At 40.1% G+C, this 72,089-nt stretch overlaps 2 protein-coding genes across 4 annotated transcripts in view; one reads left to right on the forward strand and one right to left on the reverse strand.

The window, feature by feature from the left end:
* Positions 1–8,204: 8,204 nt before the first annotated feature.
* Positions 8,205–39,257, forward strand: RGS20 (regulator of G protein signaling 20). The gene is made up of 5 exons (XM_042462966.1): positions 8,205–8,383; positions 27,653–27,801; positions 34,870–34,953; positions 36,168–36,402; positions 37,974–39,257. Exons 1-5 carry the CDS (start codon positions 8,252–8,254, stop codon positions 38,160–38,162), a joined length of 789 nt encoding a protein of 262 aa, XP_042318900.1. The 5' UTR covers positions 8,205–8,251; the 3' UTR covers positions 38,163–39,257.
* A 12,697-nt stretch (positions 39,258–51,954) lies between these two features.
* Positions 51,955–72,089, reverse strand: part of TCEA1 (transcription elongation factor A1) — a 34,000-nt gene continuing 13,865 nt past the window's right edge. For all 3 annotated transcript variants that reach the window (XM_042464998.1, XM_042464996.1, XM_042464997.1), the window contains 6 exons: positions 68,017–68,165; positions 63,871–63,927; positions 62,660–62,814; positions 57,908–58,054; positions 53,123–53,194; positions 51,955–52,273 (listed from right to left, as the gene is read on the reverse strand). In XM_042464998.1, coding sequence (XP_042320932.1) covers positions 52,265–52,273; positions 53,123–53,194; positions 57,908–58,054; positions 62,660–62,814; positions 63,871–63,927; positions 68,017–68,165 — 589 coding nt within the window. In that variant the 3' untranslated portion in view covers positions 51,955–52,264. The remainder of the gene's footprint in view (positions 52,274–53,122; positions 53,195–57,907; positions 58,055–62,659; positions 62,815–63,870; positions 63,928–68,016; positions 68,166–72,089) is intronic.

Raw genomic sequence — 72,089 nt, forward strand, 5'->3', positions numbered from 1 at the left:
GGCCAGGGAGTCCCAGGACCTCTTCACAATGGTCTGGAGCGAGGGAAGGAGAGGCAGGCAAGGCGGAGTAGGCACTCGTCCGTGCACCCGATGCTCAACCGGGTCCTCGGCGTCATCCTCCGCGGAAGCGAGCTCGATGTCGAGGGCCCTCGCCATTTTGACGACATGCTCGGTAAAGGACCGGACGTCGTCCGATGGGGAAGACGGCTCTGGGTTGTGCATCCTCTGGGGGGAGGCCGGGTCTGAGAGGACATCCTCGTCCGAGGGTGCCTCAGAAGGAAGCAGCGGCTCGTCTTCGGAGTCCAGGTCTGAGGAGAGAGGGTCCGTCACTCTGACCTGGGATCTCGGTCGGGTTGGAGCGAGGTCGGCTGAAGACCGGGAGCGCCTGCGGGGTGAAGACGGCGACCTCTCGTAGACCGACACGGTCGGGACCGATCTGGACGGGGTGGCCCGGTCTACGGGATGGGGGTTCAGCCTGGTGAACTCCCTCAAAGCTCTGTCCTCCGACACAGACACGTAGTACCGGCGCGACTGCGTGTCGAAGAAGAGGTCGGGAATGTCATGCCCACGGGGTTGATCTTCCTCGTCGTCAGTTGCCGGGTGGGAGGGCGACCGGTGCTCTGGGGAGCGAGGGAGAGCGGTGTCATCCGTCCCGTGGACAAAGTCCATGGTGGGCAGAGGCAGTGGAGTGTCCGGTACCGGGGTCCCCCGGTGTACCGGCATCGGCTCCGGGTCACGGGGAGCTGCCGAAGCGGAAGCGCGGGCCTGTTTGGACGGAGAGCGCTTCTTGTCCTTTGCCTTCGGTGGAGGGTTTGGACTTCTTCGGGGCAGGGTCACGACTGGGTTTGTCGTGGTGCCTCTTCTTCCCAGGCCTGGGAAGCTCCTCCACTGGGAAGAATGGATTGTCCGGGAGGTCGAGGAGGACAGCGGCCGCTGCCGACGACGAAGGCCTTGGGGACTTTTCCCCTTCCACAGGCTCAGCCAGCTCCTTAGGCTTTGGGGCATGGCGCGATGCCTTGGATGCCTTGGAGGATGAAGGCGAAGCTAGGTGGACCTCCGGCTCAGTGGCCTTCTTCGGACGTGAGCCCTCCGATTTCCCCACCAGTTTGGAGGTCGGCTCGGCACCCTCAGTCCCCGACGACTTGTGGGGGCGCTTGGAGGGTTTGTCGGTGGCACTGGGCGGTTTGGAGCCACGGGCCACATCGGAGGTGGTGGAAGGGGTCCCGGCTGGGACACACACCACGCTGGGGACGGTGGCTCTCCCAGATCCGACGCTGGACACACTGGCCCGAGAAGATGAGGCGGGGGGCGCCGAAGGCGGGACAGAAGATGACCGCGAGCCTCCCTCTTGCACCTTCCCCAGGGCAATCGCCGAAGTGAGCCGGGACTCACGGTTTTTCCGGGCCTGGGACGAGAGGGATCTGCAGTGCAGGCAGGCCTTGGTGTCATGGTTCTTGCCCAGGCACAGCAAGCAGGAGGAGTGCGGGTCCTGAACGGGCACCTTGCCCCCGCAAATGTCGCACTTCTTGAAAGGTGCAGGCATTTTTGAGGTCGTCAAAGCCAGAGGAGAATCCGAAAACGAGGTCAACAGTCCCAAATGTCCGAAGTTACTAGGGGCGGGAGACAAAGAATGGTCAAGAGTACAGTCCGAGGTCAAAAAACGAAAGTGATTCCAAGCAAGCGAAGCAAGCGAAAGTTCCCTGAAGCAGCTAGCGCAGCGGAAAAAAGGAACTGGGGAAAGAGCGGGAAGGCAGGGGCCTTATAACGGGTGGGCGGAGTTACCGCCAAAAAGTTTCAATATGTTGCAGAGTTAACTCTGCCCAGTGATTCCAGTAGGTTCCGAGCAGCACTGCGCAGGCGCAGTGAAACCCATTTGTATGATTCGCAGAGACCACGAAGAAGAAAGGCAGCATACTAATGAAATGAAATGAAATCAACAAGAAGTTTTGAGGATGTCAACTATTTTTAAAATTGCTTTGTCCCAGCTATCTGAAATATGGGGAATCCAATGCTTTTTGTGGTGAAAAACAAGCTGTGAAAATGTTCTAACACGTGGGTGAAAAAGTGTCAGTTGCCAAGGACAACAGAGGAAAAATTTCCATTGATAGCAAATGGAAGTTTTGAGAATGCCACACCTTTTTATTTACTTATAAAATGGAAATCTATTTTCCACTTAGGCTGAACCTGGATGATCTGATGACTCAAAGGAAATACTATAGTGCCTGCAGTCTTAATGTAAATGCCAAAGTACATTTGAATGAAAATGTCAAAGGACTAAAGTCCCTGGTGGAGATGGGGACAGCCCAGAAGGCTGGGCTTCCAATTTGTTCAATACTGGAATAAGATTAAGGGGAAATGAGAAACAAATGAAACAGTAATTAAATCCAATTGAAATGAATGAGAATGAGGATAGCATATGAAGAATGGGCATCCAAAAGCAAAATAAAACAGAAATACCAGTACATGATCCTAATGGCCACAGAAATTTTAGGTTCCCAAACTGAGTTAGCATACTCAGATCTTTTCATCTGTTGGTGGTGGTGCTGCTGCTGCTCTGGTAAGGCATTGAAGCTCTCTGGCTGAGAGTTCTGAATGCCCCTCCCTAAACTGCAGATCACAGGATTCCTTAGGACAGAACCATGGTAGTTAAAGTGGAATAATAGTGCTATAATTCTGTAGTGTGAATGGGCTTCCAGTCCCAGGATTCCATATGTAACCAAGGCAGTTAAGTTAGAATCGTAGTGCTACAACTGCATAGTGTGAAAGGGTCTCTGATGTCTGTACTACACAAATTATCCCCCAGTTTGAACCTTTTCCTGTTTTATGTGTGTTATTGATTTGCCTTTCTTGGAAGGATTTAAAAACAACAACTATGATACTTTAGAAGGAAATTGCATGATCTGTTGATGTTTGATGGCATCTAAAACATTTATAGTATATTATTATTTTATTTAAGATTTTTTTTTTGTCACTTTGCTTCCTTCTTCCTAATTATTTTGTCTGCAAAAGAAAAACTGGAAGTGGGGAGAGAAAAATGTGTTACTTATGGACCAAAGGCCAAACATAGCTGGAATCTAATTGGCAATATAGAACATCCAATTAATTTCTTAGCAGATGAAATTTCACTTGCTGAAGTGTCTTTTAGACTGAGAGAGATCCTATTGTTCATCAAAGGTTCTTCTAGAGTTATATCATCAGCTGTCATCCATGTCTCTTCTCAAGTCATTCCCTGGGAGCAATTCATTTCGCATTAAAAAGCAGCAGTCTGGAGAGAGAGGCAGGTGATGGGCTTTAGCTTCTAAAGAAAAAGGGCATTAAATGCAAATCCCATTGTTAAATGTCTCAGAAACAAATTTACAGTTATGCAACAGGATGTGCTGCTGTTTCCTTCTTCTTATATGTATCCAGCATATGTTTGAACTGCCTTTAGTCCAGACATTCCACTAAGGCAAATGTGGTTTTCAGTGAAATACAATCCCATGGATATTCTTATATATTCACCTTTGTACTATGGCACACTGAGGCATTAGACAGCAATGATGGTAAAAGACCAACAACACAAAAAGTGACATTGAAATAATCTTAGATACAAAAATTCCCATGAATTGTCTATGTTTTTCCCCCTTCATTATCTCTCTCTCTCTCTCTCTTTTTTTTAGTTACTTTTTTCTGAACTTTTGATTAGGATGCTAAAGCAGGAAGGCATATTGTGCCAATGTCAATATTGCATGATCATGTGCCACATCCACAGGATGCCTATTTAAACAAGTAATTTGTCTGACTGCTTGTTGTTACTGTGTGCCTTCAAGTCATTTCCGACTTATGGAAAACCTATCATGGGGTTTTCTTGGCAAGATTTGCTCAGAGGAGGTTTGCCATTTCATTCCCCTGAGGCTGAGAGCATGAGACTTGCCCAGAGTCATCCAATGGGATTCATGGCCAAGCTGGGAATCAAACCCTGGTCTCCAGAGTCATTGTCTCAAAGCATTATGCCACACTACCCTAGCCTTTTCATTTGACAGAGCTACAGGTCAACCATAGCATTTTATACTAATCCAGACTTAAAGCATAGCTGCTTTGATCAGACATGCTGGATTTGGCCTTGGTAATATTTGTTTTTGTGTTCTCTCTCTCTCTCTCTCTCTTTCTCTCTCCCTTCCTCCTACATCTGTCCTTCTCTGCTGCCATGCCACTCTCCAGACTCTCCAGTCACTCTATGACTATCTTCCCACTTTCCCACTCCTCTCTAGGCCATTCTTCCAATCCACACCCTACCAGCCGCTTCTCCAAACCCTGCCAGCTGTCCCTTTCTCTAACATCTCACCGTTCCAAACAGGGAGTGTACTCTGGAGGGAAGCAGCAGCTTTAGCTCCACTCGACACCTTGCTAGGAGGCCTCTTGGAAGAGCTGGCCTTACGCAGTTACCTCTCCTCAGAGTCCCAGAGATGCTCCAAATGTAAAGAAGCAACATTCAGGAAACATGGGCTTTGCCCCAAACACCCTAGTGATGTGAGTACTGCTTCTGTAGACAGGCATCTGATTTTTCTCTTAGCAGGGTGGTTGTGTGTACCAGCTCAGGTCTAAAAAGTAAATTAGTCACCAGACTAAAAGGCTACTTTATTTATTTATTTATTTATTTATTTATTTATTTATTTATTATAGCATAGTGAATGCCAGCAATGTCTGGAAGACTAACAGTAACAATAAAGCCCCATTATAAACAACAAAATATAAAACATAGGGTAAAATCAATATTGACAACAACAAAACCTCTCAGTCGCACTAAGAAATAAAGATTGGATTTAAAATATATAAAAAGCCTGGGAACAATAAAAGCATTCATTTGAGCCTTAAAATATCACAGAGTAGAAGTCAAGCACTTTCTCTGGGGAAAGGGTTCCGTTGCTGGGGTGCCAGGACCAAAGGGTTCCCAGGAGCCAATTGTCATGCCTCAGTCCCTCTAGAACATATGAAAAGACTATCTGTTCTATGGCTAGAGGTCATGAAAGCAACAGCCTTCAGCATTTTGAATTCATAAATGTGCTGCCTCTGGAGCAGCTTTTCCCCTAAAGGAGAGGGGATGATGTTCAATCCTGCTTGTAAACTGTGTCTTCTGCCTTAGCCAGATCCCAGATGAATAGGCCTGGCTTCACTGAATGAAGATCAGTTTCATGCAGCAAATCCTGACATGCAGTGTGTGTGCCCAGTGAGAAACAGAACCAATCCTCAACTTTTGTGTTTTCACTTGCTATTACTTATGTGCCATGCACCTGTGTCTGTGCTTTGGGACTCTGACATGGGAATTTGTTTGTGAGTAGGCTTATGTAGAGTTTGTGAGTAAAGCCAGCATGCCATAGTAGTTTGTGTTGGACTACAACTCTGGAGACCAAGGTTCAAATTCCACTGAGCCATGAAACCCATTAGGTGACACCTTGGGCAAGTCACACTCTCTCAGTCTTAGAGAACAGCAATGGTAAATTCCCTCTGAAGAAATTTGCCAGGAAAACCTCATGATAGGGTCAACTTAGGGTTGCCATATGTCAGAAATGACTTGAAGGCACACAATAACCACCTGTTCACACAATCCATTCACTGCAGTCATTACAAAAATTGGTTGAATTACAAATGGGTGGACTTACATTCAATAGCTCATAGTTCCCATTTGAGGTTGTAACTGTGGTAAGGGGGAGTCCTGAGTTCAAGGCTTGTTGTTGCATTTCATTGCTTTCATTCTATGTACATACTTGAGCTATGTATGGCCAGTCTTACTAAGATGAGAGAGAGGCACTCCATACTTCCTCAGAGGCACTCAGATATATTACAAATAAAATGATGGACCTCTAACTCTGAAGCCATATTCTAGGATTGAGTTCTAGCGAGTGCAGGCTCAGATTCATGGCTTTTCTTTACTGCAGTCAATTTCTCACATATTCTAGAGGTTTGTCATGAGCTGTGAAGCAGTTATGTACACTCAAAAGAGCTGTTTTCTCTGTTTTTGCTTTTGTTGTTTTGGGAACAAACTCCAAGGACTGCCAAAGCTAGGGAAACTTTAACCCGCCAACTCCCATCAGCCAAACCTAGCACAGCTAGGATTATGGTAGTTGTAGTCCAAAAAATGTGAGTATGGGATCTAAACTTCAAAAAGTTACTTTTCAGGCCAGATTCCCCTCTTCAGTATGGACAGTGGCCATCTTGGCTGAAGGCTTCTGTTTACTGAAGTCCAAAAACCAGGCCCAGGATGAATTTGGAAGAAGTAAGCTAGCATGCTATGGAAGGGTATTGGATCAAGCAGAAAAACTAGAGGTTAAGTTAACAGCAGTGTCTTAGGAGACCTGGATATATAGGTTACGTCTCCCTTATTTGGGATCCTGAAATCCAAAATATTCGAAAATTCTAAATTGTCCACATGGGTGGCTGAGATAATGACACCTCTGCTTTCTGATGGTCATGTATACAAACTTTGTTTCATGCACAAACTTATTTTAATATATATTATGTGTAAACTTGCCTTCAGGCTAAGTGTATAAGCTGTATAGGAAAACATAAGTGGGTTTCGTGTTTAGACTTGGGTCCCATTTCTAAGGAGAATTGGACTACAACTCTGCAGACCAGGGTTTGATTGCCCACTCAAATCTGATTTTAACTGTTTTATAATGTTGTTTCTCCTTTCAAAAATTATGTGGACTAGTTTAGTGATGAGGGATAAGGGGATTTAGGTATTGATTTATGTATAAATTTATGTATTTTATCTATTTATCTTATGTTGTAACCCGCCTTGATCATTTGGAGAGGCAGAATATAAATGAAACTTATTATTATTATTATTAGTAGTAGTAGTAGTAGTATTAGTATTAAATGGTTAAAAATTGTAGCTCATGTTGAGCGGAGGGAGGCGTATGGGTAATGATGCCAAAGGTTTGGGTTTTTTTTTCAGACTGCAGAAATAATCCAATTTGATGGAATCTGGTGCCACAACATATGACCATTCCCAGAATTCCATAGCACGGAGCCATGGCAGTTAAAGCGGGGCCAAAACGGGTTATTTCTGCAGTCTGAACGCAGCTAAGCTTCTCTCTGGTGGTTTATCCCTCCCCTTCGGCGCCAGAGGCTGAAGCAGCAGCAGCAGCTGTTGACTGTTGACTATTTTAATTACTTAATGATATTTTATTATATATAGTTGGGGAGAAGGGAGGGGGAATAATAGAATAAGTAAAAATAAAAACGTCATTATGTTTTATATTATTAGCAACATCCCTGCCTTGGGGCTCTTCTGCTTCCTCCCCCTTGGCTTTGCCTGGTGCTGTCCAGGGTGCTGAAGCTCAGCAAAGAGCAGGAAGCAGGGAAGGAGGAAGGCTGGGCTGGGCTTCGAGGCAGAGCACGAAGGGGATTCCCTCCAGGCTGCTGGGAAGAAAGAGACCTCTCTCTATCTATCTCTCTCTCTCTCTGTGGGGTGTGTGTATGTGTGTTGTGTGTCTTTGGGGGTCACTGAGAGGGAACTAGGGGCAAAGGGAGCCCGGCTGAGGAAGCCACAAGAAGCCCAGCTCCCTCAAGCGGACTCCACAAGGAAAGTGTGTATGTGTGTCTCTCTCTCCCTCTCTTTCCTTGTGGAGGGAGAGAGAGAGACACACACACACACACAGAGGAAGAAAGGCAAACAGAGGGAGTCAGGAACAGAGATAGTGACACGGATACACACACACACAGAGAGAGAGAGAGAGAGAGAAATACACAAACACAGAGATAGGCAAACAGAGAGAGGGAGAGACAGAGAGAGAGATAAAAACACACAGAGAGACAAATACACACACACACACAAACACTCACAGAGAGATACAGAGACAGGGACACACATACAGAGAAAGAGGCAAACACACACACACACACACAGAGCCAAATACACAAACACAGAGAAACACACAGAGAGAAAGACAAACAGAGATAACAGAGAGAGAGAGAGAGAGAGAGAGAGAGAGAGAGATACACACGGAAACACAAACACACACAGAGAAAGAGAGAAACACAAACACACACACAGAAATAGAGACAGCAGAGACAGAGAGAAACACAAATACACAGAGAGACACAGACACACAAAGAGAAATACACACAAAGAGCGGGAGAAACACACACACAGATAGACAGACATACAGAGAATCACAGACACACACAGAGAGACAGACAAACACACACACAGAGAGAGAGAGAGAGCTCCAGCGACCCCAGCCCCTAGACCCAGAGCGAAGTGGGGCGCATGCGCATGGCGGGCGAGCTGCCTTCCCCGGCCGAAGCCCCATCCGCCTCGGCTGCCGCCAGCAAGGGATGCGCGTCCTCTTGCAGAGCCTCCCCACAGGCTCCCGAGGAGCTGCTCCGGCCAGAGGAAACGGTAAGGAAGACACCCCTTGGCCGCCTTTCCAGATCTAGCGGGGAGCCCTCGGGGAAGGGAACCTCGGCCTTGCATGCTCCTGGGGGGGGGGGGGGTGGAGAGCAATCCTTCCTGGATTGCTGCTGTTGCTATCCACACTGGAGAGATAACCCGGTTTGGCAGCGCTTTAAATCTTTGTCTGGCTCTCTGCTATGGAATTCTGGGAGTTAGAGTCCACCCTCTGCATCAATTCTGCAACCTCTGGACAGTCCTGCCCTGTCCCTCTTGAGAAGAAATCCCATCCTCTGAGTAAGAGGAGCCTGGAGTGAGGAAAATCTTTCTCCTGGGCACCTGGGCTGTCATTACTGAGTGGGTTTGCCATTGCCCTCCTTCGGAGCACATGGTCTTCCCTGGTATTCTGCCCTTCTGAGTACTAACTGAGCTGACCCTGATTTGCTTCCAGCATCAGACAGGATCTGGGGCCTTCAGGTTATTAAGTCCTAATTGTACTGTACACAGTTGTATATTACCTTTCAGGCATAAAGGTGGGTTATCAGGGTGTGTGTGTGTGTGTGAGAGAGAGAGAGAGAGAGAGAGAGCGCAATTATAAAGGACAGAAAGGAGTCAGTAAAAGCAGATTACCCCCAAATTATCCTGTAAACTCAGGTAGAAGAGGCAAAAGAAAATAAATAGGTATTTTATTTCCTTCATACAGAAGGGAGAAAGTTGGTGGCCAGCATAAGGAATTCCAAAGACTAAGAGCCATGATCGAAAGGACCCTCCTTTTCAATGACAGTCTGATGGATTACCTGAATAACTATTTTTTATGTACAAAAAAATGGATTCATACATAGATAGATTAGTATGTAAAGAGATTTTGTAGGACCTTTAAGCCTAACTGAAAGAGAGAAGTTGGCAGCATGCGCTTTTGTAGACATAAGTCTACACCCTCGGATGCATTTCGTACACTTGTCTATGAAAGCTCATGCTGCCAACTTCTTTCTTTCATTCACCATCCAACAAGATATCTTTGCATACTGGTTTCACAGACTAACCATGGCTATGTCTTTGAATTCTACCGCATAGGTAGATTGAATGTGTGTGTAGCACACATATACAGTGAAACAAGTTGTTTCCTATAATACCACCACACTTTCAGATCAAGAAATTGAATTCAGAATAGTGTTATGCAGCTAGATTCTCACAAGTAGGCTAACAGAAGAAATATGCAGCCTCCCTCCCAAAACTTCCCTGAGGCCAGACCTGCACTTTCTCCAAAAATAAATGAATAGCTGCCATTCCCTTCCTTAGGGAAGAGCACAGTGACAGTGGCCTAGTCAGGGGGGAATGTGGGTCAGCCTTCAGCCAAGATTGGGTGACCTTGTTCTCAAAGCCTGCAAGGAACTATTGAAGAAGCAAACTCCCTCATTCCTGCAATATGTAAGTTCCCATTCCATTTACACTCCGCCTGATACAGTAACAGTTTCAAAACTAACAAAAACCTCTTGTACCCCACACGCTGCCAAACTGATTACAAAATAAGCTTTCGCAATACACCAAATGCACTAATCTTTAAGGTGCGGATCAGTACAGATGTTGCTACATAGTTTCAGTTAAGATAGGTATAACCCAAGTGTTGTACAGTTGTTGTGAAGTTGCAAAGTTATTGCTATAAAGTTTCAGTTAGTGAGATGTCTGATCAATTATTATAAAATTCCAGTTAAATATAGTGATCTGTTTATTTTATTTGTGTCTCCCCTTCCTCCCAGTATGGGAGACAAGGCAGCTTAGTGAATTTTCACTTAGTTATAATGCACATCCAATTAGTTAAAATGTTCCCCAAATTATTCTAATTTTTTGTTTATTATTTTTATACAGTTTCAATAAGTAAGATGTTAAGCCCCTTTTTATAACGTTTCTGTTACTGTTGTCAATTTTAAGTTAAACTTAATAGTGTGCGTTGTGTTGTGTGCCTTCAAACTAAAAATAATAACTTACATTTGAGTTAAGTTTTCATGGCAACTTTGGCACAGATATTCCAATGACTAATTAGCAGCTAGACTTCTGAAAACTATCTACCATTTCTTGTTCAGTCTGCAGCTTTGGCTGCCACCCTGCATATCAGAGGGCATTTATTCTGTTTTGGTTTGGCATCATTTTCCTTTTATGTTCTACATAGGTTACACTGTAACAAAATAAGAAATGTCATTTCAGAAAGCCCTATTCAGCTCTTCTCTTTCTGTTTCTGTCCTCTACATTCTGAAGAAAATAAACTCCTCTGTTGAAAAGACTCTTCACATACATTCATGATTTTGTGGGGTTTCAAACTACACTTGTCCCTCTACATTTTCTGGGGTTAGAGGCACAGGACCCCAATGAATGTAGAAAAACTGCAAATAACAAAAATACTATGGTTTTACCAGAGAGAACACCTCTCTAGGAATGTCTAGGTCCTCCAGTGCAACTCTGTGGTCAACATCTGCTAGACATTGACCATAGAATTGCATGGAGGAGCTACAAATGCCTAGTGGGGTGTTCTCTATAGGGATCTCTAGGTTCTTTAGTGCAACTTTTGATTAAAGTTGACCATGGAGTTGCACTGGAGGAGGTAGATAATCCTAGAGAGAATGTATTAATAAAATCCATGAATAATCAAATCTGCAAAAATCAAAGCTGTAAATGTGGAGGGACAAGTGTACATAGAGTTGCCCTTTCCAAAAGCCATCCTCCATATATAGCGTGCCCACATCATATGCAGGCGTGCTATACGTGGGTTTGAGCATACGCAAGGGGCACAAGGGGTAGCACATCTCATTCAAATGAATGGGGTGCGCACCTGTGGCACGCGTGTCACCGCATGCACAAGCCCCATTCAAGTGAATGGGGCTTGAGCATACGTGTTTTTTGGCTTATGCGGGGCGGGGGTCCGGAACAGATCCCCCGCATAATCCAAAGATGCACTGTATAAAGAGAGGTTGAAGTGGAGTGGAGGGTCATGCAGCTAACATAGTTCCCCTCTTCCTATACAGTGGTACCTCGGGATACGAAATACCCAGGTTACGAAATTTCCGGGATACGAAAAAATCCCATTGGAAATAATTGTTCCGGGTTACGAATGTTTTTTCGGGTTACGAAGAAAATTTTTGGTGCTTTTCGGCGCTTTTTCGCACGAAACGCGGCTTTTCCCCATTAGCGCCTATGGCAATTCGGCTTACGAAGGCTTTTCGGGTTACGAAAGCGGCCGCGGAATGAATTAATTTCGTAACCCGAGGGAGCAGTGTATATTTATTATGTGCAGAAGTGGAAAGCTAAGTTGTTAGGGCTAATGCCAAGTGATTAGGGCTTTAAAATCTTGAAGCACTCTTCATATCATTAGGGATATGCACTGGATTTGGATGAAGTCTGAGTTTCAGTTCAGATGCTTCCCAAGGTGAAAGGGGCTTTCCTCCAAAGCAAATTATCATCTGTTCTTCTGAAACATTCCAGCTTTCTAACCTGTTGAAACCTTTGTGGTGTTTACATATAAACACTAAAAAACCTGCAAGGACAGCAGTAGGCAGAAAGCATTCTTCCCTTCAAAAATGAACATTAGTGCTCTCTCCACATAAATCTATCCTTTTGAAACTTTATGCTTGTTACCTAGGGCCACCTCTATGGCTTCCATCATTTTCAGAATAATGCTCCAGAGGTGCTCTAGTGACATAATCTTTTTTGCTGTTGTTTTATTTCATTTTAATTTGGTAAAAGACTGTTATGGCTCAAAGATCCCTTCACTGTTTCACTGGAAACTTGATAGATTTTATTTCTTTAGAAAGATCAACTACCTCTGTAAATTTCATCCAGCTGTTTGAATAATAACAAAATAGCTGGTGGCTCCTCATTATTGCAATCTAAATTTAAAGGCATGTGGCACAACCACTCTGAAACTTTTTGTCTCCAATTTGGCAGAATTAATCACCTCCTAAAAAGCTACTGTGCCTGCAAATTTCCACTATTTGGACAAGAGAAAAATGTTGCATCTGAAATCCACTTTATCTAAAGTCAATTCACCAACTTCTATCTTATTGTTTTTCCAATAACAGTCAATAGGAGGCACAAATACTTGCATTTACAAATCTTGGTTTGGTTCCCTCTATCCCATCATCTAAATCATTGATAAAAATATCTTGAAGAGTGTCAGCCCCAGGACAGACCCAGCAGCACTCCACTTGAAATCTCCTTCCAATCTGAAGGATATCTATTGATGAAAACTCTACAAGCACAGTTTTCCAACCAATTATGGGTTCATCTGATGGTGTTTCCCCTCTATTACACATTTATTCATTTGTTACTCAATATATTAAGGGGAATCTGAGCAAATTGTTGTTGTTGTTGTCGTCGTATGCCTTCAAATTATTTTGGACTTATGGCAACTATGAGGCAAATCTATCATGGAGTTTTCTTGGCAAGATTGTTCAGAGGAGCTTTGCCATTGCCTTCCTCTGAGGTTGAGAGCATGTGACTTGCCCAAGGCCATCCAGCTGGTTTCATGGCTGAGAGGAGAATTGAACCCTGCTTTCCAGTCATAGTCCAACACTCAAACCACTATGCCATGCTGGCTTTTCTTAACAAATGCTATGTTGAAATCAAGATAAATGATATCTACAGCATTCCTACCATCTACTAAAGTAGTGACCCAGTTTTTAAAAAAAGATTTAAGGTTAGTTTGGCAGGATTTGTTGTTGACAAAGCTACTAATCTTTGCATTGTCATGGAGATACCTGACAACATATTCCTGTATAATATGTTCTAATGTTTTTCTGATATTGAAGTCATAATGATATTCTTCTTTGTCTTTTTTGGAAGGGAGGGACAACATTTGCTTGTATCCTGTCCTTTGGCATCTCACCCATTCTCCAAGATATTAGCTTTCCTGAAATCCAAGGGTTGTGTTTGACTAGACTGTTCTTTGGCCTGTCTCACAATCATGAATTCTAGTACTACACGGTCACTCTACTCCTAAAGTACCAGCTGTTTGATTCCAGTGATCAACTCCTTCATATTGGTTAGGCTCATTTCTGGGATTTATGGTCTCTTTGTTCCTTCCTCCAGCTGTTGAAAAAGAAAATTATCTGCAAGGCTCATCAGGAATTTGTTGGAGAGCCTATGCTTACATTTGTTGGATGAGCCCTTCCATTACATTTGTTAAGATGCATAATTACTTTTTCTCTAATTAAAGAAAAAAGAGTAGAACTTACAATGAAATACAGTTGCAAAAAGTGAAATGTTATTAACTTGAAGCAGTAAATTAGAAAACCATTGTAAATTAACACAGGTGCAATTTCTTCTATATTATTTCTCCATTCAACAGGGGAGAGTTGAAACAAATATATAAATTATTAATACACAAAACCAAGCAAATTGTTAGTTCAGACATTAACAGCACCACAAGCTAGCTAAGAAGAGCCTTGCTTGTAGACAGGTTTATTTTTATTAATAGCTACCTTGATTCAGAATGGGAGCCCTCAACTTCTCATATAACTTGTGACACACTGATATTTTGTTTTCATATGACTAGACTTCAGTCAGGGTCTTCATTTGTAAATGTAGGCCTAATATTTTAAAACTTATCCCCAAAATGTAATGGTTGTGTTTACAAACAGATATATCATGCATATATATTTGGTAGAAAGCCAAGATTAACTGCAGGGTTTTTTCAAGTCCACTCACTAAACCACAAACATATATTCATTGGAATGACACCCATTTGGGTGAAAGGTGGCGGTTGGATTTACATGTATTGATCTTTTTTCTGGATTGTGTGCACTGTGCTTAAGTCCCATTCACAAGCTTCAATAGTAAGCATGCTCAAATGTAATGAACAGGCAATATCATTAATATACAACAAGCCATCATAAACTCACCTAAAGTCTTCCTCTTCTGGTAGGCATCCAGGACTTGCTGTTTGTTTCTGTTTTTATTTGACTGTTCGGGTTTTATTGCAAGCTTGTAACGTTCTGATATTTTAACATTTTTGGCTGGTTTAATTGTTTTTAATGTAAAATTGTGTGTGGGGGGGCATATTTATTGTATGTACAGTTGTATACACTGTATACAGTTGTATAAATAGCTGGCCCAAGGTATTGCCACTTGGTTGATATATAAACTATTAAAATATTTTTTAAAAATGAAGAACAAATAAGCAAGCCAGGGTGTAATCTGATGGAAAGCTGATGGCAGCTAGTTTAGAACTTAAAAAGAGTGAGATGAATGTATCAGGTCTGAAGGGAGAAGCAGAATCTTTTTTTCCTCAGCACTATATCCCAATGTATACATCACTGAGGTGTGAGGGAAGGCTCTCAGCAATTTCAACAACTGAAAAATTACTGATGATGTAACCCAAGATGCTACAGTGACACTCCATTCCTCTATTACTTGCCTGTTACTTTGAAGATAATGTTGTACAGCATGAGGTGTGAGATGTCCTATTGCTGCTAGCTGCTCGTTGTTCCACATTGTTCCAGTGTTTTAACAAAGAAAAAATCAGTGCTGTGGCTAGTTTGTTGAAATCCCAAAACCAGAACAATGTTATCTCACTAGAATGCAATTAAAGATGTAGGGAAATTATGTTTATTGAATTATGGAAATTAAAGCAAACTAATGTGAAGTTGAAGGCTTTCATGGCCAGCATCCATAGTTTTTTGTGGGTTTTTCAGGCTGTGTGGCTATATTATAGAAGAGTTTATTCCTGACGTTTTGCCAACATCTGTGGCTGTCATCGTCAGGAATAAACTCTTCTAGAACATGGCCACAAAAAACTAAAGCAAACTAATTTTCATTCTTTTATTCAGAGGGAGAGAGAGCACATGCTCACATGTTGTTCTGTGCCTCCAAGTTAAACACATACATGAAAAGCAGCAATGGGGAGAAGAACATAAAGCAAATCCACACTGAAGTTATGGCACTGGGTGATGGAGACTTATTCTTTCCTGGTATGCTCTTTTTTTAAGTGCCATCAAATAAAGTGAATAGCAGGTCCAGGAGAAGCCAATCATACTGGAGAACTGCTACAAAATAGGAAGATTAAAGCCCTTCTTGAGGCTGATCCAAAACAGAACTTTCTGGCTGCTGATAGTATTAAAATAACAGGAGACCCTGATCACAGATTTCCTGAGTCATGTCTGATTTGCAGTGTATCCACATGGCAGAATTTAAGCAGTATGACACCACTTCTACTGTCATTACTCTTATCCTACAGAATCCTGGGATTTGTAGTTTGGTGAGGCACCAGAGTTCTCTGACAAAGAAGGCTGAATATCCCCCCAAACTACAAATCCCAGGAGTCTGTAGGACAGAGTCATAGCAGTGAAACTTGTGCCAAACTGCTTTAATTCTGCAATGTGGATACAGCCTTGGTCTTTAAAATCACTATGATTTGGCTGATTTTTCCTCCTGGTTCTAGTCTGCAGTAATTTCGAACTGTGACTTTGAAACAGTTACATATAGATAATAATATACCATTTTGGCATGCTGTAACATGCTGTTGAAATAGAAAGAGATAGAGGTACGCTTGTTTCAGCAGACTATCTCCACCACACACACACACACAGTTCTTTCTTTCTTGTACTAATGTGATGTTTTAATGTGCTCTTGTTTTGGCTGCATGGACCTTGCAAACCTTCTCCTGAAGTTCCAGTAGACCAGCTTAAGGGCTTCTGAAAATATGATTTCCTAAATAAGTATCCAAAACATTAAGGATAGTAAATAAATACAAGTTACTTCAATGAATTGTCAGTAACTCTGCGTCTTTGCACCAGTGGTTCCATTGGGTTTAACTGTGCCTTGGCTAAGTTGGATACCCATTCCCCATACAGCCATGGGGAACAATGGGTGCAAGCTACAGGAAAAGAGATTCCACCTCAACATTAGGAGGAACTTCCAGAGCTGTTCAGCAGTGGGACAAACTCCCTCAAAGTGTAGTGGAATCTCCCTCCTGGAGGTCTTTAAGCAGAGGTTGGAGGGCCATCTGTCGGGGATGCTTTGATTTGGATTTCCTGCATGGCAGGGGATTGAACTGGATGGCCCTTGTGGTCTCTATGATGCTATGGATTTGCCAGTGAAATTCTTGTACAGTAGTATCCTAGTATAGTAGTTGGGAGATCATAACAATTGCACTCAAAAGGGAGGGAATGAATTAATGATTACTGCACTCCATGATGAGTCAAGATGCAAACCATCAGGCAGACCAATACAATGTCAGCTTATGTTTGATCTTAGGTTGGATTGCAGCACTTAATACAATACAATGTGAGTCACTGCTTCATACACTTTCATATAACTCCAGCACCTGCTACAAGCTGTCAGAATCTCTCCTCTTGTGAATCATCTCATACTACAGTAAAGCTGACCTTGCTGAAACAATTCACAATAAATTTATATCTTGCTGACCAAATCACGGTAATCTCAATTAGTGTTCAAGTATCTTTGCTATTCCATTCTGGTTGTACTTCAGGTTCGTCTGAATCCTAAAATGAGTTGGGCTAATTTAGAAAGGCTTGGGAGGCATCTTAATCAAAGTGAGGCTTTTCTGAAATTCAGAGCCCTTCCAAAGCTTTATTATTGATTCACTTTCAAAGGTAGACAGAGTACCAAGTCGTGTGCCACTATGCATTTCTTTGCAAGTGTTCTGTATTAGGAAAAGGCTACATGAAATGTCAGGGATGATGGGAGTTGTGGCTCTTCACCTGGCCTGGAACTCACCACCTGGTTGTGCACCACGCTGACCAGTTTTGGCCAGTTGTTGTATCTTTTGCAAGAGTTGCAGAGGACAGGCTGAAGACCCCGACAAACTCTCCAAGCCTTCTCACTCTTGCTTCCACAGAAGTCTTCACCCTTCTTCACCAGGGTCCTGCTGGTTCTTGTAGCTTCACCCAAGACACCAGACAACTCAGTAGTCTTATATAAAAGATCTACTTTATTCTACTATATACACAGCTCCAAACAATACTCAACTCCACTCTACAATCCACTACTACAACCCACAAAATGCACTGGGATCCATAGTCATTATTATAACCAAAGCATGGCACCACCTAACTGTGGTCTGTTTCCACCAGTAGGCGTGTACATTATTCCCATTTGTTCTCCTTGTTCATCCCACAATTAATGATTCATCATCTCAGCCTTGACACACTTAACAATTGTCAGGTGTGTCCAATTATCCACTATGCATTTCTTGTCCTTGGCATTCGGACCTGTTAATTGTCTTTACCTTCACACCTGTGTGGTTCTCTATTGGGCTTCTGCTGAGTCATTCTGACTCTCACATACAAGTTTTATTTCTCTTACTGTATGTCCCATGTTGCTTTTTCTTAACAATCCCCTCCGAAAAATAAAATATTGTATGTGACTTACATTGTCATTCCAACCATTTGTGTCAACCTTTCATGTTTCTCTACTGTTTAGCGCTTTTGTAAAAAAATCTGCAATGTTATATGTGTGTCTCTATGTAACCTCAACTCTATTTCCCTTTTTGAACCATGTCTCTCACCTTTTGGTATCTTACACCCCACATATTTGGGTTCTGTTCTTCAAACTTTCTGTTTCAGCCATTGCTATACACGATTGTGAATCTTCTTGAATTTCAATGGAACTCTAAATTTTTCATTCAGGTCAATTAGCAATTGTTCAATCCATTGGAACCTCGTTACATATTTCGTTCAGTGCTGCAAATTCTGATTTCAGAAGTACTAAGCGCTACGTTTGTTTGTTGTCTGCTTCTCCAAACTATGGAGACTCTCACTGTACTTGATTAACATTCCTGTTGATTGACTTTTTGTCTCCTGATTCTGAAGCGGATGAAACTATCTACAAAAAAAATCTAGATCAGCTTTGCTGCTTCTTATGATCAATCTTTTGTTAAAGTCCCTTTCACGTATCTCACACAAGTGCTTCAACACTGTCCAATCCTCAACCTTAGTTGTTAACTCTTCTAGACAATGTTTTACAGCAAACGAAAATGTCAGGTCTTAGTGTGGCATGAAATAAATGAAGTGATCCTATGATGCTCCTGAAAAATGTCTTGTCCTCAAAATCTCTGGTTGTTGGTTCTGAAATGAAACAGTGTTCATTGGAGCTTTTACTATCTTAGCACTCTGTAGTCCACACTTTTCTATCAAGTTCTCAATATTGTTTGTACCATCTGATCAACAAAACAATGTCCTTCTTCTGTCCACTCAACATTGATTCCTAAATATGACTTACAAACAAACCTAAAGTCCTTTAAAACAAACTTTTCTGATAGTTCTCTCTTTACTGACTCAATTTCCTGTTCTGACTTTGCTGCCACGCACAAGTCATCACATAAAAATCACAAGCACTATGTCTCCTTTTGTATATACACATGCATCTGCCACGCTTCTCTTATATCCTAGCTTCTCTAGCTCATCATTAATACACAAATTCCAAGCTCTAGCACTTTGCTTCAAAACCATACAATGCCTTCTTCAACCTATAGACTTTCTGACTTCCATTTCTCTTCAAACCCTTGTGGTTGTTCATGAAAAATCTCTTCTTCTAAGTTTGCATTTAAGTAAGCCGTTTCAAAATCAAAAAATGCTTGTACTATCAAATTCCTTCTTGCTGCTACAGCTAACACCATTCTCAAACTTTCTGGCTTTGCTGTTGGAGAATATGTCTTGTCATAATTCTCATTGCTGTTGTTGTGCAAAACCCTTAGCTACTAATCTGCTTTATTACTTTATGCTTCCATCAGGCATTTCCTTTATCTTATATACCCATTTGGCAAACCTATTACTGGTTTTTTTTTGGGCCTTTCCACAATCTCGAAAAAAAATTTTTTGTTCACCAAACAACTAATTCACTTTCCATTGGCATCACACCATTTTTCTTGTTCTTCCTGGAAAAAGGTTTCCAAACTGTTTCAAAAACTTTCAGGCTCTTCTATAAACTGTACAAGCTCTTGCCTGCGTCACAACAAAACCTATCTGGTGACTTCCTAATTCTGTGACTACGTCTGGGCATGATGAATTCTGTCGTTCTGCCTTCTCCTCATCTCACTGTCTGCACTAGAAGATGCTGTGTCTTCCTACTAAACCTCTTGTCCTCTGTCATCCTTGTGGTTACAGGTCTTGTTTTGTGTCTCCCATCTGAGGCACTACCACTACTGCTAGTTGAGGCTTCTGGCTTGACTGAAAACCCCTCTTTCCTGAAGTTGGTTCAGTCTGTCCTTGCTGCTCACTTGAGCTACCTATTTAAAAACACTTCTTTGTTTGCATGCAGCTTGTCCCAGCCAGCATGTCTCTCAAAATTTGCAGACCTGGAGTACTGTATCTCTTTTCCCCTCATTAGGAATTTGTAACTGTTCCCATTTGATTTACTGTGGTGAGGCTCATTCCCGTCTGCTAAGACCACTGCATTTACGTTAGATTGCTTCTTATCATTAATTAAGTTAAATCATTACACATGGATGGACGAAGCACCAGAATCTACAAGCCATTTAGAGTTTGCTTTCTGCCTTTCCTTAATCATTGTTGCAAACCCTTATTATTACTCTTATTGTCCTTCAAAAAATGGCGTCTTGAACTGCTTCTCACTGTGGCCGTGCCATCTGCTATCTTGCTTGCTTCTATCAGCAAGCCAATGTTTTTACAGTTTCTTTGCAGATGTCCAATCCTTTTGCAGTAGTAGATAGAACATCTCCGTTGTTCCCTCGGAAGAAGCTGCCTGGTCCAGGCCCACGCCACATTCAGGCTTGGCTTGCTCACTCGGCACACTCTTGGAGTTGGGTGTCTTCCCTCTCAGACAGTCTCCTCTGGTTCTCTTCCAGAAATCCTGGCCACTACCAGATCTTTCGTCAGCTCTCAGGCTGTGGTAAGTTCTGCAAGCGTCAGTGAGTGTGTATGTTTTCAAGTAGATCTAAAGATTCTAACAAAAATGTAGCACTGTTGCTCTCTGCTTATTTCCACTCCTCTTAAACTCAGCTTGCACAAAACAAAGTTTTGATTGTCTTTAAATGTTCAATCACACACTGCCTTTTGCCATTCTTCTGTCTGTAAAAATCTCTTAGACCATAGGATTTTAGCAAAGGCAGTTGAAGGAGTGTGTAGCCTTTGAAGTGTTTCCAAACATCTCTCGCCGTCTCCTTATCTCTCACGTCATTAATCAAGTCTTTCTTTATCATTAAAGTAAATAACAGGCTTTGGCTTTGCTATCTCTCTCTCTCGCGGCTGCATTTGCATGGCTGGCAAACCGGCTTCAACTGTTGCCCACAAGCTTCTTTCACAAGAACGACTGGGCATATAAATCTTCCAGGTGGGGTAATTGGAACTGTTTAACTTGCTAAACTTTAAGATTTCCATCTTAACTTGTGCAGTGACTCAATTAACAAGTCCTTTGAGTATGGCACAGCTGATTCCCTTCAGGCTTAATCAAAAACACTGGAGGAGTTACTCACGGAGCTTAATCAGTGCAGCGCAAAACCAGCTTGCTCTGATCTGTTCTTCCACTCTCTGGAAACTTTCAGCTTCTGTGGATTGGTGGGTGCTGCACTATCTGGGGCCCCATAACAACCTTGTCAGGGATGATGGGAGTTGTGGCTCTTCACCTGGCTGGAACTCACACCTGGTTGTGCACCACGCTGACCAGTTTTGGCCAGTTGTTGTTTCTTTGCAAGAGTTGCAGAGAACAGGCTGAAGACCCCGACAAACTCTCCAAGCCTTCTCACTCTTGCTTCCACAGGAAGTCTTCACCTTCTTCACCAGGGTCCTGGCTGGTTCTTGTGCTTCACCCAAGACACCAAGAACAACTCAGTAGTCTTATATAAAAAGATCTACTTTATTTACTATAATACACAGCTCCAAACAATACTCAATCCTCACTCTCCAATCCAACTACTCACAACTACAAACCCACAAAATGCACTGGGATCCATAGTTTATTATAAACCAAAGCATGGCACCACCTACTGTGGTTGTTTCCACCCAGTAGGCATGTACATTATTCCATTGGTTCTCCTTGTTCATCCCACAATTAATGATTTCATCATCTCAGCCTTGACCACTTAACAATTGTCAGGTTGCGTCAATTATCCACTATGCATTTCTTGTCCTTGGCACTCAGGACCTGTTAATTGCTTTACCATTCACAACTGTGTGGTTCTCTATTGCTTCTGCTGAGTCATTCTGACTCTCACATACACGTTTTATTTCTCTACTGTATGTCCCATGTTGGTTTTTCCTTAACATGAAAGAGAAGGTGATGTGTGTAGTTTTATGATTGACAGCTCTAGCATCCAAACTAGATGGCTTTATTAGGGGTCTCCAACGCTTGTACTTTGGGACAGGGAAGTTAAAGTAATGAATTGCAAGGGTATGCCTTTGTTCAATGCTTCTTGATAATTCCCCCTCCCCCCCGGCATCTGTAGGGACATTAGAAGGGTGTTTGTGGAGCCTATGGGACCCAGGTGGATTTAGATGCCTACTTGGAAAACGGTGCATATTTAAAACCTTCTGCTTCTATCACTCTATGTTCCACTGGATACTGTATACTCCTTGGTCACTATATACTTCCTGTGACTTAGGTGCTAACTAAGCAGAAAAGAAATAGTTTTAACTCTTTTACATTCATCTGGACCTCGATACTTATCTAGAAATTTTGGAGGTGTCTTGCTAAGGGACATCTCCATGACACATACCCTTATCAAGATGATGTATGGAAACAAATTACCCACTTCACTTCTACCAAAAATACTGCAACTATACCTCTGCATTTTTGAGATTTCTTAACTAAGGCCACCAGTATACCATGTGCCATCTAAATAACTACTGGCCATTGTAAAATTAGGGAAATGAGCACACAGTCCCCCTTTTAATCCTCCCCATTCACACACACTAGCTGAGATCCTACACTGCGTAGATAGAGCATAACTTTATGCTTATAGAGTTATATGGCAGCTGTGTAATACCACTTTGTAGGTGAATTGCAAAATGAACAACTTAAAGTGCAGCCAAATATATATATGCACATCTGCAAATAATATTGTGAATAACATTCATGCACATCTATGCATAATGGTGTCACATGTACAGCTCTACTCCTGCAATCTTGAATTGAATTATGCTGTTCCTCATTGGTCGAAATGTCCAACTAGCTATGTAGGAGAACCTGTACATGGATAACAAACAAACAGGATTTTGGCTATGGTAAAAATGTTTTTGTGGAGAACATTCTATTCATCTGAAACTTGCTGTCTTGATCTGTTCAAAATAGGCATCTTATTCCAACTATCCAATTCCAAATAAATAAACACATAAATAAAAGGTGTTATCAGCAATTCCAATTTTTGAAATGTAATTTTTAAATAGCATGTTGCACAAAAGCACCACACATATATGTCTAACATTTAGAAGTGTTTATGCCCCTCTAATTTAATAGAATTTTAACAAAGGGGGAAATGGAGTGACTTGTAGACTGCAGACATTATAAATTGGAGGCGCTCAGATCTGGATTTCTCACCTGAGATTCAGATTCAAACCTAGATGAAATCACAGAATCTGTTTGAGGTAAATGGAGCAAACCCTGAATCAGGATCTGAACAAAATATTGTATCTGCCCATAACAAAACCTATTGAATATCTTTTCTACAAAAAACAAAACAAAACCCCCAACCAACACCATCTGAAAACAAAACAAAATTGACTAGAACATTTCATTCAAGTGTTAATTGTTTACATTTAGCAAGCTAACAATTTTCTGAATTTAGGGTTCCATGACTGTTGAACATTAAAACATGTATAGTTCCAATAAACTTCAGAATTTGAAAGATCGAGTTAGCATCTACATTCACAAGACTTGGCAAAGCAGCCTAAGTCTTAGCGCATAATTGTGTCCCCATTTAAACCATCTTCATGCTGTCAGATTGCTGTCAGACTGTGTATAAATCAAATGCAGGCATCAGACTATTAGAGAATAAGGCAGTGTAGAGCTTGTGGTTACTGTGTGGGTGTGTTATAATTCCAACTAGTGTTTGCCTTTGAAATGTAAAGCAATGCTTTAATGTTTACAGAAGAATTAAGCTTTTCAGAGCTGTTGGTCTTCTAAAGGGGGAGGGAGACATCATATATGGGGGTAGGCAACCCAGTTTCTGTTCTTTTATAACTTTTTCATATGATGCTTCTGTGTTCGTATTGAATCTGAAGACATGATCACATGATAGCCATTCTCACTGAAATCCTGTTTGTTAAAGAAAATGGAAACGTAACAGTTTATGAGCAGCACACATTTTGTCAATCATGTGACCGAGGCTACTTCTACCAACACAGTCTATTTTGGACTTCCCTTTAATACTACTTCTCTACCCTATGCCCTACCCACCACATTTTTCAGATTTAAAAAAAAAATATTTTGACTTTTTAATGCAATTCCAGAGTACTGCTATATCTCTGTATAATAAATATGCAAAACTTGAAACTCTTAGATGCCAGGACAGAATTATTGTTCTTGTCTAAGTGAAGATTAGACCTCCTAATGTTGCCATGTCCTCCTGAAATTACCCTGGACATACCAGAATAACTGGTAGATCTTGTGGCATTTCTTTTCCATAAACATCTTTACAAAATATCTGATTTGTTGCTCAGGAAAGATTTAGTGGTTGGGAAATGATGCAAATTTTGGAATCCATCTGATTCAGTAGGCTAGGAAGGTCTAAATATCTTAATGATTTAAAATGGAACCATGCTTATGAAGATATTGACAAGATTACCTATCTGAACCATACACCGAAACCAAAACTCTTTCACTCTGCCTTTCTTAAACTTCCTTTGGGTTCTCCTAATTACTACTTGTTTATCTGTCCTCTTTCATAAGGCTCTTTCTATACAGTATTTAAATTTCCTCTGGTGTTTACTATATGCATATGACAGAAGTTAAATCATGGTGCAATATGAGATTAGAAAGTCAAGGAAGAAAGAATGTGTACAGATATGAAAAGGCTGAGCTTGGAGAAAATACTTCTTTGGACAATAGTTCCCAACATCCCCCAGTCAACATGGCCACTAAAGAAAGTAGCTTAAAAAGTAACATTTCCAAGATGTGTTCTAAGGATACTATTGTTGGTAGTATGCATAGAGTATTAATAGATAACACTGGTGGTATGACCAGTAATGGCAGCAAAAAGATTGGCTCAGGAATAATTGTTCCAGCTTTTATGAACATGCAGGCTGACACATTCATTTGAAATTAGATTTACCACAAATGTTACATCTCCAGTGAGTAAAACTTTGCTTGGGTGTATATGCTTTAGTTTGCCATTTTGCTGCTGCTGAATTTCTTCTCTCCACTATTCTGTTAAAGGCACTAAGAGTTTTGACACAAATGAGAAGAACAAAAAAAAAGTTAACAATATCAATAGATGCAAGCTAAAGGTATGCTGATTGTATTTACAGTATCTAGCACAGAAAGAGCTACATAACACAGCCAACACATACAGAAATAGGGCCTTCCTGGCACTTTCCTCCTGAAACCTGTGTTCTCTGAATCTGCATGCAGGACCAGTTTCTGCTTAATTTAGGAACAAAAGTAAGCAGAAATAAAGCAGCCTCCAACAATATGCCATCTGCTTTATTACAGCTCTCATTTGCTGGGAGAGTCAAAGTACCCTTGAAAATAAAGACTGGGCCAATCATCTTGTCAGTCTTGCACATACACAGAGGGCTTTTCAGTCTCAGCAAGCAATATATGCACCATTCACAGATTTCTCTCTAAACAAAGAGGGTGTCAGGAAAAGGGAAGGGAGCCAATAGAGGAATTCAGGGCTTCATTTGACAGTCCATGGATATTCTTTCCTCTTTAATCCCACCAGCCCATTTTAGATTATTCTCAAAACTAGCATTCACTTAGTTGTTTATAAAAAATGTTTTTATGAAAGGGTCTGGGGACCGCCTATCAAATTTACAGCACTTTGTACAATTCATGGGATTGTTTTCTGAAATCTTTTTATTACAACAACCTTGTGAAGGTTACTGATAGGCAGTTTCAAGATAATTCAGGAGTAGGATTTCTGACTGGTAATTTCAACCCAGGGGCCCTTTGATAGCAATAGTGCTATGATTCCCTTTAACTGTTACAGTTCTTATGGAATCCTAGAAGTGCAGTTCAAAGAATGGTACAGTATTTAGAATGTTCAGCTAGAGAGATCTAGTGCCTCCCCACACTACAAACTCTAGGATTCATTTTCTGTTGGGCAGTATTGATATAAAGGTGCCGAAAAGATAAGAACAAACCACATAGAGTTGGAATTGGCAGATAGGCATCCAGTACATGTGACCTCAACCTTTCACATTCCAATGACATCAGCTATTTCCACCACTTTCAGCACATACTGTTTGGGGTCTGTCTCCCTAACCCAGGATTTCCCAACCTTTTTGACACACGGAGCCCTTATTTCTATGGTGGATTCCCTAAAAGGCCTACCCCATGTCTTGCAAGTTAATTGTGTTTAGGAGTATACTGTATATAAGAATATATTCTTATTCCTTAATTTTATTCAATTTTTATTATTTTCATTTTCCTGGAGCAGCTGTGGAGCACCAGGGAAGTGAACACGGAAACCTAAGGGCTCTTCGGAGCACATGTTGTCTACTTCCTTCCTTCTGTCTTTTGCATATAACTACCTCAGCCCCTACTTCCATAATGTTTGATGCAGCATGAAATTGCACAGCTGTGAACAAAGTAAACTTTGCACCAGTACATACTAAAAAATATATATTTATTTCAATTGCAACCAGATACCTTGCAGAGAATGATTGCAGACTGCAAAGAATAAAACATCAGTTCTCATGTTGCTTCAGGTAGCAGCAGCCGTCACTTCATAAAGTTTTAATTTAACGTTTGCATGGGAAGGAGGTAGAATCTAGAGCAGAACATTTACTTTCCATGCAGAATGTACCAGTTGTTGTCTTCTTCTTCTTCTTCTTCTTCCGCTTCTGGTTCTAGTTCTTTCTCCTCCTCTTCTTCTGTAATCTTTTGTTAAAACAGAATTTCATGTAAATAGTTCACCATTGGCTTTGTGGTCACTCTTGGTGGGGCCATGACATGACATTATATCATTTCTGTACTGATAATCAGCCTAAATACACACATACACACGTTTGGCAGGGTTTGGGAGGGCAGTGATGGCAAGAAGTGCATGTGGAGCCTTAAAGGATTGGGAACCATCACATTTTTCTGGCTGTTTGGGTGTTTTGTGTATGTTTTTGGCAATTTCTTTGAAGGCTATGAACAGATCCTCAAGAGTCCCATGTGGCCCATAGGCTGCACTTTCCTCACCACTGTTTTAAAAGATCCATTAGTCTGTGATGAAAGGAAATCTCTGCCCAAGACCCTGGGGCAGGGCTTGGGTAAATTTCATATAGTTGTGGACAGGGGAGACCACAGGCAGTCAAGGAGTGTGATGGACTTGGGTTGTGCAATGAAATGAAACAAAAAAAGATGAGGTAATTTAAGCAAGTGGGGGAAGATATTTTCAACTTCATACCCCTGGCAAAAAATCATCAATCCTGGCTGGTAACAAAAGAAAGAGATGGGAGAGAAGGGAAGAAAGATAGAAAAGTGCACTTGTCCACTTTTTTTTTCTGGCCCTAAGCACCTCCTGGTAGATGTATTTCTTATGTTCAGTTTCTGTTACAGAATGTAATCCTTGACATGAAAAAAAAAGGTTATCCTTGCCCTGGAAAGCCATCACTAGTCAACTCTGACAATATTGGGTCAAACTGAGAAATAGTCTAATCTAGTACAACTTGACAGTTTCTTATGGAAAGGGGAAAACATATGGTTACGGTACTTCTCTTTCTGAAGTTCTTCAAAGTGTCTTCTGACCCACAGGACAAGGTTTCACTCCAACCTTTATTTCCTCATTCAGCTGTTTGCATAGTGAAGGGAAGTAGAAACATGTCAGGCTTTCTTAAGTGGGTATCTTTTCCTATCTCCCCATGCCTCTCAAACGCTCTGGTGCGGAACATTTTTGAAGCAGTGAAACACATTGCATGTTTAATAGAACCAGTGCTGAATAGTCATAGTTGGTGCACAAAGGCATGAATGCATAGGATTCCTTATCCAATTAAGAATATGAATTGCTTGTAACCAGATTGTGATTGCTCAGCAGGCCAAGCCCCCAATTAACAATAATTAGAGAAGCTATTGGGTGCTAATGCTGTGAATGAAGCATGGCACCATACAGGAACCTGATGACTTTCCCACAACATTTAACCTCCTTCCTAATTTTTCCTCTTGCAGCCCATGGGATCAGAGCAGATGGAGATGCGCAAAAGGCAGACATCTGTGTCCCAGGAAACACCAAGCTCCGTACAAGCACAGCCTGGGGTAGGGAATCGAGGTTCCAACGCCTGCTGCTTCTGTTGGTGCTGTTGTTGCAGCTGCTCCTGGTATGCCTTTCAACCACATTCAAACCTCCCAGGGGTGAGAGAGGGAAGGATGACAACTAGTCACCATGGGAACATAAATATACACCCCTTGGGTAATCAGATGAATGTTACAAAGGAGAGGGAGGGAGAGATATGATTGTTGCCTAGCTTAGGTGAAAACACAAAATATAATAATTTAGATCCTGTGGAACTGAATGAAGATGCAAAACAGTAGTGAAACCATTCCTATGTATTTCATATTTCTCAGCTACTCCAACAGGCTAATTGCTTATAGAAATACATTCTATTCTCATCAGGCTGGGCAGGAAGCACTACTCAGTGGTAGAGCAGATGCTATGCAAGTATCAAGTCCAAGCTCAATCCCTAGCCTTTTCCATAGATCTCAGATAGAAGGACCAGATGGACTATTAGCTTTTGTGCAGTAGATGGAGGTCTTTGTAATGTGAATGATAACCCTAATGGGAAGAAGAACACGTGGCCTTCAGATTGTGTAGGCTGTCTAGAGAGCCAAAGGTTCACACACACACTTTAAGCAGAGAAGCATTTTATAATGGCATAGGTAGTGTTTTGTTTATGTTGGACTAATACATCAAGGAAGGAGAACAAGAGTGGCATAGTTGTTTGGATGCTGGACCATGAGTCCAGAGACCAGGGTTCAAATCCTCACTTGGCCACGGAAGTCACACTCTCAGCCTCAGAACAAGGCAAACCTCTGAAGAGATCTTGCCAATAACACCCCATGATAGATTCGTCTTAGAGTGGTCTTAAGTCAGAAACAACTTGAAGGCTCACCACCACCATAACATCAATCAAGACATGAAAGAAGGAAGGAAGGAAGGAAAGAAAGACAGACAGACAGATCAAGGAAGCAAGCATGCTGGATATGTCAAATCACTGCCTCCACCTACACATGGCAGAGAAGCGGCATAAGCTGACAACAGTGTTTATGCATGTACAATCCAATTACTGCTATGACATCATCTTCAAAAGAGAAGCTTCTGAGCAGCATCTGTTTAAGAAGGGAAACTTAAGATGCAGATGCTGACATATTTGGGACTTACTAAGACAGGATTTATAATGGAACATAATGCGCTTCCTGAGCATGGTTGAGCTGTATAATCCACTGAACACTGTGTCTGCCCAAGAGCTACTGCAATCAATCAGAGCAACACAATATCTGCAATCTGAGGTATTATGCTCCCAGCCACAGTAAGGAGACTTTAGTATAGTCACTCCATTTAAAACCTAAAGGCAGATTTTGAAAGAATGTAAGTGGCTTGGTGATTGCAATAATGCCTCTATGAAGGAATTCCTAAAAGACAGCTGTGCATCAAAGGATGAGGGGGTAGAGATGGATGTTGCCCTGAGCCAATTTCTGCAGCATCAGGTGTGTTTCAGCTCCAAGGAATACTTCATTTGCCCAATGGTCTGGAAAATTCCTGCTGTGCCTTAGACAATAATATTTTTTAAGCATGTAGAAAAAAGCACCGAGGCGAGGCGAGGTGAGGCAGGAGTGGGGGACTTTCTCTCAAGCATTGAAATCAGATTTCAGTGTAGAAATGCCAGACCCAGATTGGATGGATACTATTAGAGTCTGTATCATCCATAATCTGTTGTGGACTTCAAGAACTTACTGAGAAAATAGATTTTACTCTTACTGTCAAGCTGACAATCATCTTTCAGATTCTAACAGTCTTCCAGTATTGTTACTGCTTATATTTGCTAATAATGTATTTATAGACTCATAGAGTTGGAAGAGACCAAGGGCCATCCAATCAAAGTACCCCTGACAGATGGCCATCCAGCCTCTGTTTAAAAAACTCCAAAGAAAGAGACTCCACCACATTCTGAGGCAACATGTTCCCCTATTGAACAGCTCTGGTTGTCCTAATGTTTAGGTAGAATCTCTTTTCCTGGAGTTTGAATCCATTAATTTGTGTCCTAGTCTCTGGAGCAGCAGAAAATGAGTTTGCTTCACTGTCAGTATGGCATCCTTTCAAATATTTCATGTTTACTCCTCATCTTATAATGGAGAGAAATGTTGTTGTTGTTGTGTGCCTTCAAGTTGTTTCTGTCTTATGGTGATACTAAGATGAACCTATCATTAGGTTCTCTTGGCAAGTTTTGTTCATAGCAGGTTGGCCATTGCTTTCCCTTGAGGCTGAGAGCATGTGACTTGCCCTAAGGCCACCCAGTGGGTTTCATGGCCAAGCTAGGTATCAAACCCTGCTCTCCAGAGCTGTAGTCCAGCACTCAAACCACTATGCCATGCTGCCTCCTTAGGGGAAGGGAACCATCCAGTCTTTATATATTGGATGATCTCGTCTAAATACAGCAAAAAAGAGGTCCCTATTATGCAAAATTCCATTAGGGAAAGAAAAATATCATGGATTTTTGCATAATAGGGACCTCTTTGCTGTATTTAGACTGGATGTAAAGATCACAGCAATTTTATCACATTTTCTCTTTAACAGATACTGTCTTTTTAAAAAGATGTGTAAGGTACTACATGTTAAGATAAATAGTTCAGTCAGAAAGATTAGATTCTCTAGTGCTTTAAAATACATTCAAAAGCAGCCTGGGACTACAATCAAACTAGAATAACATCATTTTACATTTAAAATAATTAATTTCTTCAAAATAACTTTGTTCTAGAGAAGGGAAATGTGAAACAAACTGCAATTTAATGCTCTATTTATAATCCTAGTTTACCAAAATAAAAAATAAAAAAAAACATTTCCAGAAATAACCCAAATGAATTAGGGGAGTGGGAGGAGATGTTGAAGAGGAACAGAAATAGCACTCCAAGTTATGGAATTTCTAAAATCTAAAGCTCTTTGGGGAAAAAAGCAAAGGGGAATGAACAGCCACCAGATGGGCTTTTGTTGGCTGAAGCCATAACTTATGCTCCATTCTTTCATCACTCGTTTAGGATCAATTAGACTTTTAGCTGTGCAATTATGATGAATGGCCTCTCTTAAGTGGTTTTGACATTAAAAAGAGCACAGCTGTCATCCTGTGAAGCATGACAAATACAAAATTTGAAAGCAGAGAAGGAATAAGCTCTTCTAGTAATATTCTTCATGGAATTTCTCACAGTTCAACATAATTCACTGCCACTGGTAGTACTGATAGTCTCACAGGAGACAGAAGTTATTACTTCATTGGAATCCCAATCTTCAGCATTTTCATTTACAGGATTGCTAACACACACACACACACACACACACACACACAGAAAGAGAGTTAAAACACACCTTTTCAGTGGTTGGATCACATGTTTCTTACATAGGCCTAGGTTCATCATTGCATTAGCAATTGTCTACCTGTATGATCACAGGTTTTTCAGTAGAGATAAAAGCCAACGGAGGATAGAGAGTGTTGTTTCTGTTTTATATCTTAAGTAAATGAATTTGCCTTTTGGGGCCAGGTAAAGTCCTAAGGAGAGACAGTATGGTGCATTGGTTTGAAAGTTGGACTGAGGCTCTTAAAAACATTAATTTAGTCCCCATTTGGTTAAATCTTGCCAAGAAAACCCTGTGGTAGATTTGGTTTAAGCTTACTTATAAGTTGGTAATAACTTGAAGGCACTTAACAACAATGCCTAGTATTCCTTTCACACTCTCAGTATTCACCAGGCTGTACCTTGCTTAACTTCCAAGATCAGGTGGGAGCTGGTGCCTTCAGGATATTTAGACTTCTAAAATATTTGGGATTGTTTTTATTCTTGACTTGCAGTAACATGCAGAAGTAATTTAAACAGGGTTGGGAATCATGCGGTTCATCAGTTAAATTGTATGTGTCCATTTGTCTTCACTGGGTGTCCAAAAGCCAGGACCGTATGTCCATTGTGACACAAAAATATTACATTAAAATTCCATGATCAGAGATTTGAAATGTTCTTTCTTTTGCTGAGACCTCAGACTGGTAGTTTAGTGGCAACTAAACAGGATTATCTGTATTTTCAACTAAAAGGCAGCTAGCAAAGTAACAGTTATGAAACCTTAGTGTAAGCACCACTGGGTTTAGTGGCATGCACAAGGTTGCATCCATGCCCCATAAACTTAATTGTGACATTTTATTATTTATTTATTTTGGATGCCCATTTGATTATTTATCAAGTTCTCTCCCTTGAATATAGACATTAGAAAACCTTTTGCACTATGAAACCTAATAATACACCACTGAATAAATAGGATACCTTAGACAGCTTGACCTTTATTCTGTTGTCACCATCCATCTAATTACAAAAATTCATGAAACTAGGAGAGGAGAGCCAGTCACCCAAAGGATGCTAACAATTGAATGTGAAAGTAGATGCTCCTTCTTGAATATGCCATCCCATTAAGACTATGGAAGAAAAGGAATGTCATTCTAAAATAAATAAAAATAAAAGTTTTATTTATATACCGCGCCTTCCTTGGATCAGGGCGGTTTACATACATTATACATTATACATACAATAGGTTAAAAACAAGTCAGAGCATTGTACAATAAAAATAAATTCTATGCATTAGTCTTGACAAAAGTAAAAATTTTACAGCCCTCAAGACTTCTTGTGAGAAGATACACTCATTTAATCTTAAGCACATCTTGAGCATCTGTGTTGCTTAAAGGAGAAATAGTGTGTGCCCAAATAATGCACCATTTTAAAATAAAATGCAAATAGCTAAAATGTTCATAATTGGGGGAAATGCACAGAAACATATTTTGCATATTGAGGAGATTAAAGTGATGCAGAGAAAAGTAAAATCTGTGTGACAGGATGGCTGGTATATCAATCGATGTGGGAGGGAGCAGATCTACTCTTGGTTTTGTGGCAGCTGATCTGATGAAGGTAGCTCACACAGAGTTGTTGTTGTATATCAACCTATGGTGACCCTAAGGCAAACCTATCATGGGGGCTTCTTGGCAAGATTTGGTCAAAGGAGGTTTACCATTGTCTTCCCATGAAGCTGAGAGCATGTGACTTGCCCAAAGTCACTCAGTGGGTTTCATGTCTCAGCCGGGCATCGAACCCTGGTCCAACAGTCAAACCACTTCACCCACCCCACCCAGAGTAGGGATGTAAATTTCTGTTGCTTTCATTGTTGAAGGAAGCCACAAGTAGTTTTGGCAATTTTCTTGCTGTGAAAAACAGTTTTTAAAGCAGAAAGAAAATTGGTAAAGCCACTTGTTTCTTCCTGTTTAGGAATTTTTCTGCATAAAATGCATAATTTTACATAGAAAGTATTTTCTGCATAGAAAATAGCACTCTTCTTCCTCAAAAGAAACAACATTTTCTACATGGAAAGTGTAGTTTTCTGCACAACCTCTCCCCCCCCCACATACACATGTGAATTTTGTCCCAAACTGAGAAGACTTTCATCAGTCGAGGATTCTCCATATCCGAGTTTCCCGACACCCAAGAATTTTTTTTAAAATAATATTTCAAATATTGTTGATTTCTCCCTCCCTTTTCCATCCCTATCCCAGAGTGAAACTTGCCAGCAAGCCTGGATTATCAGCCTTTCTCTCTGACTATTAACCTTTCTCTGTTGACTAAATTAGGTAAACAACCATTAAATGCACAAATTAGGAAAAATGCTACTGAAATGTACATGACTTTCAGTGCAGCAAGAAAACATAAAATCTAGCAAATGAGTATAGGACAAGGATGGAAGGAAACTGTAGCTAGGATTCTAAGAAACTCAGCAAAACCAGACTGAGTAGATTTTCATGTCTCTAATTTTGCGCTGAAGGACTTCACAATTTCATTAGATGGTTTTTCACACTGTAATATTTACATGCCAGTACTCATTTCCCCAGGGTGTCACAATGAATTTGGCATGGCTGTCTAAATGTGGAGCAGCAGATGGACCTCTTAGACACAGAAACCCCAAGTCTATAGCTGTTCAGCTCAGAGCTTGGTAAAGTTACTTTTGTGGACCATGCTGGCTGGGGGACTCTGTCAGCTATAGTTCAAAGAAGCAAATTTTCAAGGAAGATCGCTAGACAGCTGTGGGCAAGCTGCTGGCTTGAGACCCAGCCATGTGAGGCAAAGATCCCAGTCTCAGGACATAGCATAAGAGAACTACAATGGAAATTTGTACCTTCATTTCTTTTTAGGTGCAGATCACATTGTGACTGAAACAGCAATATTGTGCTCCTTTCTTTATCTAAACCAGGAGTGGAATGGGGTGGCCCTCAAAGTGCTGTAGGTCTGCATCTCCCAGGATCCATAGCCAGCAAGGCATCAAAGTCTGGAAGGCTGGACACATCATATCACTCATCTCAGCCACTAGATCTTCTAAGCTTCTAATAGTCTCAGTTTGTGTATGAAGGGCTATATACAGGGCTTTGCAAATATACTTTTTCAGACTCCTAGAATTCCCCACCCAGTATGGCCAAGGATACTGTAGTTCAGAAAAGTTACGTTGCCAAGGTCTAGACACACTACAGATGCTTGCATAGTTCTAGTACTTTGTTCCAGTGTGGTCAGTTGGGAATGTTAGTTGGAGAGAAAGAATGAATTTTAGTTATGTTTATAAAATGACACTGGAGGAAAAGATTAAACATACTAAGATTGTTGTCACCGTCAAACTAGATTTCCCTTTGAAGTACATACAAACCAATGAGAGAAGATGCAATAAGATTTTGAATCTGCTTCAGTCCCAGGTTTTTGAGAGGAAATGCAAAGGGAAAAAAACTATAATACAATTAGAATGCACTTATTTCGGGAGTGTTTTAGTTGTGCAAATATATTTTGATGCTATTTAAATATGGTATGGTTTTATCTGAAATGGTTAAATGGTTTAAGTGTATTCTATGATTCTATGCTTCCCTGAGATTTTATGACAGAAGGGAGGATAGCATTATTTTAATAAATAAAACAATATGTTCAGAAGAAAAGCATGTGGTGCAGGAGTATTAAGAGCATGAGAAATTTGGTAGGAATCTACATTGCATGGACACATGGGAAAGGGCTTTCTCTGCTCTGCCACCCTGTTTAATGGGATGTCCTTCCCTTTCCAAAGCTTCAGGAAATTGTTATTTCAGCTTAATCAAACCATTTTTTTTACTTTGCAGTCTTACTGTTCGGAATCAAGAAGAAAGAGCAAGAGCAGCATCACATGAACTCAGATCAGAAACTATTGCAAATTGTGAAGAAAGGTAGGAAGTACCAATAGGATTTATGGTTGTTGAATGAGAGGTGGGAGAGAAATGTCCAGATTCCCAGCTTTCTAAATAAATAAATGAAAAATAAAAAAAAAAAATTAAAGGCAGTTCTCTAAATCAGCAACTGCTATTTTGCTTATTTGTTGTACGAGAAACTAGGCTGCTTTTGCCTTACAATGTCTTTAGACAATGTGTGAATTCATTGCAATAACTGACACCATCTGGTGGGGGAAAAACTTTTTTATTCATTTTAAGCCATTTTATGAGAGGGTAGGGGGAAGTCTTCTGTAACTGAAAGTGATTGCTAATTTGTCTTTCCCCCTCTCTCTCTTCCTCATACACATATACACAACCAGAAGTCTAAGATTTTAGTGAGGAGTAAGAGAAAAAGTAGCAATAAAGATGGGAGTTTGTGATCTAAGTTAACAAGGGACATCAGTCTTAATTCTAAAGAAATTCTAAAAAATAATTGGGGGGTTGGATTGGGTTAGGAGGCCACAGAAAAAGGGCTGAGGATCACGTGCAGCCCACACTTCCTCACTCCTGGGTATGCTGCACCTTCAGCAGGTCAGACATGCCATATTAGCTATATCTTCCACATCCTGAATCATTTTTTTGCCTAAGGGCCATTAGTTGGGAGAAAGTGTGGAGGTGAAATCAAAACAAGTGACATTATCTGAACATGAGGTCTTTGCAGAGAAACTGCAAGGGGTAGATGATGTACACATTTCTCAGTGTAGCCAGTGTGGTATAGTAGTTTGAGCATTGGATTATGACTATGGCGAACAGGGTTCAAATCCTCACTTGGTCATGAAACTCACTGGGTGACCTTGGGCAAGTCACACAGTATTAGCTTCAGATGGCAATAGCAAATCTCCTCTGAAGAAACTTGCCAAGATAACCCCGTGAAAAGTTTGCTTTTGAGTCGTCGTAAGTCAGAAACAAACTGAATGCACACAACAACAAACTTGCAACAGGACATATCGAACTTCTTCATAAACAGATTATCTCTACTTCTTGCCAAGTGATGAAGCTTTTAGCCTTTCCCCATTTGGGGAAGGATGTGTGACATGTTTTCCTTGTTACATGGGAAGACCTCCAATCTGCACCGAGTTCATGTAATCGCCCCATTTCCATGAATCACTGAATTGTCTTTTCACATGGCTAGCTTGGTAATTCCTGCTCTCATGTTTTCCCTTCTCTTAAAGCTCCACTCCTACTCTGGAAGAAGTGAACACTTGGTCCCAGTCCTTTGACAAATTGATGAGAACACCAGCAGGGAGAAATGCTTTCAGGGAGTTCCTTCGCACAGAATTCAGTGAAGAGAACATGCTTTTCTGGATGGCCTGTGAAGACCTAAAGCGGGAATCCAATAAGAGTGTCATTGAAGAGAAAGCAAGACTTATATATGAAGATTATATTTCCATCCTCTCTCCAAAAGAGGTTTGTAACATTTTTCAGTAGCTACAATTAAAAAATAACCAAATTAAAGATCTTAGATGGAACATTGAATATTCCAAGATGCTTCTATGCTGATTTAAAAAGAATGTGTTTGTTTTAAGATACTTTATTCATCTTCTGTAATAGTTTTTTTTAAGATAGCATGACTGAAAATCTTATTTTATGTGATGGAGTGAAGAAAGCATTAATCCTGCATCCCCTTTTTCTTGTTACGTAGTAATTAGTGAGGTGTATATATTTACTGAAATCTTACCTTCCTTAAAAATTCTGACTCCATAGAATAGGAAATATTGAGCACAATTCTCATAACATGCCCATTTGTCCACTCTACATCCATATCTCTTTTTTCACTCAAAGGCACTGTGACATATAGCCCTTGTCTTCTACTTAGAATACAGGGCCCTTCTACACAGCTCTTAACAAATAGGGTGGCTCAAGCTTTCTTGCCTACTGTAGGAGGCAAAATGTTGAGTCTCACACACACTGGCAGAGGTGTGATGTGACAGTGGGTGTCAAAAGGAGAAAAATATGGGTTCTGCTCTCTTGCCTACCAAGGATAGAGGGTAGAGGATGTAGATGAGGAAGACGCAGTGATGGTGACTCAGAAGAAAAAAAAAGAGACAAAAATAACAGCCCAAGCCCCTGCGTTCCTGCCATCATCAGCTGCTTCCTATATGCCTAGCTATGTAGTTCCTCAGAACTACTTAGCCAACCAGCACAATGCTTTGTGGTAGTGGGAGAGCTTCTGTGATAGTGGGAGGTAACTAGGGAAACTGCCTGTGTTGGGAGCCATATCGTCCTTCATTGGGAACTAGCTCTGAAGAGCTTTGTAGATCATGACCAGCACTCCAGCATGGCAAGGATTGGGAAACAGCATCTTTACCACTCCTTGCTCTGTCATCTGCCTTATTAAGGCACCAGGCTAGTCCAGTTCAGTTTATGATGCACTCAACAAAGCAGCCACCAGCCATGCACTGTCATGTGTCAAAAATGCTGGAAACACTTTGGTTCCTAGTGCAAAGGTAGCAGAAGAATCAAGGACATATGATCCAAAGCAAAGCTTTTCCTAAAGGACGTGGTCTGTTCCAAACTACCCTGTGAAGAGGTACTACCAGAAAAAAAGGATTTGCAATTACTTTATGCATGCCAAAAAGCATTTTGTATATTCACAGGCTTTAATGATTCCAAGTGAATTTCTCATCTCTGACACTTATCTGTGTATAACCAGAGCACTGCTTTTAACACAGGAATCCAAAGCTATGTGAGGTTTTATTTTTAACCAATATTGTTGAATTGTTTGTCTCTGTCCCTCCTTCCCTCCCCATTAAACAATAAAACTGAATGTTGTGGATTAAAAAAAAATTAGGCTAAGAAAATACTGTTGAGACAGGAGCGCATCCATGTCAAAGGCTCTGAAAAGGCTCTGATCCTGAATTTTTCCAGTTATACCAGTGTAGTTTAGTTCCATTATGACTATATCTGATCTCTTCCACTGTTTGCAGTAGAGAAAGGTGTTTTTGTGTGCCATTAACAAATGTTTCCACTATTCACAGGTCAGCCTAGACTCAAGAGTAAGGGAAGTTATCAACCGGAACATGCTGGAGCCATCACAACATACTTTTGATGATGCACAGCTCCAGATTTACACTTTGATGCACAGAGACTCCTACCCTCGGTTTATGAACTCTGCTATTTATAAGGACTTAATTGAGTCGCTCTCTCAAAAATCTGCTGAAGCATAGAATTTAAATATATTTATTGTACACCTACCCACTCACATAACACAAATGAAACTTCAGGGTACCATTCATCACATAGAATTTAGAACTGATGAGTTCATTACCTGAAAAAACTCAAATTACATATTTTAATACAGTTTAAAAAGTGTTCCAACATGGAATAACTTCTAGAACGACAAGCTATTTCCAGTGTCTTCAGATTTGTACTAAGCCATAGTGGCGGAGAATATGGAGGAAAACAACCTTCTAAGAGATCAACAAAAGGGGACTGCTTACACAAAAAGGCATATTTTGCTAAGGACTTTAACATTACTTAAAACTAATATGGAATAAAATCATAGATCTGTTTTGAGGTAATAGTTACTTCCCCCTCCCACTACTGTAAGGTTATAGTAGTTGGATTGTTGGAACCAGGCTTAAACTGGTGTGTATGTTTACTGTCATACTGTATTCTGTTTCTGAAGTAGAAATGGTCTGCATCAATAAATCATAAAATATTTGGTTTTGCATTGAAATAAGCACACAATATGTTCTGCTCAGTCAAGTGACTACTGGATTGTACCTAGCAGTCATTTATCCTATCTCCCTCATCTCCTATCCTCTCTGGACTGGGAAGAAGTTCATTCCTGGAATTCAATCTTAAGAGACCAGTCCTTTTCTACTGGAGAACAGCTGGCATTTTCTTTCATTGCAAACTGAATTGCAATCTTTCCTGGACATGAACAGCATGTTTGTTCGTTACTGACTTCAGAGCAAAGACTAACAAGGCCACTGGTTTGAGCATGTGCTGCCTATAAAGTGTTATTTATTACTAGAATTTGTGGAATGCATTTTAATAGCTGTGTTGTTACATTTCTATAAAAAATCAAAGCATTTAGAAAAAGGAGAACAGCTAGGCATTTGAATTTTTAAATAAAAAACAAAACACATATTTTGGCTGTTTTTATTTCATAAACTTACTTGCATACTAACCCATTCTACAGAAGTATCATTATTGAATTATGATAATTAGAACCATTATTTGGTTTAGAAAGGAATGTCTGCTAAATAGATTTAAACACTTTCAGTTCCAATAATCAGTAAATCATCTGAAATCACAGGTTCTAACACAGCTCTTTTGAGAACTAAATATTATTTGGCTTAAAGAAGCATATAGTTTAGAATTTGTAAAACTTTCTAAATGCAGTCTGACTTTTGAAAAATTCTACCTACTGAAAACTTTCAACAATAAATAATAACCTTCCAAAGAGAGCTTTATCTCCATTTGCAATTTATAGTTCTGTACCACACACCCATCCAAACAGGAGTTAATATCCAGAAGGAGAGAGCAGAGGGTTATGGTGGTGAAATCAATAAGGTTAATCAGATTAAGCCCTGGTTATAAAATAATGTCATAGTTTTTAACATTACTAAGGTATTGATGGCTTTCATGGCAGATTAGCGGACAAGCTAATGATATTGGCACATGTGGTTCAGTACACTGTTTTGCTTATTGACTGTATCTTTTAAAATAGGTGCACAGCACACGACACCACAATACCTCCAGAATAGCCACCATGGCCTCCAATTTCCTGTTGATTTCATTCTCATTGCTTTCCTTGCTATCACCACTGCAAAGAAAGCAAGGTCTATTTGAGAATGCTGTGGCCGTGGAGAAGGCTCTCCATCCCCTCTCCAAGGAGACTTATATAGCCCAGATGTTTTGCAGTAAAGGAAGGCAATAATATATGGTGGAAGGGCACTTCTTAACTCAGCTAGGGGATAGGGTCATTGGATATGTATATGTGTTGTCCTTGAACCAGCATCACAAATAGTCCCCCAAATTTGTGACTTTTTAAAAAAATGACAAAGCTAACCATACAAAGTGACATAAAAATGTAAGTTATTACAGCTATACAGAGAAAGTGGAATTGACCCATTATGGTAATACATATCTATTTCAAGGACTGCAGAGGTTTAGTTTAATGAACAGATACCCAGAAATTGAATGTAGTCATGTGACAGAATGTTTTAAAATTTAAAAGCTTTATTTATTATACAGTGCGCCCGCGCCATATGCGGGCGCGCCATACGCGGCCTTGAGCATACGCGCTCAAGCCGCGGGCGCACTCGGGGCGGAAGGGGCGGCGCGTCCCATTCAATTGAATGGGCGTGCGCGCCCGTTGTGCCCCACGCGAGCCCCATTGTTTCCAATGGGGCTCGAGCATAGGCGGAATTCGCCTTACGCGGAGGGATCCAGAACGGATCCCCCGCGTAAGGTGAGGACGGACTGTACAGTTATAATCCAATAAAGGCACTAGATTATGTCTGATCTTGGAACCTAAGCAGAGTCAGTCCTGGTTAGTACTGGATGGGAGAATGCCAATAAATACCAGGTGATGTAGGCTATATTTCAGAAGAAGAAAACCCTATAAAAGTCATGGGATTGTCAAAAGGCGGCAGGTGACTTGAACACACAAACAGAGTCCAATTCAAAAAAAGTTTTCATAAAGTGACTGCGATGGGCTGTACAGCAAGTGTATAAGGGCCAGTGAAGGTTTAACAGGAGATAATAGTAACAACTGATTATATTTTTCTTCAGCCAGTGTGTATGGAAGGGTGTGTGTGTGTGTTAACAGGAAAACATGGGCTGAAAGAAGTAATCCCCTTCCCCACTGTTGCTGATGATAAATATGATTTATTATTTAATCATTAATTTCCTGCTGCTGAAGACCCCATTAAAATGCATGGAGAGTGGCTAACAAGACATTCTTCTAAAACAGAATCCAAGTAGCAATGCATGACCTTTTCTTTTCTTCCTTGCTAGCTCATCATCAGCATCCCCATCTGGGCATTGCAAAACAAAAACATTAACTGAGACTGTGCCCCACTGGGAGAAAACTCACATACACACTAATTTACCTGATTGTTCAATGCAGCATCCTAGAGATGTTTCTTTTCTTTTCTTTTTCTTTTTCCATGCTCACCCATTAAAACAACAAGCTGTATGATCCCAAGGGAGATGACTTTGAAAAATGTTTATATTGTCAGTAACACTCACTTGTGGCCAGAGGTTCCATCATTTTTCTCCATAAATCAAACCAACTGCAATGATTCAATTTTAGCAACAAGGATGTATCACAGTATTATATCTATTGCAAATGAAGACCAAGTTGGATTTTTTCGCTGCCATCTTAAAGAGTGCAATACATTAGGTCACATAAAAGTGAGGGGAAGAAAAAGAACTTTAGAATTATCCAATAATAATAATAATAATAATAATAATAATGATGTTTATTTATAAAGCACTATAAATTTGCATGGCACTTTATAGGCATCATCAAAACAGCATATAATCTGCCAATGATGTACAATCTAAAAGTCATAAAATATAAACTATAAAAATTAAGCAAGTTATGCAGTTAAAATACAAATTGTAAAAACAACAAGTACATATAATCAAATATAAAATTATAAAACAATATTAAAATACAGTTCCAAATGCTTTAGAGAACAAGAAAGGCTTTAATTCAGATTTATAACTGGCAAGAGAAGAGATAGTGTGCAGATGTTCAGGGAGGCAGTTCTAGGAGTATGGTGTAGCAAGTGAAAAAGGATGAAGCTGAGCGAAGGAAGAAGAAACCCTTGGCTGGGTAAGAAGCCCCAAGCTCCTGAACAGCAAATCTCGAACAGGGTGGTAAGATGAAATAAGGGCTGACAGGTAAGAGGGAGCTAGGTTGTGTAAAGCTTTAAACATTAAGAGAAGCTTTTACCAAATCCTAAAAGGAATGGGTAGCCAGTGAATCGATGCCAGAAGTGGAGTGCCATGATCAAAGTGACGAGCTTAGCAGCAGAATATTGACTAGAAATCAGAGAACTAAAGTGGGACAATGGGAGCCCCGTCATAAGAAGATTGCAGTAATCAAGGTGAAAGATAACTTGGGCATGAACTAAGGTCTTAGCAGAAGAAGCCGATACAAAAGGTCTAATTTTAACAATATTATAAAGAAAAAATTGAGATGACCTGGCTACTGCCTGGATCTGAGATGAGAAGGACAAAGACGAATAAAAAATAAAGTCAAGCTTACGTATTTCCTTCACTGGATGAATGGGAACATTAGTAACCATGATAGAAAATGTATATTGTAAATGTATAATGTATATGGTGCTTTGTAAAGTAGGTTTTGGAGGAAAGATGAGTAGTTCTGTCTTAGCCATGTTAAGTTTTAGATGCCAATGAAGCATCTATGATGAGACATCTGAGAGACATGAGGTAACACGTTGTTCAATATCTGAAAAAAGTTATGGAGTAGAAAAAATATAACTACATATCATTGCAGAAGGTTGATATTGAAAACCATACGAACGAATAAGATTACCAAGAAATAAGGCGTATGAAGAAAATAACAGGCAACTTTTTGATAATTTGACATTTTTGTGAAAATAACAAATAACCAAATGCAATCCAATGTGTTTACTCTAAAGTAATACTTATTTAATGGCGCTTAGTCCAAGGGAAATATTTACAGGATTGTAGCCTCCAAAGAGTCAGCATGGTGCAGCGGTTTGAGTGCTGCACTGTGACTACAGAGGCCAGGGTTTGATTCTCAGCTCGGTCATGAAACCCACCTGGTGACATTGGGCAAGTCACATGCTGCCAGCTACAGGGAAAGACAAGGGCAAGGCTCCTCTGAACAAATCTTGTCAACACCAAGCCTTAGGGTTGCCATAGGTTGGAAATGACTTGAAGGCACACAACAGCCTCCAAATATAGATGCCTTACTTTCATACAGTGTTTTTTGGATTTCAAGATACCACATTTTAGCCGTTGCAGGGGAATCCTAAAGAGAGAGCTAGTGCACTGGGACCTTGCTATCTGTGGCTTCTGCCTCCAACAATGGTAAAGCATTTTTTTCTAATATTGGGACTGACTGGCATGCTTTACCTCTACACCACCTAAAGTTTTCCTGATGCAAAACATGAAGACATGAAGACTCAGTATTCTCTACCTCCACAGGAGCCTGTGGCTTCACAAATGAAGGAGACATGCAGGATTCCAAGGAAACATCTTTGAATTGCACAAGAACATTAAATTTCCTTGACTTTGAAAATCTACCAGTAACCGCATGACCAAAGGGGGAGGTGCCAGCCTGCAGATATCCCTCCCTACAATCTGAACTAAGACCAGAAGCAGAAAATGCAAGCCTATGACTAACATCTTCAATGTTTTTCTCCTGTTTGCCTGATGAAGAAGCCATTGTGACTTTAAAAGCTTGTAACATATAATTGTGCATTTGGGTTGTCTCAATAAAGGTATCATTGTCTGGATGTTATTGGATTTGCTATATGGCCAACACTGCTACCAGATGTTTCATAAAGTGAAAATTAAATGCCTCCTCATTCAATTTAAAGAGAAAGGCATTGGCCAGGAATGGGTGAAATAGGGGGGAGATCAGTAGGTGGGGGGAGAGGGGTAACCCTTTCAGGTCTCTTTCTCCCTCCCAGAATTGCAACAGCCTGGACTCCAGGCAGGGATCAAAAGAGAAACAGTGGTGTTGGCTGGGGAGTGGGGAGCATTCTGCCCAGTGTGCATTATTTGCATTTTCACACATTTGATTTACAAAGCACAGCCATTGCAAATCTCATTGAAATTAATGGGATTCCAAGTTGCACAAGGATTTTGAGAGGATCACAAGAGAAGACTTCAGTCCTATGCCTGCTTAGTCCCAGTGAATTAAACGAACCAGTCTTTCTTCTGACCTTTGTAGGCTTTCACCTGCAGCTAGTGAAGCAACTACACATCAAGAAGAAGAAAATTGGCAATACCATATTTGCTGGACATGGATGTCCAGGTAACCTCTCACCAACCCATCCTGACCTCTAAACCCCATTCCTAATTCCACCATGATCCTGATTCGGGGGTTAGGACACACATTTTAAAAACCCAGATTTTCCATTTAACTGAGTAGTTTTAAAAACTAATTTTAGCTGTCAAAAAGAAATGCTTTCACTTTGAATCAGAGAAATATTGTGTATTAAGGATTAGCTTTGAGGTAATATGAATTATTTTTCAGATCTAGATTCAGCCTTAGCTATGGTGAGAGGTAGGGAAATGATGACCATTGGGGGAGGGGTGGAAGCAAATAAAATATATTTGGACAAAGAAAGTTTCTTACTTTCACAGTATTATGGACTAGTGGCAGTAAACTTGCACACTGAATCAAGTAGTGTCCTAACAGTGCATTTAAATAGTGTATAGTCTGGGAGTCTGTCACAGCAGTACAGAAGAGAGTTGAAAAGATCAACAGCTGTGAAAGAAGGGCAGAAGATGCAAGGTGCTTACTCCTAGAATCTGTAAACTACTTCAAGGTTTGCTAGAAAGCAAGCAGTAATTTCCCAAGCAACCAAGGCTCTGTATGCTCCCTTTCTTGAAGATGGCAAAACCTTGAAGTACAGTTGCACATAGCCCAGAAACATGCTTGTTGGAATAAATACCATCTTTAACATTCTCAATGCTGATGGCTGAAAGCCTAGCCTTCAATGGAAACATTTGAATGGGGAGTCTTAGAGAATTTGGCTGAATGTATGAAGAACCTCCAAAAAACCAGTGTAGTGTAGCAGTCTGAGAGTTGGACTAGGACTGTGGACACCAGGGTTCAAATCCCTGCTCAACCATAAAACCCACTGGTGACCTTGGGCAATCAGCCTCAGGAGAAGTCAACTGCAATCCTTCTCTGAACAAATCTTGCCAAGAAAGTCCTATGATACATTCATCTTAGGGTTGCCAAAAGTCAGACATGACTTGGAGGCGCACAGCAACCACAATGAAGAACCTCCACACCAATAATTATGAACCCTGTTCAGTCAGTATTTTTGGTCATTCAATACCAGAAGGTTGCAGGCAAGCTTAGCTTCTCCACACTACATTGCCACACACATTCTTTGCATACTAGTAATCTTCTACCTACAATATATACAGGAGTTATTATTTTCTAATGTTGCTGAATAACCTGCATAAAATGCTTCACACTATATATGTTGAATTATCAAAACTTTGCATCAAAAAGCAATTTGCTCATTCCAAATGTAAAGAAGTTTTCCCTTTAGCAACCCTGGTTTTCCCCCTGAGAAATTAAGAATCCTGATGATAAAGAAGCAAAAGAATGGAAATGCATATGTATGCAAGTACTGCATATAAAACCCAACAATTTGCTGCTGGTTCTTAAAAGTGTGAATGCATGTTTCTTTCTCCCTAATTCTTTTTGGTTAATTTAGAAAAAAAATGTTTTTACTTAAGTTGTTACACAATCTTAGAATGTCATTCATTATTAGCGTCTCCATTTGTAAAGTGAGAATATTAAAACTCCACAACTGCTGTGTAGCCGATAAAATGAATGGATTAAGTATAGTCCATCAGTTATATGAAAAAACCATGCAACAGTAAGCTAAGTAACTATTCTCAAAAGATTGGAGCTCAAGTGTCTTGTTCAAAAAAATCCAACATTTTGCAGGCAAATATATATTTACCATCCCAATAAGTCATAGAATCAATATACCCCAGGGTTTGGGGGAATGAAAGCCATTATTAAATCAGGCTTGGCATTTATCAAGCAGCAAGACACCTATTAGCAACTTGCAACATTCTATTCCCTTGACATTATCCACCAGAGCATTGCCCTTTATATATCAATAACTTCCTGAGAACATTTATATTGTCCAGGTATTCTTTTCATTATACAGTATTAAAATTGTATGGACACTATTAACTAGGGCAGTCAATTGATCCTAACCTCAGGAGCTTAGCTTCATTGCCCTTTAACTTTTGGCTTGATTAGTAAAAGTAGCAATGTAAGTAAATACCAGTCTATGTAGTACAAAGGTCAACAAAATGCATTAAACTAGATACTACTGCAATATAGCACCCAATTACTTTAAGCTTAGATAAGTCTAAGGACTCAGAGACCATTTAGGACACTATTCTTTTAGCATTGATAAGCCTTCCACTATCTTTCAGTCGAGTCAAAACTGTTGTTAACACTAAAATGGCCTATAAATGTAAAGAAATATATTCAGGGGTTGCCATTTTGGTCATGCAGAAAAATATAAAATCACCACTGCCGCTGCCACCACCACCACCACAAAAAGTCCTGAGAATTGTCACTTTTTTTCTTTCTTTGCCTTATGGTGAGTAAGGCTTCTGAAATTTGCATGATGTATTTTGTGCATTTCGGTTCACCAATAAAGGTATTGCTCCTCTGATGGATTCTGTTTTATAACTGTAAGATGTGCTACAAACATTTTTCCCTAGATGAAGCTCTATTCCCATTTATTTTTTACAAAGAATAATTACAAACCCCCAAGTCAAATATGTCCTCAAAATAAAAGCCATGTTGTATGCCACAAAACCTATATTACACTAGCAACTACAAGCGTGTAAATCACATATTTGAAAGCACAGTTAACCTCGTACCAGATTTTTCAGCTGATCAAACTACTGGAGTAAAAAAAGTTGCACTTTCAAAACAAGCTCTAAATCCAGGGAGAGAGATACTTTATGCATTAATTTTCTGAAAACACAAAACTAATTTATGTTCACTACCATAATATACACATTTAGCACAGGGAACTATTTGTGTCAGCTTCTTTGAGAAGTTACAGGATAACCCCAATCGGGTATGTCAAGTACATATTGATAAGTGGTAGCATACTTGAAATTTGTAGCATAAAACAGAGCAGTACTTTTGAAGAGCAGATGCTGGCGAAATGTCAGGAAGAAACTCTTCTAGACCATAGCCACTGAGCCCGAAAACCCCACAAAAAACTAGAGCAGTATTTTGGTTGAGGTTTTGAGGGGATACCAGGGTTTGTAGTTATAACTACTCATCTGAAACAGTGTAATCTTCTCATTACTATGCTAGAGTGACTTCAATTATTTCTTTACATTTTTATTTGTTTTTATACGAATCAAGCATAAAAATGTGAAAGCTCAGGAAAAAAGGATTATGGAATATTTCCTTCTGAACAAATTGAATAAAACATTTAATGTAGAGCATTGATATGCTTCCCCAATGTTATTTATAAAAAATGTGTAACAAGAGGATTTTTAAACAGAACTAGGCAAAGTATCAGATCACTGCAATTCTTTTTCTTTCTATCAGTCCTTTTTGTAAGAATAAATGTTTTATGTCTGACACTATGAAGAACTAGAGGCAATGAAATAATTTCTTTTTAATGTTGAGGTTTCTTCTGTTTTTATTTTTATATTTTGCCTGCTCATAAAAAATAGGAATGATCAACAAAGTGCATAACAGACCAGATGTTTCCTACATTTCAACTTCACTTTTAAGAAAAAATAAAAAGTAAATTAAAATTGCAATTACTGCCTGAATAAATTGTACTTTTAATATGATAAACAGGTTAATTTTATGCCAAACCCCCTCTCTTATATTCCTAAACTACAGAACTGACTTGCAAAATGTAAACTATGCTGATATTACAATTTTTATTTTTCTGAAAATTGCCATCCTCCCCCCAAAAGAAGAATTTTATGTCACATGAGTTAAGAACCGAAGGTCTGCCTGAACACAAAGGTATTTCCCAGCCTGTGGAAAGAACTCAGGAGGAGATCAATGGAGCTTCTCATGGGAAAGACTCCCACACCTCAGGGGCATCCACTACAAAAGGTTTTCTCTTGTGCCTTCATGAAACATGTCTGCAGTGGTGGTGGAACCAAGAGAAACCCCTTCCCCAAGGATCTTAAAATTTGCACCTATGGGGATACAGAGTCTTTCAGACTTTCTGGAACCAAATCATGTAAGGCTTTAAATAACAACAACAACAACTTTGAATTCTATCCAGAAATGGACTGGTAGCCACTGAAGCTGCTTTAATTGGGGAGTTGTATTTTCCTTGTAACCAGTCCTGGTCAGCAGTCTGGCTGCCACATTTCTAAATCTGCGAGTTTCTGAATTTTTTTTAATGTAGAACACATTAAAGTACTCAACATGGGAAGTAATTAAGGCATGTGTCATTGTAGCTAGATCTGATATCTTCAGGACAGTCCAGTTGGCCCACTATGGAAATGTGCTCTTGGCCACCACTGAAATATAGGTATCCTAAGTCCAGAAGCAAGCTAGAGAACCTGAGATTTAAATAGGAGGGTAATTCCATCCAGCACAAGCTAAATACATTCCCGGATGTATCTTTTGTCTGATCAGGAGAAATTCTATCTTATCGAGATTCAGTTTCAATTTGTTTTCCCTCATCCAGTCCATAACTGATAGAAGATGCTGGTTTGGCATCAAGTTTCTTTGAAGTTCAGTGGAAAGGAAAAATAAGGGTGTTATCAGCACCAAATCCCAAAAATCCAGATAATCTTTCTCAACAATTTCTTGTAGATATTAAACTGCATGGGGACAAAACCAAACCCCATGGGTGTCTGCAAGCCAATGGTACAGGCATCCCCCAGCACCACCTGTTTCCAAGTCTCATCCCAGAGAGGAAGTCCTAAAGGTTAACATGGTGAATGGTACTATAAGCCGCTGAGGTCCAGTAGAATCAACAAGGTCACACTCTCTCTGTAGTTCCTGAAATCTCTTTCCCATAGCCAGGACTGAAGCCACATTAAAATAAAATACAATCCATTTTATGCAGGAACTCCTGAAGCTGGGAGGCCACATATTCTAGTACCTTTCTTAAGAAAGGGATACTGGATATTAACTGGTAATTTTCAAGTGTGGAGGGCTTCAGGGTCTCTTCCCCCCCCCCCCCCCAGTAATGGCTTTGCCACAGCCTCTTTCATGCAGAATGGAAACCAGCCTTTCCACTGAAAGGCCTTCCCTTATCCACTGGGCCAGTCTTCAACTGGCTGCTTTTAAGAGCCAGAAAGGGCATGGATCCAGTACACATGCAGTGACTCTCATCTCTCCACAGATTCTGTTTATATCCTCACGCTCACCAGCTTACAAGCAGGCTGTATTGACCATCAGATATGATGCACAAACAAGCAATGTTTATCAAAGGTAGACTATCTTTGAATGCAAAATTTATTCATACCTTCCATGAATGTGTCTAATTCTTTTTAAAGGTTGTGAAATATCTTTTTAAATGTTACTACTGTTCAGCTAATATCAATTACTTTTTCTACTCAATACTTGAGTCTTTTACATTTCTGGAGATGTAGCAATGTCCAGTTTCCCCAGATGTATGATTAGTTCTTTGTATATAACTGAAGTGACACAGAAGAAACAGATATTTGATAATGAAACATGTCTGACTAGTCAGAATAAAAGCATTTTGAAAGATCTGCAAAGAAAGACAATCTTTGGTTTGTCATCTGACATATGTACACATTTGTAAGCACAAGGTCAGTTTACTATTACAAGTACACGTATGTAAAGTGGCTTAGAATTGCTTCTCAGAATGAGAGAATAAACATTTTAAAAAGTTGTATTTTAGTGAAGAGCTAAACTAATATCAAACTGAAAAAATAGTGCTTAATAGCTGTACGATTCAAATAGATGAGATAGCTATTACTACCTGTATTTAAGAAATATCTTACACTGAGTGTTTATGTTAAAAGATGTTCCTACTACTGTTAAACATCTTAGTCACAGCAGTCATTATCTTAATAAATGTACAAAAATTTTAATTTGAAATCTTAGTTTGAAGGTACACATGAAAAACTATTTCATCTGATCCAGTTCAGGCATCTATTTCATAGAAACAGGTTTGGAAGAGACCACAAGGACCATCTACTCCAACTCCCTGTAATGCGTGAAATGTTCTCAATATTGTCCTTAATAAAGTTTTTTTTGGGGGGGGGGCTGCACAAAACCCCTCTCCGCACATGACTCAGGAGAGATCCTATTTTTCCAATCTAAATTCTTAAAAAATACATACACATGGATAGTAACATTCTTTGCTTTTTTAGTATCTTTTTCAGTATTTTAAGGGCAGAGTTTGAGAAACATTATAACAGAACTCCACCAAAACAGGAGGTGAAAAAACATAATTTTATTTCTGACCTCAGGGGTCTAGGAATTAGTGATTTTACATGTAAAAAGTGTTTGTAGTAAAGAGTTCATATGAACTGATATATATGTGTGTGTGTGTGTGCGCGCGTGTGTGTGTATATAAATTTGTAAAGATTAGCTTTAAACCTCCAGATAGGCAGCATACCACAAAATATCATAGTTGATTTACAGAATCTACAATAAATTATGGTACCTAGAATATAAAGGGGGAAAACAGAGCAAACCAATCATATAGGAATGTATCTAATAATAATAACAAGGTATTTATACACATGCTTTGGGGCTGCACAACAGATTTGCTATTTGAATAGAGTAAAGCATATTTCAAAATTGTAACAAGTTTGATAATGTAACAGGAGGCCATGCATACTGTATTATAAATATAAAACATCAGACCTCTGAAAGCAATGAAAGGCCAATACAGAAGTAGTTTATACAGATGGGCCACCCATACATAATGTAGTTACATTAGTATAATGGAAAACTATTTGCTCCCACACACCAAAATGGTTAAAAAGGAATACACTGTATATACTTATGTAAAAGTCGACCTTCATGTTTAAGTTGAGGACAGTCTTGGAGGCCAAAATTATGGATTTTGATATGACCCATGGCTGAGGGTAAAAACTTAGGAGCATGTAAGAAAAGATGTGATGGATAATGGAAAGCAAAATGAGGCCAAAGAACTAACAAAATTCTGGCACAACTGTCTGTGATATGGTATATGGTGGCTGTGTGATGTGTGTGTGGGGTAGGTGACCAAGTGAGGGCAGGGCTAAGAAAACACACACGTCAAAGTAAGAGTACAGTACAGTATTACCGTATATAGTTGACTATAAGTCGACTTCATGTGTAAGTCGAGGGCAGGTTTTTGGCCCAAAATTACAAATTCGGAAATGACCCATGGATAGGTTGAGGATAAAACTTAGGAGCATGAAGCAAAAGATTTAAAGGATGAAGCAAAGGAAAACAACACAAAGGAACTTACAAAATTCCAGCAGGCATAACTGTTTGTGTTAACACTAAAGGCTGGATGGATGAGAGAACAGAGGGGAGTCAGTGCTTCTAGGACAGATTACGCTCTTACCTTTCACTAGGGGATGGTTCCCCTTTAAATAGGAGTTAAAATACAGTACTTACATTGACCCGTGGATAAGTCGACTTAGGTTTTTTTGGGTCAATTTTCTGACTAAAATTTCTAGACTTATACGTGATTATATTCAGTAACTCTTATCAAAAAGGGAATTATCCCCTATTCTGCTAAAAGTGGCAAAAGATGAGAGCCTAATCTGTTCCAGGAGAACCTAAAAGAAGCACCAATCCCCTCTGCTCCCCCTCTGCTCCTTTGAGGAGAACCATCAAAGAGCCACCAATAATTTCGCACCCAGGTATTCAAAAATATCAGAAGCAGTGCCACAGTAGAGAGAGTATTTATTTAATTTGTGTGCTGCCTTCCTCCCGGGAGACCCAAAGTGACTTGCAGATAAAAAATCTTTTAGGACTCCTGGGATGAACTAAACACTCTCCTTTCGCCATTCTACTCTGACTAGGGGATGGTAGCTTTTTTGATAAGAGTTAAGGTATAATACCTACACTATCCCATGGCTACATTTTTGGGTTGATTTTTTTTTAACTTAAATTTCTAGACTTATACATGAATATATACAGTACTGTTGAATGTGAATCCCACTTTACAAGAAAACATTTCAGCTGGCTATGTCAAATGCAAAGATACACAATACTATGTTCACAACATTAAGAAAAAAGCAGCTACCCAAATGTCATTGATAAAAGTTTAATGTAGACTTGCTTATAAAAATGGAGGCTGGAGGGGGGGGGGAGAAAAGGAAGAAATTGCATCTTACATGAGTATCCTGGTTCTACTGACTATTAACTACCTGAATGGCAGTGTCAAAAACAGAATCTAACTTCAGAGATGACTCCTTAAAAAGGAAAGAAAAAGAAATGAATGAAAAAACAAAACAAAAACAACCCAAAAGTGTCTGAAGGAAGCTAGATGTATGGACTAGTTCTTAAAGCTAATTATAAAATCATCTTTCATACTGGTCCAGATTCAAACAATTTCTTCTTCTAGCAGAACTGGAAATAGAAGAAAGAAAAGGAAATATTCATGAAATACAGACACACACACGTATATAGCTGAGTCCAAATTATTACTTTGCGAAAGCCGATGAAGATCTGCAGCTTCTTGTCTACTTCTTTACCAGCTCTTGACCCACAGCAAAAATACTTCCACCCCAATTCTCATCATGAATTTTGAAAAATACATGGAAACCAGAATTATTAGGATTTTTTTTAAAGGCAGAATGCAGGTTTAGCTAGGTGTAGATTACTGTTCTAGACTCAATTTCATATGTTAAAACTGCACTAAAAATATAGGTATATGTGGTGGCAGTGAAAAAATAGGTTTTTTTATTATTTAAGGTATTAAAGCTTGATTCTCTCTGGTACTTAAACTGGGAACTTTATGGTTTGAGAGCAAGTTTATCTGTTCATATAATGGACATTTTTGTTATTTTTTCAATTTTAATGTTTCCTTTGCAGATGTGCTATTTCATGTAATAATCCCTGTCCACAACTGGATTAGACCTAGAATTTATCTAATTCAGCACCTTTTTCCCAAATGAGGCTAACTAAATGCTTCTAGAAAAGTCACAAGCAGAGAATGAAGTCATAACATTTCCCCTCTTGCTTTCCCTCCCTGCTCAGTCAATCAACAATATCTGGTGATATCCAAACAACAATATTTGATTTCTCAATAGTCTAGCATTCCAATCTTCACCTCTTTTTAGATATAGGCTACAACACACCCAGTTCCTAAATAATCATACCTGGAAAAATACATTAATAAAACAGATAATATAGCTGATGCCATTGCGTTAGAAAGTAGTCTGCTATACAGAATATAAACAATACTAGTCCTTTTACCTTCCATCTGTTTCCACATTCATTACATACAACAAATGTTGTCATGGGTTCATCAGCACTTCGAGTCTGAACCTAAAGAAAACAAGGAGGAAGCAAATGTATTTGGTTAATATTATAGTGCACAATTGGTCAAAGCAAGATTTTGCATTCCTGACAGACTGAAATCCTCTGGTGCAAGGCTTACTGTATTCACAACAGTTTAATTTGCTATATGTTCTTAATACTATAGACAAAGCAAATTCAGAAATTGCCCGACATATTAAAGACATCGATCTCCAAAATCATAAAAGTCAGATAGCGTCATACTTTATATGTAAAGAAAACAGTGGAGTATTCACCCTTGCTAATTATCTTGAAAATCTGGGTATACCTAAATTAAGAAGAGCTTTCATTTTAGCCAGACTGAACATCTTTCCTTCTAATGTATGTACATGGTAAATACAAAAAGATTCCATACTCAAACTGGCTTTGCCCTTGCGGCTCTGACATGTCCTTCTTTATTGCTCTTTTTATAAATACATCAGAGCCTCATTAATAACTCCTCTTATTCAAAAAATTCCAGGTAGACAGGATAAATTGTATGTAGAATATCTCCTTTCAAATGGGCACATAACTGGAAAAGTGGCCAGATTCTGTGCAGCTGCTATTGTTTGTCACAGAGTGTATTGAAATAATTATCAATTATTGGTTTTCTTTCACCCTCTACTCCCTATTATAGTGGATGAAGTGCTGATATATTACATTTGGCTGAATGCCTTTTATTTTGGGTATTATACAGATTAAGCAGGTAGATGCAGAAGAGTTAAGAGTGGAAGTATTTAAACAGATTATAGGCTAATAATATCGTCACTGTGAAGCAGCTTTTCAGGTTTTTTTGAGTAAAGTTAATAAAGGCCTTTGAGGTAGCTTTTAGTTGTACGGACCAATGTCCTAAACCATGAATGGATAGCACTTCTATTTTAAAACATGTATTTTATCGGTTGTCCTGTAATATATGTTCTTTTTTGCCTTTTAATTTAATACAGGTAATTTTTGTAAATCAATCTATTTATTTATGTTTACTATGCTGGCTATGTGCCATAATCAATCAATCAATCAATCAATCAATCCTATATACCAAATCTAATTTTTAGCTGAGTATTAAAGTTCAGTATTAAAGCTTTTATCTTGCTCACAAAAGGTTTTCGGAACCTTGTCAGCTGTGCCAGCCTAATGGTGACATGCCCTCCCCTTGTAGACCTCACTGATACCAATGCTAGCTTCATTCCAGTACACATACACAGCAAACCTTTGGGACCTTATTGATGTTTTTTGAAATATTTATGCATATAATTTTAAATTGTTTTAAACTTCTTAAATTGGTTTTATTTACACACTGTCCTAAGGTCCTATAATATAGAACAGGATTGTAATTGATTGACTGATTGACTGTTATAATATTTGAATATTTGGGACCACCATCAACTGACTTGGATGGTGTTGCCTTGATTATCCCTGCACTTCAAAAAATGGAGAACACTGGTATGCTTCTACACTTTGAGGAATTCTTCTTCTCTGGGAATTCTCAGATTATAAAGAAATTCTGATATCACATCAGCAAGTTTCACATTTAGTATTCTTAGGGCTCATTCCCACTTGGACTTTGAATCGATTTCCGATTCGGCTTCGCTGCGTGTTGGAAATCAATTCCAAAAGGTCCCTTGTTCCCACTATGAAAGCAGATCTTGTCCTTACCCCAGTATAATTGCTTCTTTTTTGCCACGTTTGTTGTCCCCACAAGTAGTGCCACTTTAAAATGCATGTCAATCATAAGTGACATAAGGAGGAGGAGGAGGACGAGGACGGGGCTGTGCAAGGCAAGGCTTGGAGGAACAAAAAGAGGACCAGGACGAGGCTGTGCGTGGCAAGGCTTGGAGGGAGCAAAAATCGATTAGTTGGTCTAGCAACTACCTGCCTTTGCAAGTAGTTGCAAAATCAATGAATCAATTTTTTTCTTTATTTAAAACAAACAAAAACCATGCACCCATAGGTCACACCAACAAATAAAAAGGCATCAGAGTGTGTGGGTGTGTGTGAAATCTCCCAAAAACTAATAAATAAAATAAAATAAAATTTTTATTTTTATACCGCCCTTCCAAAGATCAGGGCGGTTCACAGCAAGATAAAATCAATACAATACATAATACAAATAATCAAATACATCAAAATTGTGCACAGGTACAAATAAAAACAAAGTAAAAACCCCGTTAGCCAATCTTCTTGCCAAAAAAGAGGGAGGGAGACCTATTAGGACTTCAGTCGGGGAATGCAGCATGGAATAGGAAGGTTTTTAAGTCCCTTCTGAATTGAGCCAGGGAGGTGGCCGAGCGGAGCTCAGTGGGCAGCGTGTTCCAAAGGGCCGGGGCAGAGATGGAATATGTCTTCCTCGTAGTAGAGGTAAGCCTAGCCCCTGGAACCCTAAGTAATTGCTGCCCAGAAGTTCTGAGGGTGCGGGGCGGAATGTACGGGGAGAGGCGGTCCTTCAGGTATCCTGGGCCCAAGCCATTTAGGGTTTTATAGGTGATCACCAACACCTTATATTGTGCCCGGAAGCGAATAGGCAGCCAATGCAGGTCTTTTAGCACCGGTGTAATGTGGCTGGCCCTGGAAATGCCAGTGATCAGCCTGGCTGCCATATTCTGTACCATCTGTAGCTTCCGGGTTTGGTATAAGGGTTGCCCCATGTAGAGTGCATTGCAGAAATCCAATCTCGAGGTTACCAGAGCGTGTACCACGGTTTCAAGGTCCCTCTGGGCCAGGTATGGGCGCAGCTGGCGAATAAGCCGAAGCTGATAACAGGTGCTCTTGACCGTCGCATTCACCTGAGCAGTCAGGTGAAGCGACGAGTCAAGAAGCACCCCCAGATTGCTCACGGAGTCCTTCACAGGAAGCGTGATCCTGTTCAGGACCCCTCTGCCATTAGTTCCTTCCCTTCAATCTGTCATTCCCACTTGTGGAACACTCTTCAGAATTGGTTCTTCTGAAAAGAACCACTTTGAAACTACTATCAGGAAAACCCGTTTTGTTTTTTTGTTTTTTTGGTGTTTGCCCCACTTTATCATCACTGAAATCAATCGAATAAGGATCAGAATCGATTTCAAATAGGAATGAGGGTCTTATACTTCAATCTGCGATTCGCTGCAAATTGAAATGGGAATGAGCCCTACGATGCACTTCATCTGGCCCTGAAGACTTGAACTAGTTTTTATTATCCAGATGTTCCCACATCACCTCTTAATTTTTTTCTGTTTTTATCTGGTTGGGAATGAAGTATTGGTACTACAATTGGTAATTCTACTAAAGTGTAGAAAACTATCAACAAAACTGTGAATATCCCTCACGCTGTCATTCCAGAGACAGTTTCTTGGCTACAAAGGTTTCTTGGCAATATTTATTCAGAAGAGGTGTGTCACTGCCTTTCTAAAAGGCTGAAAGAGTATGACTTGCCCAAGGTCATCTAGTGAGTTTCCATGGTGAACAGGCATTCAAACCCTGGTTTCCTAGAGTCCTAGTCCAGTTCCCAAATCACTACACCATGCTAGCTGTTTCTTTCATAAATTTTGCCATAGAATGAACAATGCTTTCTCAGCTTTAATTCTTGGCTGCTTCCATCTGAACTGTTCATAAACACAGTAATTTATTCATACTATTTGATTTACATGTCATTTGTATGATTTTCTTCTGTGAGCCTATATAATTTTAGATCCTAAACAATGGGTATGATGGTTAAAGGTGTCATAAACTCTGAGTTTAAAACCGGCTCTCACCTTTAAGTAGTCACTTTGCTACTCTTCCAAATATGTAGCTGCACAAAGATCATGAAGAAGAAAACCAGGGTGCTTATCTGTAATTGTAGTTGTTCAAGTAGTAATCTCTGCAACCTATACCTTCCCGGCTACACATCTGACATTTGACTTCTGACTGTTTGAAACTAAGGAGCGTGCTGTGGTTCCCTCTGTGAGCCAAATAGTATACACAAAGGTATACAATTCAAAAGCAGGGCTGCTGCTCTTCTGAGCTTTAGAGTTTTTCCCAAAGTGTGTTCTGCACAGATACATGTAATATATGACCCAAGAAACTTTAAAAAAAAACCCTCCACATTTTGTAAATGTATGTGCATTTATGGTCCCTCAATCAAAATGTCTAGACTTTGTCTTTACTATTCCAGTAAGCTTTCTTCCTGCTTTCCATATCATGAACATCAATATATGCTTTTTAAAAATAGTTTATTTACATTTTGCTCATACTGTTATTGATCCAGCAGATCAGAGCAATCTGTTGCACTTCAGCTGCTGTTGGTTTGCAATTCCTATCCTATCTCACCACAGTTATGCTTAGCTAGGACTGACGACAGCTGCTACACACCATCTAGCAACAACAGTAGCAATAGTGTTTACATTTCTATACCACTTCATAGTGAACTCAGCATTATCTAACCAGTTTACAATCTATAACAAGCTGGGTACTCATTTTACCGACCAATGAAAGGATGGAAGGCTGAGTCAACCCTGGAGCCCTGGGATCAAACTCATAACATTGTGGCTGCAGTACTTGCATTTAACCACTGTGCCACCAGCGAGCTACAAGTTGTCTAGTTCTGCAACAGGTAAAAGAAATACCCACTATATTCAAAATAAATTAATTTAGCAAATAATGGTATTATGGAATCATTTACAAATACATTAGAAAAAGTTTATAAGAAACATGTACTATGATTAAGTGTAGGGGGAACATTATATGATATACCTGGGTGTAAGTACAATTCTTCTTTTTACATTTACCACATGTAAACAGATCAGTTTGGGTTCCTCCTGTTTTAGCCATTTGATGCTCCCTTATAGCTTCTTTGGTAAGATTTTTTCTCATCTCTTTCAGTTCATCACTTGCCATCTCCTGTGGTGAGACAAAGCAATGACCATATTGACTTTCACTATTTTCAATCTGTTTACAACTTTCAAGTTAGTTTAAGGGCTACCTGTTACTAACAGCTTACACCAACTCTATGCAATATAGCAGAAAAAATGTGTCAGTTTATTAAACCAGATTGCAGCTTTAGATTATTGATATACTTTTTATTTTTCCTCCTGGAAACCTAAAAAATACCAATTTCCTTATACATTCACCCCTCCATATTTGCTGGGGTTAGGGGCAAATAAGAAAAACACTATGTGTTTACCTGAGAAAACACCTCTCTAGGAATCTCTAGATCCTCCAGTGCAACTCTGTGGTCAACATTTGCCAGACATTAACCATAGAAATATGCTGGAGGAGCTATGTATGGCTAGTGGAATGTTCTCTCTAAGAATCTCTAGAATCTCTTCAGTACGACTTTTGGTTAAAGTTGACCACACAGTTGCGCTGCAGGACCTAGATATTCCTAGAGAGAACATATTAATAAAATCCGCAAATAATCAAATCTGCAAAAGTCAAAGACACAAATGTTATCCAGTACCTTCTTTGCCCAAACAGTTCCTTTTCTCTCCTGCCCTCCTCTGTGTATCCCATCCCTGCTCCTTCCCTCCTTGACTCCCCTGAACACTCCACCATTTGTCAGCTCATTAAAGGTACTATTTGCTGGAAGGCACAAAGTGGAAGTGAGGGGAGAAGAGAGCAAGGGGAGAAGCCTTTATATTAGTAGATTGTCTCTCGTATCAGTGAATACACAAAGAAAAGCAATACAGTACAATTCTCTGGGTGAGACTTTTCAGTATACCAACAATGAATGGAATCTAGGCAATTTGATTCATGAACTGGATCTAGGTATCATGATGTTAACAGGATGCCATCCAATTTAGTTATCTGTTAATATAAGTCAATATAAGTTAAGTCATGTAAAATCAGCTCAGAAAGCACCATGCTCTTTCTAAAAATAGGTACCCTTTCAATGTAAGCTGCAGACAACCATGAGAGTGGAGCAGTTTCTGAGACCACCAAAAACTTTTCTCAATCCACTTCCACATCACAGTAGCAAGATATTTCATCTTTATGATTTTGGAATCTTAAAGAACATCTATGAGCACAGGAAGCTGCCTTCTTTCAAGTTAGATAACTAATCTTGCATAGACTTTGGGGCTGAGCAGATGGGCCAGGAAAACACAGGCTCACTCAGAATGAATTGGCCCCCGGCCTGGTTTGGGAACAGGAGGGTTTTTACATACTATGCACCCCTTACGTTATTCTCCTGTTGCTGCTACTGAAAAGACTCCCCCACAAACTGCTGCATTTGATGTGGACATAGGTTGCTTGGCTGCATCCACATGACCAGACATCCCATTTCCACATGACCAGGCATCCTTTTTTATTATAATAATTTTTATTACTTTAAAACTTCCTAAAAATGTAACTTTACAACACAATATTGTTGATGGCATTAATAACTGAGCACAATGAAACCACAGATTTGCAAATAACACCAATAATTTAAATATATGCAGTATTCAATTACTTCCTTAGTATTTTTACTTCTGTACACTGTTATTCAGGCTGAACTTTCAGAAGTAGTCTATATTCAAATTTTTCTCCAAGTGATATATTTCTAATATAAACTTTCTCACTTCTGTTATTATCATGACATATATATTTATAGGTAAAAGGTAAAGGTTGTCTCTTGACACGAATGTCTAGTTGTAATTGGCTGTAGGGGGCGGTGCTCATCTCCATGTCTAAGCCAAAGAGCTACCATTGTCCGATGACTGCACTGGTGGTCATGTGGCCATCATGACTGCACCAAATGCTTTTACCTTCCCATTGAGAAGTGGCACCTATCTATCTACTTGCATTTTCATGCTTTCGAAGTGCTAGGTTGACAGAAGCAGGGACTAGTGACAGGAGTTCACCCCATCATGCAGCACTCAGGTCTTGAACTGCCAACTTTCTGGTCTTCTGATCATCAGAATTGACACGTTAACCATTAAGCCATTGCATCCCAGGTATATATAAATATATATATTTATATCGACTGATATATTCTGTAATCAATTGCTTTATGCATTTAAGTATATACCTTCAATCAACAAAAATTATACCTGTATAGTTGCCCTTATCCTGCTTTAAAAATTTAATTAATGGCTCCCAATTTTTATTAAACTCTTCCATTGATTTCTTTTTAATTAAATAAGACAATCTGCCCATCTTCATCAAATCATATACTTTTAAAAACCATAAGTCAATACTAGGTGATTCATTACTTTTTTAAACGGAAGCATACACCAATCTAGAAGCACTTATCATTAAAATATCAATTTAACATGGTGTCTTTCTAATTGTTCATCCATCATATTTAGCAAATACATTTTTGGGTCTGGCCTTTCAACATTAAAAATCTTTTTGAATATTTGATGTAGCTTTGCCGAATATTCCTTAGCTTTTTGACAGTTCTACCAACAATGGAAAAAAAATTCCAACATCAGTGCCACATTTCCAGCAATAATTCTTTTGCATTTTTACTCATCTTAGCTAAAGTGTAGGGTGTTAAATACCATCTAAATTGCATTTTTAACAAATGTTCCTTCAATCCATAATTTATAGAGTAATTTTTCCCATCCCCCCCCCCCCCCTCACTGAGCCAATTGAATATTTTTGGCCAAAATCTTGTGCCCATCTAACCTTTATTGTTTCCTGTTCAAGGTCTTGTTTCAGTAGTAATTGGTACAGTCTAGAAATGTCACATTTATTTTCCTCTTCAATTATTTTCCCAAAGTCATTTTCAGCTTTCCCTATGCCTGTCAACTTCATATCATAGTTAAATCTTTCTTTTAAGTATCTATATAAAAACCAACTACAACTATAACCCTCTTCCAATAATTCAGCTTCCATTTTCAGTTTTCTTTGATTTCCTTCACAAGGTAGTTTTTTTTTCATTTTTAAACAAAGGCCTGTTACAGACTGCCCAAAAGGGGCAGTCTCAGGCCGCTGCCAGTTGCAGCGTGGAGGAGCCGCAGCAGCCAAACCGCGTGACTCCTCCACGTTGCAAAAAAGGAGCGTGAAAATCGCGCTCCTTCCGGCAACCCGGAACAGACATCGCAAGTGCCAAAGCGTGCACTCGCGACGTCTCTTATGGGTTGGGACGTCCGCTACGTCAAGATGGCGACGCCCATCTGTATAGGGCGCAGCTCTCTTGACGTATCGGTTACGCGCGAGGGGCAAGGTGCGTCCAGAAGCGCCACCCCTCACGCGTAATTGTGGAGCAAGGACGGCGCCTCTTAGGCCCGTCTGTAACGCGCCAAAGCTTCATTAATCGGCAGCCACAAGGGTATCTTAGTACACCAACTATTTTTCACTTTCAACCAAATTCTGGTAACAATTTCCTTATAAAATGATTATTAAAGTCCTTATTAATTCTCACTTTATCGTAAAACATATAACCATGAAGACCATATAAAAGACCAGCACTTTCCAGATTAATTGTCTTGTTCTTTTGTAGGCCTGTTACAGACTGCCAAAATAAAGCTGCTTCGGGTCTCTTTGGAGGTATGCTATTTAAATGATGCATGGGTCCTAAGAGTCCGGAGGTCGCACCAAAGCCACACTTCATTCCTAAGCACTGGAGTGCAGATTTGGTGCAGCTTCCGGATTCTTAGGATGCATGCATCATTTAAATAGCATACCTCCAAAGAGACCTGAGGCAGCTTTATTTTGGCAGTCTGTAACAGGTCTTAGGGTACAAGATATGAATCTCCGGCATGCCCCCTCTGAACACCCTTTACCAAGGATGTATTTTGGGTCACTCTGGTATCTCTCTGGTGACCTCATCACCACACTGTCCAATAATTCCCCCGACCTGTTCTGTCAGAGGCTTCTCTATGAGGTGCCATTTCCAACCAGAAGCATGACCAGGCATCCTGTCAGACATGGCAATGAGAGTCTTTTCAGTAGTGGCAATGGGCAATGGGAGAGTAAGGTAAGGTGCACACAGGGCAATTTAATCTGTCAGAGTTTGCCAGTTTTTGGGAAACTACATAGCAAACCATGGGTCAATTTGACCTGCATTAAGCCCTGTTTACCCTGGGATGAGGATCCAAACAAGACAACATGAGGCTAGGGGAACACCGGCCTTTTGGCCTGTTCTGACAGCCCCATTGACTGAAACTCATCACCAGAGTTTCAGACTAGAGTCTTTATTAGTCCTTTCTGAAAATGCCTAGGATAGAAATCAGGAACATCTGCAAAAAGTCTGCAAAATATAGACCCTACCTTGGCTATGGAGACTTAAAAGATGTAAACTGTAACTTCCTTACATAGATGAGATTAAACATCCCAAAAGGAATTAAAAACCTGCATAAAAATCCTTTTACATTAATATCTTACAAAAGACAAGCCAGACAGATGTAACATATAAAAATGTTCGCCAAATCTTGAAATGCAGGGAAGATGATTCTAGCATTTCTGTTAACTCCTACCATTACAGCATGCAAAATTATTTGTTTCTAAGATACCCAGCTCTTACTAAGATGAACAGCATGTGAGAACAGGAAACATGAAGCTGAGTGAATTACTTACCTCTGCTGTCATTTTTGCAAACCTGTCAGGAGGTATATTTCCACATAAAACATTTTTCCTTAGATTAGGATTTTTTGTGTCCTTAAGGTTTGCTATCCTGCTGCGCACCCTGTTTTTATATTTCATGTCTGTGTTTTTTAGTTCTTGGAATATAGGTGTTTATGAGTTAAGAACAATAGCAATATCAGCATAATTCTGTTACAAACATTTGGCCAAAATTAGCCCTACAACTCACATCAATTCCTTTCTTCAATCTGTTTGAAGAGACTTGAAAATTAAAAATATAAATGTTACTGACTGGCAGAGAAATACAGGATTCCTCCCCCATTACAGACCATATATCCCAACTAGGATGGCGAGGAGCACTAAAAGGTGAAGCATCATTATCTCCGATAACAGGTGGATTTATTTTGGATAATGTATCATATGAAAAGATTTGGCTATCATTTGGAGAGACCCTTCCAAGTGGTGGCTGAGTCCTTTTCTTCATACTAAGAGGCAGGAACTCCAGAGAAGAAATGAGAAATATGCAGCTGGGAGGGCAGTTTAGAAACCTGAATCATCCAGCCTGTATGGTTGGCCCCAGAAGATAGGGACGAGTGTGTTCAGAATGGCTCCCAGGACTAGAATATTTCCTTACGAATGCATCTTAAACAGGATTTCAGGGTTCAAGTGCAACTATCTTGAATCCATGGCTATGCCACTCAACTACTATGTTCACAAAGGAATCATAAGACACCTGCACACTCCCAGTCCAACCTGCCACAGTGTGGTTACAAGAATAAAACGGGGAAAATCCACACCATGCTGAACCACTTAAAGGAAGGTCTTGCATTTTGTTATTTTTTGAGGTGCATCAAACTATTTTGTTTGATTGCTTTAATTTCATATATTTATACTGTCAGGTACCTTAAAGGCCAGGTATTACATTGCATCATCTATATATACAACACTTAAAAAGCTAAAGAAGACAGGTCTCTCTTCCAAAGGATTTGCGCTGTAAACTCTAACACAGTAGTCAAATAATGTTATCACTATTTCTATATTGCATTTAGTGTGGCATCTAAATTTTTAGGAATCATAATGACTACAATAGTCAATTAATCAATTCCCATTACAGAGTTATAGTGTGTGAAGTATAAATATTTCAAAATGAAAATAAAAGCCTGTTAAACTATATGGCCAAATACTGATTGGACAGGAAAGGATATCTTCTTCAATCTGAGATCCCAGCTCTTCTTCATCAGCACCAATAGCAATGTAATCATCTAGTAAAAGAAGACAGTTTGTGAGTATTAGTATTTTAATTATACCATCCTTCATCAAAACATTCTAAGGTTTTACTGGAGCTTTTTGTCACCTGAGAATGGCTAATTTCCAGTACACAGTGGATTCAAGAAGCACTCAAAATATAAACAACAATAATAACCTGGGTTCTTAAACTGAAAGGATTATAATACTCTGTGAATTCAGTAGAGTTAATTTCCAGGCAAGTGCCTATAAGACTGCAGCATTAACCAAAAGTTTTCATTTCTCCGGTCAGTCATGTCAGTTCTAAAAACATTAACTACGGAATCAGTGCTATATTCACTCATTGGAATATTCAATTTACACAATTATTCAACTGCACTTTATAATGACTCCTTAGAGAGCTATGTTTCAAAAGTTACAAATTAAAGTAGAAAAACTGTAGTAGCCTAACACATTTTAACATACGTACATATATATATGCAGCTGAGGAATGTACTCTCCTTTGTCTCTCAACCCTCACCCAAACAATTCACAAATGGGCCTTTAAGCTGCAAGCTGCTGCCCCCATCAGTCAATTGCCTGTTCTCCCTAGTACTAGCTGCAACTACACCCTTCAGTCATCATTGTCTCCTGGCATCTGGTATCTAAAGGTTTTATCCTACAGGGTAAAGTTCAAAATCTGCTGTAAGATGCTTTTGACATAGGTTGCTAGAACTGCCCCTGATGATGCAACAGAAATTAGTATTGTTTTGGTTAAAGAAAGTAGTATCACGGAATCATAGAGTTGGGAGAGACCACATGGGCCATCCAGTCCAATTCCCTCCCATGCAGAAAGACATAATCAAAGAACTTCTGACAGACAGACATCCAACCTCTGTTTAAAAACCTCCAGAGAAGGAGACTCCACCACCCTCTGAGGCAGTGTATCCCACTATAAAACAGCTCTTGCCATCGGGATGTTTTTCCTGAAGTTTAGGGGGAATCTCTTTTCCAATAGCCTGAATCATTGTTCTGTGTCCTAGTCTGCAGCAGCAAAAAACATGCTTGTTCAATCATCAATATGATATCCTTTCAAATATTTAAACATGGCTATAATATAATCCCTTAACTTTCTCTTCTCCAGGTTAAACATACCCAGCTCCCTAAGCCATGCCTCACAGGGAATGGTTTCCAGACCTTTCACCATTTTGGTCATCCTCTTCTGGACACATTCTAGCTTGTCAATATCCTTTTTGAATTGTGGTGTCCAGAAGTGGACACAGTATTTCAAGTGAGGTCTGACCGAGTAGAACAGAGTGGTTCTATTGTTTCCCTCTATCTAGACACTATACTCCTACTGAAGCTACCTAGAATCACATTGTCTTTTTTAGCTGCTGCATCACACAGTTGACTCATGTTCAGATTGTCGTCTACTAAAAGTCCTAGATTCCTTTCGCATGTACTGTTGTCAAGCTAGGTATCACACATCCTGTATCTGTGCATTTCACTTTTTTCTGTCTAAGTGTAATACAGTGGTACCCCGGGATACGAATTGATCGCGTTACGAAATTTCCGGGATACGAAAAAGTTACATTGGAAAAAACTGTTCCGGGATACGATGTTTTTTTCGGGTTACGAATTTTTTTTGGCGCGAAATTCAAACCGCAAAGCGCGGCTAGCGGCTTTCCAGCGCTAAAAAAAGCCTTTTCGGGTTGCGAAATTACTCGGGTTACGAACGGAGCCGCGGAACGAATTAATTTCGTAACCCGAGGGACTACTGTACCTTACCTTCCTCTCTGTTGAAATTATTTTTTGTTAGTTTTGGTCCAAATCTTTAACCTGTTAAAGTCATTTTAAATTCTGACCCTGTCCTCTGGGGAATTAGCTACCCTTCCTAATTTGGTGTCATCTGCAAATTTGATAAGCATGCCTTCTATTTCATCATACAAGTCATTGATAAAGATGCTGAATAGCACTGGGCCCAGGACAGAATAGCACTGGAACCAGGAACCTTGTGGCACCCCAGTAGTAACTTCTTCCCAGGATGAAAAGACACCATTGGTGAACACCTCTTGAGCTTGGTCAGTCAACCAATTACAAATCCACCTACATTAGCATTGTTTAGCCCAGATTTTTCTAGCTTATCTGCAAGAATATCATGGGAGACCTTATCGAAGGCTTTACTAAAATCAAGTTATGTCACATTCACAGCATTCCCTTCATCTACACTGGTGCCTCGGGATACGAAATGATCGGGTTACGAAATTTCCGGGATACGAAAAAGTTGGATTGGCAAAAACTGTTTCGGGTTACGAAATATTTTTCGGGTTACGAAATTCATTTCGGCGCGAAATTCAAATGCTATAGGCTTTACAGTGCTAACGGAAAGCCTTTTCGGGTTACGAAAGGAATGGCGGAACGAATTAATTTCGTAACCCGAGGCACCAGTGTACCAAACTTGTAACTCTATAAAAAAAAAAAGATAAGATTAGTTTGGCATGACTTCTTTTTGAGAAATCTATGTTGATTTTTAGTGATTACAGGCTTTGCAAGTGCTTACAGACTGTTTCATTATCTGCTCTGGAATCTTTCCTGGCATTGGTGTCAGGCTGACTGGCCAGTAATTGTTTGGGTCTTCATTCTTTCTGTTTTTTGAAGAAGTGGGACAACAGTTGTTTTCTTCCAGGCTGTTATGACTTCTCTTCTCAAGCTCTTAAAGATTATTGCAGTGGTTCTGAGATTACTTTTGCCAGTTCTTATAATACCCTTGGATGAATTTCAACTGGCCCTGGAGGCTTGCATTCATTTCAACTCATCCTCATCAATGTATTTTCACTTCTCATATGGCTTCATAAGTGACTTTCTAATACTCTGGTAAGATAGCCTCTTTCAATAGCAAGCTGCATATTCTTCTGTATCCACAATTTGCCATCAAAGTTCTTTTAAAAAAACTCTATTGACTAGTTGATTCTCATCATCTTTGCACTCAACTCTTCAGAGGCTCTCCTTCACAATAAAAAAAAAGCAAAGGAGTTACCACGTGTCTTTTCACAGTCAAGACCAAGGGAGATAATTCTTCAAAATCGTTTACAATCTTTCTGTCATCCTTTAGCAATCCTTTCATCCCTTTGTCTAGTGATTTAGCAGCCCTCTGCAATGTTTTGGCTCTAAATCAGAAAACCCCATCTGTGGGCACAAAATGTCTTTTGGCTGTTGAAAATCAGTATGAGACTCAATCCATTTATTCCTTAATTCTGAATTTATAAGACTAAATGTAATTACTAGTCTCAACCGAACAACTGAACTCAACCGATGAACAGTAACTGAACTCTTGTAAAAAATTCAAGTAAAAAATTCAAATCCAATGAGTCTACTTTACTAGGGATTAACAAGTGAAGTTGGGCCACAGAGAAGAATACAGATGGAAAGAAAATTCATGTCCAGATTTAAAAAGTTTCTTTTTTTTAAGTGCGTGCAAAACAATTTTGCAAGATATTTTGTAAAAGACTGTTGTTTCCTATGCAAAACCCAACAATCTTGCCACCAAAAATAAAAAATAAAAATTAGCCACATGGGTTTTTCGCACAAGATTGCCAAGGTTTCTACAAAAAACAATCTTGTACAGAATCCAATGTAGCTAACTGGAAACAGTGCTTTTTGCTCAAAAACAAAACAATAAGCAAAGTACAGTGGGCCCTCGCCTTATGCGGGGATCCGTTCCGGATCCCGCCGCGTAAGGCGAATTCCGCCTATGCTCAAGCCCCATTGTAAACAATGGGGCTCGTGCACGGCGGCGTGGTGGCGCGCAGTGGCGCAATGGGCGCGCGCGCCATTCAATTGAATGGGACACACCGCCCCTTCTGCCCTGCGGCTTGAGCGCGTATGCTCAAGCCGCGTACGACGCGGGCGCGCTGTATATTTCTCACACACACAAAAACTAACCATGTATATTTATGCACAGAATAATTTCCTAAAACGCTTTGGGATGTATGAAATACTAGGTACAAACTGTGTAGAAATATTAGTTTTCCCTGCAGCAAGGATGAACCTGTGGAAACTATTCATCTGCACTTGTGAGGACAAAATAGTTGAATATTTATGTCCCTATTCAAGGGTGCAATGCTTACCTCCTGTTTTGAGAGCTGCTGCCAACATTTCTCTGCATTTCATTCGTACAGAATCAGACGTGCTTGGAGCTCGAGGAAAAGGAGAAATAAATGATTCTGAGCCTGCATTACTTTCTTCTTTTCTGTTGCTGGAATTGCTACTGGAACTGCTAAAAGGGCAATTAATAATTAAATAATATTAATCTCTTTTGTCCAGTTTCATTACTGATCAAGTTACAGCTCCTCTTAAAATATAATACAGTGCGCCTGTGCTATACGTGTTTGCATTTTACGTGGCTTCCAGCTTACGCAGAAGCCATGCAACAAGAAAAGCAATGGCATGCACGCCCACGCCATGCATGCTGCCCCAAGACGTGAGCATGTACCCCATTGTTTCCAATGGGGCATGAGCATAGGCGGATTTCCCCTTACGTGGGGGGATCCGGAACAGATCCCTCCGCGTAAGGGGAGGGCCCACTGTAGTTGATTACAGTGGTTCTGAAAGTTTGGAGTGGGACACCTCCACAGGGACATGGGACTTGCTTGGTCCAAAAACCAGTTTCCAAGAGGACCTGTCACACTGTTTCTTTTGCTTTTGTTTTCACACTCTCTCTCGCAGGGATTCATTCACACTAATTCTCTGACATGCTGAACCATTTCTCTGCGAGTAATTTCTTTCAGTCTCAAAAAGTTCTACACAGGAATACTTTATCTCTTTCTGACACACACACAAGCCTCTCTCTCACACACAGGCACATACTCAGCTGCATGATTTTTCATGTTTGCTTTCTCCCTCACATCTTCTTAGCCAGTTAATTCTTACACTCTCTCAAGTCATGGTCTCTCACCCTCCCTCAGAGACACTGATTCACACACATTCTCAAACTCTACTAATCTTTCCCTTTCTCTCTCCGACAAAGATTGTGACATATGCTCTCTCACACACAGTTACACACAAATCTCCCTCGGTGTGTGAGTGACTTTGTGTCATACATTAATTCTCTCTCACAAACACCCAGTAATGCTTTTTCTGACTCTCTTTCCCTCAAATATGTTCATTCACACAGTGACACACAAATTCTGTCTCTCACATACAATCAGTCACACTTTTCAGATCTTTTCTACATACTTGCATATGCACTTGTGTTTACTCACATATACACAAGAGAATGAATGTTTCTGTGTGACTGTGTGAGAGAGTAAATGAATATGTGTTTGAAAGTAAAAATAGAAAAGCATGACTCCATGAGCACTGGTGAGACAGTATGTTTAATATTGACACATGTAGTGAATTAAGTATTGAATTTATTAAAAAATTATTAAATAAAACTATTCTAATCTGAACTTTGTTAGTTCCTTATAAAATGTTAAAATATGAATTTACATGTGTGAACAAAAATACACACACTAAAGAAACAAAATATATGTATCCTTACACTATGTTGAGTGGGGGTAGGAGCATGACCCCCACTGTAGATGTAAAGGGGGTTGTAAGGATTAAAAGTTTGAGAACCACTGGCCTATTATATTATTATATTATGGTGTAATACGAGGGGAGGCTTGGGGTGCCCACCTTTCCACTGTCTTGCCCCATCATGTGCACTCACCCGGTAACAAGAAGAGCTAGGATGAGAGAGCCAGCAATGCTGGCAGACTAACCCTGGGGTGTGTCAATGAGACATTGGTGGAGAAGAGAAGGGCCAGGAGGTTGAGCGGGAGGACAACAGAAGAAGGTGGGTGAGCAAAGGAGGGAAGGAGACAGAAGGCGCAAAAGCAGGAAAAGAGATGGGGTCAAGGATGAGAGAAGCAAGAGGACAAAGTAAGTGGCTGATGAGGAGGAAAGATGAGGAGGCAGGTGGAGACCAACAGAAAGTATGGGGAAGAAATGTGGCCACAAATGGAGGGTGAACAACACAGAATGGGAGCCAGTTAGTGGATCTTTGGGGACATGTGGACAGAAGCCAGAGAGTGAAAGTCCGAGAAAAGGAGACAGGGTCAGTTGCTGAGTCCTGGGAGAGTGGCAGCAGATCATCCCTCCTCCCAGGGAGAAGGAAAGACCCGGGAGGGAGGGGAATGGAGGAAGAAGAGGAGGAAAGGTGGCAGGACTCCAGTCAAGGAAAGGTTGAAGTAGAATGGAAGAGAGAACAACCTGAGAGACTGGGTGAACCTTGAAGAGATTTTGGGACAAGTTTGAGTGGGAACAGACGGAGAAAGGAGATGGTGACAACAGGGACCTGTAGAGGGAGGGGAGAAAGCAGTCCTGGAGGGGACTCTTTTTTGGTTCAACGGGACCTCAGTATTGTATAATGGGGAAGGGGATGTGATTCTCAACATCTTCATTTGTTTTTTCTTCAGTGTACTAAAGGATTCCTGCCTTGGTCCAGGCCTTGGAGGTAGAGAGGAACTGCTGGACCTCTTACCCTTTCCCTCCACCAGTCCCTTCTCCTTCTGTGTCATGTCTTTTTAGATTGTAAGCCCGAGGGCAGGGAACCGTCTAATTAAAAAGATTGTATGTACAGCGCTGTGTAAATTTACAGCGCTTCATAAATAAAGGTTAATAATAATACTAATACATAGTAATGTGATGTGTGTGACTGGTTAAATAGAAAATTTGAGAAGGGTGGGTCTGCAAACCCCACAAGGGGCGGGGCCACATATGGTTTAATAAAAAAATTAAAGGTAAACTAAGTTTTAACATAGCATTCAAATAATCATTCCAGTCACTCACATGTTCCACTCTAAAGGCAGACTTTCATGTATCTCAGGTATCAGATACATCTGCACAATACCCTGGAATTCTAGCCTGAAATTAAGGTATTCTTTTATCAGGTACCATAATCTTACCCTCAAACATTTAGCCTAGATTGGTTTGTCAAGGAAAAAGCCACATGGGTTATACAGTAAGAGAAATAAAACTTGTATGTGAGAGTCAGAGTGACTCAGCAGAAGCCAACTGAGAACCACACAGGTGTGAATGGTAAGACAATTAACAGGTCCAGAGTGCCAAGGACAAGAAATGCATAGTGGATAATTGGACACACCTGACAATTGTTAAGCGGTCAAGGCTGAGATGATGAAATCATTAATTGTGGGATGAACAAGGAGAACCAATGGGAATGATGTACACGCCTACTGGGTGGAAACAGACAACAGTAGGTGGTACCATGATATGGCTATAATAATGACTATACATCCCAGTGTATTTTGTGGGTTGTAGTAGTGGTTGTTGAGTGGATTGGACAGAGAGGAGTTGAGTATTGTTTGGAGCTGTGTATATAGTAGAATAAAGTAGATCTTTTATATAAGACTACTGAGTTGTCTGGTGTCTTGGGTGAAGCTACAAGAACCAGCAGGACCCTGGTGAAGAAGGGTGAAGACTTCTGTGGAAGCAAGAGTGAGAAGGCTTGGAGAGTTTGTCGGGGTCTTCAGCCTGTTCTCTGCAACTCTTGCAAAGATATAACAACTGGCCAAAACTGGTCAGCGTGGTGCACAACCAGGTGGTGAGTTCCAGGCCAGGTGAAGAGCCACAACTCCCATCATCCCTGACATGGTTGCCCTGTATAACCTGATTTTTTCCTTTACACTAGGTTTCCTTACCCTAATTTTCTGAAATGATACTTGCAATCAAAGTTAGGCCCGTTACAGACGGGCGTAAAATACGTCCTGGCGATGTACTAGGGTTAGGGAAAGTGTGTGCCTTACGCACGCACCTAACCCTAGTACGTCCCCAGGATGTACAAAATGGCGATGCCCTATACACATAGGGGCCGCCATTACGACGTCACGAACGCGCCGCCTCCAAATGGAACTCCTTTCATGATTTGCGTGGCTGGCGCAGCCTTTAGACGGCTATGCCAGCCACACAAGGGAGAAAGGGGCCAGGTGGCCCCTTTCTCCTCCTCCCCACCGCCATCGGGTGTCCTTGGGGCTTGAAGACCCAAGGACACCCCTATCCAGGCCGCAGGGAAGCGGCCTTTTGCCGCTTCCCTGAGGCCTGGAAAGCGGCGGATTGGGGCCTCGGAGGCTGTCGCCCTGGCAGCTGAGGCCCCGATCCGGCGGGGAAAGGAGCGCCTACAGGCCACCCCAAAGGGGCG

The sequence above is a fragment of the Sceloporus undulatus genome, chromosome 4 (assembly GCF_019175285.1).
Source record: "Sceloporus undulatus isolate JIND9_A2432 ecotype Alabama chromosome 4, SceUnd_v1.1, whole genome shotgun sequence".
In the NCBI taxonomy this organism is placed as follows: Eukaryota; Metazoa; Chordata; class Lepidosauria; order Squamata; family Phrynosomatidae; genus Sceloporus; species Sceloporus undulatus.

Bases quoted from the DNA above. Each gene is read 5' to 3' on its own strand.
- RGS20 (XM_042462966.1), top strand. From the start codon at position 8,252: ATGCGCATGGCGGGCGAGCTGCCTTCCCCGGCCGAAGCCCCATCCGCC. The intron at 8,384-27,652 runs GTAAGGAAGACA...TTCCTCTTGCAG, and splicing joins TGCTCCGGCCAGAGGAAACG to CCCATGGGATCAGAGCAGAT. The intron at 36,403-37,973 runs GTTTGTAACATT...CACTATTCACAG, and splicing joins CCATCCTCTCTCCAAAAGAG to GTCAGCCTAGACTCAAGAGT.